The following is a 72,089-nucleotide window of genomic DNA, read 5'->3' as shown; positions in this document are numbered from 1 at the left end:
GAGTAGTAGAGATCAACTTTATTCTAGGTAATACCATTTATTGATTAAAGTTAGTGGTCAAGATGATTTTTGCAGGGTGGTGTGGAATACCATTCTTTTTTACCCAGGTTTCTCTATTAATGTGCAGAGGCATGCTAATTATGTTTTCATCTTCCTTTTCCCTCTCTGTGATCATTTTTTCATTCGCTTTCAAAGGTTCTCTGTACTTTCCTTTTGTCTTAATTATGATGCAGAGTGGGTTGGCAAGAAAACAAGTACCTTGGTTTCTTTAAAAAACCACCTCTTTATTTAGTCTGTATTTTTTCACCTGCAGATTCAGTGATCTCTTTCATTGGCAGGCTTTCATTAGGTTTATTTTGGCGTGTGAATTTGTTTCTCAATGCAAGTGTAAATACATTCATACATAAATTCATATAAATGTGTGTGTAGATCGAAGATATTTACAAAATATTTTTCTAAATTATATTGTTATCCACTGTGTTTTGCCTGTTTATCCCCAATTTTCCAGCTTAAGATACCTCCTTCTCTCCCACTGTCCTCCCCTTGTTTTTTAAAGGTATTTATTTATCTTTTAAAAAAAGATTTGATTTATTTATTCATCACACACACACACACACACACACACACAGAAGGGGCCATAGACACAGGCAGAGCAAGAATCAGGCTCAGTGCAGGTATCCTGAACTCTCCAGGATCACTCCCTGGACTAAATGTAGTGCCAAACCACCTGAGCCACACAGGATTCACTTTATATATTTATTTGAGAGAGAAACAGAGGGAGAGAGAGAGAGAGAGAGAGAGAGAGAGAGAGAAATAGTGAGTGCAGGGAGAGAGGCAAATGAAAAGAAGAGAGAGAGAGAGGGAATCTCAAAGGAGGCCATGCTGAGCTCAAAGTCTGATGCAGAGCTCAGTCCGAAGTCCCAAACCAAGAGTCCAATGTTTGAACAACTGAGCCAGGTAGGTGCACCCCCCCTTCATATTTTTGCTCAGAGAAAACACTGGGATATTCCTGAAAATCATCAGGAACCTCGTGATGATCAGATCCACGCTGGCATTTTGGGGTGTTTATAAGAGTTATAAATCAGTCATATTTCCTGTTGGATTCATCATCAAATCGAACCATTCATGCATCCATCTATTCTCTTTTGACATGTGAATTGAGCACATAGTTTTGGCCAGACACTATCATATCTTCTGGAGAAGGATCGGGGACAGAACAGACCTAAGTCCTTTTCCTTGAGACCCTTACATTCTGCAGGTTAAGACCAACCATAAGCAGTGATGTACACTCTATGATGCTCAGGAACAAATCCATTGAGTGACCTGTAACACCAGTGGGCAGGAAGTGGTACAACGTTTTTTTCAACTCATGAAAGACGTACCAGAAAGAGTGCCAAAAGACATGAAGGGATAGGTACTTACCAAAAGATGTATTCCAGGTGTGCTTAATGCATCTTCAGGAAATCTTTAGGAAGAGCCTTCTATATCTGAATATCCTGGGTTAGCCTCAGGGCAGGACATTCAACAAGCTCACAAATGATCTCTGGGAGCGTCTCATCTTATTTAGTATTCCAGAATTTTCTCCTCTGACCTCCTACTCTTCTCCTTACAGCCTTTCATCTGGGTTGCCCTCCACCAAGCAAACCTAAATCTTGTTTCTTAAAGATTTTATCTATCCATCCATGAGAGAAACACACACAGAGAGGCAGAGATGCAGGCAGAGAGAGAAGCAAGATCTATTGAACCAGTGGGATCAAGGGAGATTGGGAGCCACAAGCAAAATGGTGTTGGACTCCTGATCTATCCAGTCACCAGCAGACCACCCAAAGACACGTCATCAGTGGGAGACAGGACCTATAAAGGAAAGTAAACTGTACCTTTCCCAGGCCCCTTAAAAGAGCATAAGGATACTGATTCCACCAGTAACAGGCACTAATATATATACATCCCCTACAGATAGACAACCCCTTCCCCCTCCCCTCTTAAAAAGCCCATTTGCACTCCCCTGCAAATGATGTCCCTGCTATCTCCCTCTGTTGTGGGCTGTGGAAACTTGCCAAATGGTGCGTTCCATTAAAAGCCTGTTTAGACCAACTTTTGTCTGGCTTCTTTATTTCATTTCACTATCAAACAGATTAAACCTGACATGATCTATGCAGGGACCCTGATGTGGGACTTGATCCCAGGACTCCAGAATCACACCCCAGGCAGAAGGTTGGCATTCAACCGCTGAGGCACCCAGGTATCCCAAGAAATCAAAATCTTAAACAAACCAGAATACTCAATAGTTATGGCCACTATCCAGCAGACATTTTGGCCATTTTCTATTGTTATATCTATACAGCAACCCCGACACCCACATACATCTTCCTTGGAAGCACTTATGAACACAAGGGTTTTCCAGGAAAATCTTAGTGAGGGCTCTGCAACTCAGAAGAAGTAAATCATTGTCTAAATTCAATCCAACCACAAAGTAACAGTCAATAGGAGCTATTGTATTCTGGAACTTAATGCAATAACTCTAAAATTCTCTTGAATAAATAGCCACGGAGTTTGAAATGCTTTGACATTTGGATTTTCTAGTCTTTAGAATATTTTCAAGTTAGAACAAACAAAACATTGTGTTATTGGCACACCAGACAATGAAGAATTGAGTTTGGAATTATGGCTAAGGGAGCATACAGTTTTCTGTAGAATTATGATAGGACTTCAAAGCAGCAGGCAAGGTTAGGATTGAGAAAAGTTTTCTTAATTAAAATGAGTGTCCAGTGGAATCTACTTTAAGACTGTATGTTAACTAAATGGAATTAAAATTTTAAAATTTAAAAATGAAGTGCCCATCCAGTGTGTGCATCAAAGATATAAATGCAAAAAAATGGAATTATTAAAACTAAAGCATCAGTGATGTAAAAAAATTCAAAGAATGACATAAATTTGGAAGGAATCAACAGGAAACACAGACAACAAATATAAATTTATTATTTATTTATTTATTTATTTATTTATTTATTATTTATTTTTAAAGGTTTTTTATTCATTTATTTATTTTTTAATTTTTTAAATTTATTTATGATAGTCATACACACAGAGAGAGAGAGAGAGAGGCAGAGACACAGGCAGAGGGAGAAGCAGGCTCCAAGCACCAGGAGAACGACGTGGGATTCGATCCCGGGTCTCCAGGATAGCGCCCTGGGCCAAAGGCAGACGCCAAACCGCTGTGCCACCCAGGGATCCCATTCGTTTATTTATGATAGACATGGGGAGCGGGCAGAGGTACAGGAGGAGGGAGAAGCAGGCTCCATGCTGGGAGCCTGATGTGGAACTCAATCCCAGAACTCCAGGACTGTGCCCTGGGCCAAAGCAGGCGCCAAACCACAGAGCCACCCAGGGATTCCCAACAAATATCATTTTTAAAAAAGGACTAATATTTATAACTTACACATCACTGGATATCCATTTATAGGGATCTTGGCCAAGAAGACAATGATGGGAGGGAGCCTAGGCTTGGATTCAAGGATAATCACATTAATTACAATTTCATTGTATTGGCAACAGCAAGGAATTGGTTAAACTATTGGGGGTAAGGGCCTAAATTTCTTGAGTTCCAAGGGCACCTCATTTGCTAAAGTCACCTGGCAGGTTAATCTGAGGATTGCTTGATGGGTTAGGTAAGGTGGGACAAGACAGGCAGAGACACACACCCTCATCCCAATGAAACTCAGAGCACCTACGAACCTGCCAGGTGCACATCAAGGTTTGCCTCATTTGGGCCAGGATGGAGGCAGTGACGGAAGAGGCTGGACCAGCAGGGATGAAAATGAAATGAAGGAGGTGCTGGGGGGAGGGCACCAATCTTGCTCATAGTTGGAGCATTCTATACAGTAGCCAGGCTAGTCCTACATCCAGTTGGTGACTAAGGTAGGGTACAGGACTAGTTCTGGGAAAGATTACCTCTTTCAAAGAGAATCTTTAGCCTCTGTGAACCCATGGATGTCAGCACTCCGACACTGTGAGGCTGTAGAAGAGGAACTCTATGCCTCAGGGTGTTGGTGAATCACCCCCAGAGCGCCTCATTCTTGAGGAAGGAAGGAGGGAAGGTGAGGTGTGTTGGTGGAGTCAGGAAGACCTTTTCGGACTGCAGTAGCTCCGGAGTGCATGTGCCTGTGTGTGTGGTGGGGTTAGGGGTGAGTGTCCAGGAGGCACCTGGGCTCCTCACTGTGCGATGTGGATATGTTATGGGCGAGAACTCTGTGCACACCAGACTCCTACAGGTAAGCACCGTAAACCTTGGGGTCTCGCAACATTGTATGGGGGAAAAGGATCCTAGTTAACAGTTTTTCTCAAATTTTAAAGAATATTTTACCAGATTCCTGTCTTTTACTAGAGGACCTTTCTCTGACAAATTTGGAGTTACTAGTCTTGTTGGTGTGGTTGGAGAACCTGCTTAGTTAATACTTGATACTTTCTTTAAAGTCCCTGTTTGTAGAAAGTTACCAGGCAACTACACAGAGATGTCTCATAGACCCATGCTCTTCCAGGGCCTGTCCACTTTAGGTTCCTCACCTTCAGGACTGCAATGTCCGGCCTAAGCCAGAGCCCATGTTTGGTTCCCCTTCCAACCCAAGCAGCCCGGGGCCATAGTACCACCAATGAGCATAGTCCTGTTCAGTTTCCTGTATGCAAAAGATGCTTCAGTTTCTCTGCTGCTTCCCTCTCACTTGTTTTCCTTACAAAAAGGGACATACTTTCAACCTGAGACTATGGAAATGTTTCTGAATATCTTGACCCCAGCCAAAGATTCCTCTTTGAGAATGAATTCTCTCTCTTTTATTTTATTGGAGTTCCATTTGCCAACACATAGCATAACACCCACTTTTCATCCAACAAAGTGCCCCACTCAGTGCCCAACACCCAGTCTCACCAACCCCCACCCACCTCCCTTTCCACCACCCCTTGTTCATTTCCCAGAGTTAGGAGTATCTCATGTTATGTCACCTTCACTGATATTTTCACTCATTTTCTCTCCTTTCCCCCTCTTTCATTTTCACTATTTTTAACATTCCTCAAATTAATGAGACCATATAATGTTTTTCTATTTCTGATTGGCTTATTGCACTTAGCATAATACACTATGGGTCCATCCATGTCAAAGCCAATGGTGGGTATTTGTCGTTTCTAATGGCTGAGTAATATTCCATTGTATACATAGACCACATCTTCTTTATCCATTTGTCTTATGATGGACACTGAGACACCTTCTACAGTTTGGCTATTGTGGCCATTGCTACTATAAACATCAGGATGCAGGTGTCCCAGCATTTCACTGCATCTGTATCTTTGGGGTAAATCCCCAGCAGTGCAATTGCTGGGTCATATGGCAGTTCTAGTTTTAACTCATTGAGCTACCTCCACACAGTTTTCCTGCATGGCTGTACTAGTTCACATAGGCACCAAAAGTGCAAGAGGGTTCCCCTTTCTCCACATCCTCTCCAACATTTGTTCTTTCCTGCCTTGTTAATTTCCCTCATTCTCACTGGTGTGAGGTGGTATCTCATTGTGGTTTTGATTTGTATTTCCCTGATGGCCGGTGATGATGTGAACTTTCTCATGTGCTTGTTGGCCATGTCTATCTCTTCCTCTGTGAAATTTCTGTTCATGACTTTTTCCCATTTCATAATTGGATTGTTTCCATCCTCAACTTCTTAAAAGCCATCTATGAAAAAAACACAGAAAATATCATTTTCAGTGGGGAAACACTGGGAGCCTTTACATAAGATCAGGAAGAAGACAGGGATGTCCACTCTCACCACTGCTATTCAATAGAGTACTAGACATCCTAGCCTCAGCAATCAGAAAACTAAAAGAAATAAAAGCCATTCAAAAGGGCAAAGAAGAAGTCAAACATTCTGCCTTTGCAGATAACATATACTCTACATAGAAAACCCAAAAGACTCCATCCCAAGATTGCTAGAACTCATACAGCAATTTGGCAGTGTGGCAGGATATAAAATCAATGTCCGAAGTGAGTGGCATTTCTATACACTAACAATGAGACTAAAGAAAGAGAAATTAAGGAGTAAATCCCATTGACAATTGAACCCAAAGGTATAAGATACCTAGGAAGAAACCTAACCAAAGTGGGAAAGGATCTATACCCTAAAAACTACTGAACAGTTCTGAAAGAAATTGAGGAAGACATAAAGAGATGGAAATATATTCCATGCTCATGGATTGGCAGAATTAATATTGTGAAAATGTCAATGTCACCCAGGGCAATGTACACGTTTAATGGAATCCTTATCAAAATACCATGGACTTTCTTCAGAGAGTTGGAACAAATTATTTTAAGATTTGTGTGGAATCAGAAAAGACCCCGAACAGCCAAGGGAATTTTGAAAAAGAAAACCATAGCAGGGGCATCACAATGCCAGGTTTCAGGTTGTACTCCAAAGCTGTGGTCATCAAGACAGTGTGGTACTGGTACAAAAGCAGACACATAGATCAATGGAACAGAATAGGGAATCCAGTAGTGGACCCTCAACGTTATGGTCAACTAATATTGGACAAAGGAGGAAAGACTATCCATTGGAAGAAAGACAGTCTCTTCAATAAAGGGTGCTGGGAAAATTGGACATTCACATGCAGAGGGAGGAACTAGACCACTTTCTTGCACCATACACAAAGAAAACTCAAAATAGATGAAAGATCTAAGTGTGAGAGAAGATTCCATCAAAATCCTAGAGGAGAACACAGGCAACACTCTTTTTGAACTTGGCCACAGTAACTTCTTGCAAGATACATCCATGGAGGCAAGAGAAACAAAAGAAAAAATGAACTATTGGGACTTCATCAATATAAGAAGCTTCTGTACAGGGAAATAAACAGTAAACAAATCTAAAAGACAACCTACAGAATGGGAGAAGATATTTACAAATGACATATCAGATAAGGGGCTAGTATCCAAGATCTATAAAGAACTTCTTAAACTAAAGAGCAAAGAAACAAACAATCTAATCATGAAATGAGCAAAAGACCTGAACAGAAATCTCACAGAGGAAGACATAGACATGGCCAACAAGCACATGAGAAAGTTCACATCATCACTGGCCATCAGGGAAATGAGAATCAAAACCACGATGAGGGATCCCTGGGTGGCGCAGCGGTTTGGCGCCTGCCTTTGGCCCAGGGCGCGATCCTGGAGACCCGGGATCGAATCCCACGTCAGGCTCCCGGTGCATGGAGCCTGCTTCTCCCTCTGCCTGTGTCTCTGCCTCTCTCTCTCTCTCTCTCTGTGACTATCATAAATAAATAAAAATTAAAAAAAAAAAACCACGATGAGATACCACCTCACACCAGTGAGAATGGAGAAAATTAAAAAGCAGGAAACCTCAAATGTTGGAAAGGATGTGGAGAAAGGGGAACCATCTTGCATTTTTGGGAATGTGAACTGGTGCAGCCACTCTGGAAAACCGAGTGGAGGTTTCTCAAAGAGTTAAAAATAGATCTGCCCTGTGACCCAGCAATTGCACTGCTGGGGATCTACTCCAAAGTTATAGATGCCGTGAAATGCCAGGACACCTGCCCCCCAATGTTTATAGCAGCAATGTCTACAATAGCCAAAGTGTGGAAGGAGCCTTGGTGTCCATTGAAAATGAATGGATAAAAAAGATGTGGTATATGTATACAATGGAATATTACTCAGTCATTAGAAATGACAAATATCCACCATTTGCTTTGATGTGGATGGAACTGGCGGGTATTGTGCTGAGAGAAATAAGTCAATAGGAGAAGGACAAATATTATTTGGTCTCAATCATTTGGGGAATATAAAAATAGTGAAAAGGATTAAAGGGGAAGGAGAAAAAATGAGTGGGAAATATCAGAAAGAGGCAGAACATGAGAGACTCCTAACTCTGGGAAATGAACTAGGGTTGGTATAAAGGGAGATAGGTGGGGGATGGGGGCGACCTGGTGATGTGCAGTGAGCGGGGCACTGGATGGGATGAGCACTGTGTGTTATTCTAGATGTTGGCTAATTGAACACCAATAAAAAATAAATTTACTTAAAAAAGGAATAAATAGAATAAAACTGAATTACAAGGGAACTTTAAATTAATTTCAGACATGATTAGGCACAGGGGAAAACCGAAGGTTCCTTAGGGAACTTCTAGGCAATGATTGTCCCAGAATACCAGTGTACTGTTCTGGAGAAAAGGAAATGGATTAACCTTCTGATCAGGAGGCACACTGAAGGATCCCTGGGTGGCGCAGCGGTTTGGCGCCTGCCTTTGGCCCAGGGCGCGATCCTGGAGACGCAGGATCGAATCCCACGTCAGGCTCCCGGTGCATGGAGCCTGCTTCTCCCTCTGCCTGTGTCTCTGCCTCTCTCTCTCTCTCTCTGTGACTATCATAAATAAATAAAATCTTTAAAAAAAAAAAGGAGGCACACTGAGAAAGGAGACCAACTAGTCACTATAGCACAGCAAGTACAATTGGAAGAATTGATAACAGTTCAGCATTTGGCGAGGTCCTACCCAGAAAAGGAAAAAATAATTTTGTTGGTGACCCTAAGGTTTTGAACAAATAAATATCTTCCTTCATTTGGTGACTTTTCTGGAAGTACAGGGATACTACTAACACTAGTGGAGGGTATATGAAGTCATTTGAATAAAAGACTTTTATTTATAAGTATGACCCTTTTTTTCAACCTGAAAATGTATTGGCAAAGTTTAGGTAATTGTTTTGTTGGCTCCCTCTTATCATTACTAGGTTGTGCTTTGTGCTTTGATTTTTTTTTACCTATGTCAATGGGATTTGTAGCCTGGGAATGTCAAGTACACAACAAAAATCCTTGTGGAACACGTGTATTCCTTCCAATAGAGGAGGCAAAATGACATTCAGAGTAGATACCTCTCAGTTATAAACAAACCCATAGGACCTCAAGGCATTGTCCTTGTGGTGTACATTCAATATTACAATTAAATTTGCAAGTAAAATTCTCAAGTAAATCTACAAGCTTGGAATCACACAGAAGCAAATATTAGTGTTTTTAGTTAAGGGGTCACAGGCTGAGATTAAGGGTGGGGAGTCAAAGAAAATCTGTGGGCTGTTTAATACCTACAGCACAGGATATGTCTCCTCCAAGGATGAGCAGGAGCAACATGCGTAGCATTTCAGAAACAACTAGGAGCACCAGGGTGTACCAGGAATTGAGAATGACCAGGTGTATTTCATGATAATTCATCTTAAATCCATAAGCCTACAGAGGAATCTGAGTGCTTCCTGTTTCCTTGCAATACCTTCATTCCTTTAAACTGGAGAATTTTTCTAGTTCTTGGCCTTCTTTTGCCAAGAAGGCCTACCTACCTTTTCTGCAGTGTTGATTCTGTTTACACTGTTTGCTGATGTCCTGGGTGCTTCAAATAGGGTGTGGTACACCAAGGTGTGACACCTGCTGGGCCTCCCACTGCACCTCTTGTCTCCTTTTTGTATTAAAGCCCTTTGCAGGGCAACCTGGGTGACTGAGTGGTTTAGCACTGCCTTCGGCCAAGGGCATGTGATTGAGTCCCATGATGGGCTCCCTGCATGGATCCTGCTACTCCCTCTGCCTGTGTCTATTCCCCTCTCTCTGGGTGTCTCATGAATTAATAAACAAATAAATTCTTTTTTGGGGGGGGATCCCTGGGTGGCGCAGCGGTTTGGCGCCTGCCTTTGGCCCAGGGCACTATCCTGGAGACCCAGGATCGAATCCCATGTCAGGCTCCCGGTGCATGGAGCTTGCTTCTCCCTCTGCCTGTGTCTCTGCCTCTCTCTATCTCTCTCTGTGACTATCATAAATAAATAAAAATTTAAAAAAATAAATTCTTTTTTTAAAAAAGCCCTTTGCAAAACATCTACCAGTGTGTTGTGTTCCACGTAAGTGCTTCATTTCCGTTTTCATGTATGTTTATGAGTGATGTCTTCAGTTTTTGGTTTAGCTCAGTTGACAACAGGAGATGAAAGAGCTGTTATTCCAACAGCACCTCTTTCAACACGTGATGAAATGGAAGTCATTTCCTAGTTGGCATGGAACTTTTAATGCCTGATTATTTAGTTAGTTTGCTTTGTAGTTATTTCTTTTTTTCATGACTGTATTGTGGTAGTGCCTTTCTTCATGGTAGTGCATTTTCAGGATATCTACATGGGGAAATAAAAAAGTTGGTTTTATATTCTAATGGTGGAGTTTATAACCAATTCTTACCTCTTCCTCTATGTCGTCTTCTTCCTTTATATAAGATCCTAATTTTGTTTTAGGAAAGCAATGTGTCACCTAAAATACTGACTGACACATGAGTACATTTACTAAGCGCCAGGGTTAATTTAGTCTTTAGATGATAGCAAGAGTGAATTCTTTGCTTGGGTTTTCCCTCTGCTTAAAGATGTCCTAATACGAGTGACACATCTTTTTCTAATTGTGTGTGGGTCCAATTCAGGATTGGATCCCAGAACCTGAGTTGGTGTACTGAGACAAAGTCATATGCTTAATTTCCTGAGACACACAGGTGTCCAGGAAAGGCCCTGCACAAAGGAATGGGACTTAGTATCCTCCCACAGTAGGGTCTACAGAAGGATGAGATGTCTGTAGCGACTGGATCTGGGGAAACAAGGAAGGAGCAGGAAAGTGCCCCCTCAAAGCTACTGCAGCCAATGCTCAGAGCCTGGCAGACCTTATCCCCAACTTCTCACACAATTACTGAGACCCACAGTCAGTGGAACCTTGTGTGGCTTAGATTTCATCCATTAAGCCATCCAATCTATAGTCAAAGTGACCACTTTCCTAGTTAATTCATAGTAAGTGCTCATCAAGAGTTGGTCAAATGAAGAAAAGCCAACTGCAGGCAGAGCTGCCATTTGACAGTTGGTTTGGAATGTCATGGATTTGGAATCTGGCTTGGAGATGGGCAGACCATTCACTGGTCACTGAGGGGGGTCAGCTGGTTCCTGGGAGAACTCTTAGTGACACAGCTGGTAGTGTGTATCCTAGGTTAGAAAGCCACAGTTGGGCTTCTCTGGCCGTTCTAAGAGTCTTTACTTGAGGAAATGCATTGTTGTTGGGGACAGAGTGGGAGGTGGGAGGCTGAGTTAGGATTTGCATTTTTCTCTTTTCTCAGAGACATCCTCTAGAGTATCGAATATCTCCCATATTGAACAGTGCAGGATGTATTGAGGAAGAGACTGACAGAGATCCAGGTTCAGGGGTATTTGTCCTGAACTTGGGTGCCTTAGGGACATCTCAAGTGTTATGGGAACCTTCTTCAAACCGAAACAACTCCATTCTTATTCTGGACCCATCACTTTAATCAGTTTGGTAACTCTTGGTAAGTCACCAACATCATGCTGTCAATGAATGTGTTGTTCCATCATTCTCTGTTGTGTCACCTAAAGAAGGACTTTCCCACACAGTATCTGCTAGAGCTCATCTTCTTCTTGACTTTAGGCCCTGTCTTTGGAAATATCCCAGTGACTTTTAGAAATATAATACAACTTGTTTAATCAAGGGCTCTATGTTGTCAAAAGGCCATCCAGAATATATTTAATATCCTATCACCAACATTTCCTCATTTTTCCTTTCACCAAGCCACTGTTTGACTTTTTTCCTCATTGTCTTTGGCTATTTGAGTTTCACATGTATGTTTCATTATGCAGTATTTGTCTTACAGCTCCTGGCTCATTTCGCTTAACAAAAAGGCTTCCATGGCCATCTATGTTGTCAACAATGTTAATATTACCTTCCTTTGAAGGTGGAATAATATACCATTTCCTGGATAGAGTCAATTTTCTTTATCCATCTGATCAGAGTAGACATGAATTTTTTTTCTATACTCCTCCTTGTTGTGATTAGTGCAGAACATGCATACATATCTCTCTAAAGTTCAGATTTCAATCTTTGAGATATGTTTCCAAAAAGTCATTATGTTGCTGTATATTGTATTTTTTAAAAATATTTCGAGGGACTTGCTTATCATTTGTTACAGTGACTGCATCGTTTTACATTCTCTCTTGAGCCATTGAAGTATATAGCAATTCCATGTCCTATTTAAAGTCCCAGTGAGTCAGAACCCCTGAATCAGTTTGCTCTTATAGACAATTAGGAATGGGATCAAAATATTGAACTCTGAAAAAGTTGTCACTCTGTATGGTCTTCTAATAATAGGATATTGACATGTCAGTGTATTTCTTTGCATTTCTCAGAGTCTATGTTTAAGAGCCTCCAAAACTAATACACAGCAAGGATTGTAAATCTCTGTGCGTCAAGTGAGCCAGAACTTTAAATCTAGTGAAAGAACAAATGACATAATATAAGTGACTCAATTGAAGTTACCATGGAAATTAATTCATGTATTTAAATATAACTATTCTAGGGACACCTGGTTGAACCGGTCATGTAAGTGTCCAAATCTTGATTTTCCCATAGATCATATTCTCATGTTCATGAGAGGTAGCCTTGGGAGTAGCTCAGAGCTGCATATGGAATACTTTTAAATTATCTTCAACTTTTCATCTCCCTCTTCCAGGATTTACACTCTATCTCTCTGTCGCACACACACACACACACAAAATCAGTATTCTAGTTTGCTCAGTGTCCCATTCTTAGAACATAAGTACTAAGCCATATTATTTTTATTTTCATTTGAATAATTCAAATTAGCTAGTGAGACATTATTCTATAAGCAGAATTGTCAATTTACATTTTCTTTTTTAATAATACATTTATTTTTTATTGGCGTTCAATTTACCAACATACAGAATAAAACCCAGTGCTCATCCCGTCAAGTGCCCCACTCAGTGCCTGTCACACATTTACCCCCACCCACCGCCTTCCTCAACTTCCATCACCCTTAGTTCATTTCCCATATTTAGGAGTCTTTATGTTCTCTCTCCCTTTCTGATAATTCCCACACATTTCTTCTCCCTTCCCTTATATTCCTTTTCATTATTATTTATATTCCCCAAATGAATGAGAACATACAATGTTTGTCCTTCTCTGATTGACTTACTTCACTCAGCATAATACTCTCCAGTTCCATGCACGTTGAAGCAAATGGTGGGTATTTGTCGTTTCTAATGGCAGAGTAATATTCCATTGTATACATAAACCATATCTTCTTTATCCATTCATCTTTTGATGGACACCAAGGCTCCTTCCACAGTTTGGCTATTGTGGACATTGCTGCTAGAAACATCAGGGTGGAGTTATCCTGACGTTTCATTGCATCTGAATCTTTGGGGTAAATCCCCAACAGTGCAATTGCTGGGTCATAGGGCAGGCCTATATTTAACTCTTTGAGGAACCTCCACGCAGTTTTCCAGAGTGGGTGCACCAGCTCAAATTCCCACCAACAGTGTAAGAGGGTTCCCTTTCTCCGATTCCTCTCCAACATTTGTGGTTTCCTGCCTTGTTAATGTTCCCCACTGTCACTGGTGTGAGGTGGTATCTCATTGTGGTTTTGATTTGCATTTCCCTGATGGCAAGTGATGCTGAGCATTTTCTCATGTGCATGTTGGCCATGTCTATGTCTTCCTTTGTGAGATTTCTCTTCATGTCTTTTGCCCATTTCATTTTTTTTAATTTATTTTTTATTGGTGTTCAATTTACTAACATACATAATAACACCCAGTGCCCGTCACCCATTCACTCCCACCCCCCGCCCTCCTCCCCTTCTACCACCCCTAGTTTGTTTCCCAGAGTTAGCAGTCTTTACGTTCTGTCTCCCTTTCTGATATTTCCCACACATTTCTTCTCCCTTCCCTTATTTTCCCTTTCACTATTATTTATATTCCCCAAATGAATGAGAACATATAATGTTTGTCCTTCTCCGACTGACTTACTTCACTCAGCATAATACCCTCCAGTTCCATCCACGTTGAAGCAAATGGTGGGTATTTGTCATTTCTAATAGCTGAGTAATATTCCATTGTATACATAAACCACATCTTCTTTATCCATTCATCTTTCGTTGGACACCGAGGCTCCTTCCACAGTTTGGCTATCGTGGCCATTGCTGCTAGAAACATCGGGGTGCAGGTGTCCCGGCGTTTCATTGCATTTGTATCTTTGGGGTAAATCCCCAACAGTGCAATTGCTGGGTCGTAGGGCAGGTATATTTTTAACTGTTTGAGGAACCTCCACACAGTTTTCCAGAGTGGCTGCACCAGTTCACATTCCCACCAACAGTGTAAGAGGGTTCCCTTTTCTCCGCATCCTCTCCAACATTTGTTGTTTCCTGCCTTGTTAATTTTCCCCATTCTCACTGGTGTGAGGTGGTATCTCATTGTAGTTTTGATTTGTATTTCCCTGATGGCAAGTGATGCAGAGCATTTTCTCATATGCATGTTGGCCATGTCTATGTCTTCCTCTGTGAGGTTTCTGTTCATGTCTTTTGCCCATTTCATGATTGGATTGTTTGTTTCTTTGGTGTTGAGTTTAATAAGTTCTTTATAGATCTTGGAAACTAGCCCTTTATCTGATATGTCATTTGCAAATATCTTCTCCCATTCTGTAGGTTGTCTTTGAGTTTTGTTGACTGTATCCTTTGCTGTGCAAAAGCTTCTTATCTTGATGAAGTCCCAATAGTTCATTTTTGCTTTTGTTTCTTTTGCCTTCGTGGATGTATCTTGCAAGAAGTTACTATGGCCGAGTTCAAAAAGGGTGTTGCCTGTGTTCTTCTCTAGGATTTTGATGGAATCTTGTCTCACATTTAGATCTTTCATCCATTTTGAGTTTATCTTTGTGTATGGTGAAAGAGAGTGGTCTAGTTTCATTCTTCTGCATGTGGATGTCCAATTTTCCCAGCACCATTTATTGAAGAGACTGTCTTTCTTCCAATGGATAGTCTTTCCTCCTTTATCGAATATTAGTTGCCCATAAAGTTCAGGGTCCACTTCTGGATTCTCTATTCTGTTCCACTGATCTATGTGTCTGTTTTTGTGCCAGTACCACACTGTCTTGATGACCACAGCTTTGTAGTACAACCTGAAATCTGGCATTGTGATGCCCCCAGATATGGTTTTGTTTTTTAAAATTCCCCTGGTGATTCGGGGTCTTTTCTGATTCCACACAAATCTTAAAATAATTTGTTCTAACTCTCTGAAGAAAGTCCATGGTATTTTGATAGGGATTGCATTAAACGTGTATATTGCCCTGGGTAACATTGACATTTTCACAATATTAATTCTGCCAATCCATGAGCATGGAATATTTTTCCATCTCTTTGTGTCTTCCTCAATTTCTTTCAGAAGTGTTCTATAGTTTTGAGGGTATAGATCCTTTACATCTTTTGTGAGGTTTATTCCTAGGTATCTTATGCTTTTGGGTGCAATTGTAAATGGGATTGACTCCTTAATTTCTCTTTCTTCAGTCTCATTGTTAGTGTATAGAAATGCCACTGACTTCTGGGCATTGATTTTGTATCCTGCCACGCTACCGAATTGCTGTATGAGTTCTAGCAATCTTGGGGTGGAGACTTTTGGGTTTTCTATGTAGAGTATCATGTCATCGGCAAAGAGGGAGAGTTTGACTTCTTCTTTGCCAATTTGAATGCCTTTAATGTCTTTTTGTTGTCTGATTGCTGAGGCTAGGACTTCCAGAACTATGTTGAACAGCAGTGGTGAGAGTGGACATCCCTGTCTTGTTCCTGATCTTAGGGGAAAGGCTCCCAGTGCTTCCCCATTGAGAATGATATTTGCTGTGGGCTTTTCATAGATGGCTTTTAAGATGTCGAGGAATGTTCCCTCTATCCCTACACTCTGAAGAGTTTTGATCAGGAATGGATGCTGTATTTTGTCAAATGCTTTCTCTGCATCCAATGAGAGGATCATATGGTTCTTGGTTTTTCTCTTGCTGATATGATGAATCACATTGATTGTTTTACGGGTGTTGAACCAGCCTTGTGTCCCAGGGATAAATCCTACTTGGTCATGGTGAATAATTTTCTTAATGTACTATTGGATCCTATTGGCCAGTATCTTGTTGAGAATTTTTGCATCCATGTTCATCAGGGATATTGGTCTGTAATTCTCCTTTTTGGCGGGGTCTTTGTCTGGCTTTGGAATTAAGGTGATGCTGGCCTCATAGAACGAATTTGGAAGTACTCCATCTCTTTCTATCTTTCCAAACAGCTTTAGGAGAATAGGTATGATTTCTTCTTTAAACGTTTGATAAAATTCTCCTGGGAAGCCATCTGGCCCTGGACTCTTGTGTCTTGGGAGGTTTTTGATGACTGCTTCAATTTCCTCCCTGGTTATTGGCCTGTTCAGGTTTTCTATTTCTTCCTGTTCCAGTTTTGGTAGTTTGTGGCTTTCCAGGAATGCGTCCATTTCTTCTAGATTGCCTAATTTATTGGCGTATAGCTGTTCATAATATGTTTTTAAAATCGTTTGTATTTCCTTGGTGTTGGTAGTGATCTCTCCTTTCTCATTCATGATTTTATTAATTTGAGTCTTCTCTCTCTTCTTTTTAATAAGGCTGGCTAATGGTTTATCTATCTTATTAATTCTTTCAAAGAACCAACTCCTGGTTTTGTTGATCTGTTCCACAGTTCTTCTGGTCTCGATTTCGTTGAGTTCTGCTCGAATCTTTATTAGCTCCCTTCTTCTCTTGGGTGTAGGATCTATTTGCTGTTTTTTCTCTAGCTCCTTTATGTGTAAGGTTAGCTTTTGTATTTGAGTTCTTTCCAGTTTTTGAATGGATGCTTGTATTGCGATGTATTTCCCCCTTAGGACTGCTTTTGCTGCATCCCAAAGATTTTGAACGGTTGTATCTTCATTCTCATTAGTTTCCATGAATCTTTTTAATTCTTCCTTAATTTCCTGGTTGACCCTTTTATCTTTTAGCAGGATGGTCCTTAACCTCCATGTGTTTGAAGTCCTTCCAAACTTCTTGTTGTGATTTAGTTCTAATTTCAAGGCATTATGGTCCGAGAATATGCAGGGGACAATCCCAATCTTTTGGTATCGGTTCAGACCCGATTTGTGACCCAATATATGGTCTATTCTGGAGAAAGTTCCATGTGCGCTTGAGAAGAATGTGTATTCAGTTGAGTTTGGATGTAAAGTTCTGTAGATATCTGTGAAATCCATCTGGTCCAGTGTATCATTTAAAGCTCTCGTTTCTTTGGAGATGTTGTGCTTAGAAGACCTATCGAGTATAGAAAGAGCTAGATTGAAGTCACCAAGTATAAGTGTATTATTATCTAAGTATTTCTTCACTTTGGTTAATAATTGATTTATATATTTGGCAGCTCCCACATTCGGAGCATATATATTGAGGATTGTTAAGTCCTCTTGTTGAATAGATCCTTTAAGTATGATATAGTGTCCCTCTTCATCTCTCACTACAGTCTTTGGGGTAAATTTTAGTTTATCTGATATAAGGATGGCTACCCCTGCTTTCTTTTGAGGACCATTCGAATGGTAAATGGTTCTCCAACCTTTTATTTTCAGGCTGTAGGTGTCCTTCTGTCTAAAATGAGTCTCTTGTAGACAGCAAATAGATGGGTCCTGCTTTTTTATCCAGTCTGAAACCCTGCGCCTTTTGATGGGGTCATTAAGCCCGTTCACATTCAGAGTTACTATTGAGAGATATGAGTTTAGTGTCATCATGATATCTATGATATCTATTCAGTCTTTGTTTTTGTGGACTGTTCCACTGAACTTCTTCTTAAAGGGGAATTTTAAGAGGCCCCCTTAAAATTTCTTGCAGAGCTGGTTTGGAGGTCACATATTCTTTTAGTTGCTGCCTGTCTTGGAAGCTCTTTATCTCTCCTTCCATTTTGAATGAGAGCCTTTCTGGATAAAGTATTCTTGGTTGCATGTTCTTCTCATTTAGGACCCTGAATATATCCTGCCAGCCCTTTCTGGCCTGCCAGGTCTCTGTGGAGAGGTCTGCTGCTACCCTAATACTCCTCCCCATAAAAGTCAGGGATTTCTTGTCTCTTGCTGCTTTAAGGATCTTCTCTTTATCTTTGGAATTTGCAAGCTTCACAATTAAATGTCGAGGTGTTGAACGGTTTTTATTGATTTTAGGGGGAGATCTCTCTATTTCCTGGATCTGAATGCCTGTTTCCCTTCCCAGATTAGGAAAGTTTTCAGCTAGAATTTGTTCAAATACATATTCTGGCCCTCTGTCCCTTTTGGCGCCCTCGGGAACCCCAATTAAACGTAGGTTTTTCTTCCTCAGGCTGTCGTTTATTTCCCTTAATCTATCTTCATGGTCTTTTAATTGTTTGTCTCTTTTTTCCTCAGTTTCCCTCTTTGCTATCAACTTGTCTTCTAGGTCACTCACTCGTTCTTCCACCTCGTTAACCCTCGTCGTTAGGACTTCTAGTTTGGATTGCATCTCATTCAATTGATTTTTAATTTCTGCCTGATTAGCTCTAAATTCTGCAGTCATGAAGTCTCTTGAGTCCTTTATACTTTTTTCTAGAGCCACCAGTAGCTGTATAATAGTGCTTCTGAATTGGCTTTCTGACATTGAATTGTAATCCAGATTTTGTAACTCTGTGGGAGAGAGGACTGTTTCTGATTCTTTCTTTTGAGGTGAGGTTTTCCTTCTAGTCATTTTGCTCAGTGCAGAGTGGCCAAAAGCAAGTTGTATTGGGAAAAAGAGAAAAAGAGAGGAGAGAAAGAAGGAAAGAAAAGAGAAAGAGAAAAAAAAAGGGAAGAAAAAGAAAAAAAAAAGAAAAAAAAAGAAGAAAAAGAGAAAGAAAAAGAAAGGAGAAAAAAAGGGGGTGGGGGAAGGAAACAAATCAAAAAGCAAAACAAAACAAAAACAAAAACAAAAACAAACAAACAAAAAAAGAACCACCGGGGAGTATCTTCTGATTCTGTGTACTTTAAGTCCCCTGGCTTCTCCTGGAAGTTGTCCGTCTAGCTGGTGTTCTGGGGGAGGGGCCTGTTGTGCTGATTTTCAGGTGTTAGCAGTTGGGGGAGCTGCTGTGCCCCTGCCTAGTGCAGGGCTCAGTGGGGGTTGTTTACCCCGTGAGGCCGCAGGAGGAACAGCCCCAGTGGCGGGGCAGCTCTGGAAACCTGGATTCAGCTCCGGCAGGAACTCAGTCTGCAGGACCTGGATGCTCGGGGATGGGGCCGCTGATCTGCTCAGCTCGGGGCAGGAGCGTCCTCGCTGTCCTGGGCCCTCCCGGCCTCTGCCTGTCCCGGGGGAGGCGCGATCCTGGGCTGTGTCCCGGCGCCTGCGCTGCTGGATTTGCGCTCCCGGGCCGCGCAGCCCCCTCCGCGGAGCTGCCGCCCGAGCCCCTCCGAGCTTCTCCTGGAACCGCGCAGCCCCCTCCACACGGAGCCTCTTCCTCTGCCCGAGCCCCTCCGAGCTGCTCCGGGGCCGCGCAGCCCCCTCCGCGGAGCCGCCGCCCGAGCCCCTTCAGCTGCTCCGGGTCCCGCCGGGTCCCGCCGTGCGCGCTACAGCCCTTAGGGAGCTCGGCGCACTCTCCTGGGTGCGCAGTTGCTGTTACTGTCCCTGGGAGCCCGAGGGCATCCCCGCCCTCCTGGGTCCTGCTCCAACTCCCTGCGAGCCCCTTTCCCCCGGGAAGGTCGGTGCAGCTCCTGCGTCTCCGGGACGGGGCTCTCCTGTCCTGGGGACACTCGCCCCGGCCTCAGCCCGGCTCCTCGCGGGGCCCCTCCCCCTTGGAGGCCTTTTGTTCCTTTATTTCTTTTTCCCCCGTCTTCCTACCTTGATAGATGCGCGAACTCTTCTCACTGTAGCATTCCAGCTGGTCTCTCTTTAAATCTCAGGCCGAATTCATAGTTTTTCAGGATAATTTGAAGGTTTTCTAGGTAGTTTGGTGGAGACAGGTGATTTGGAGACCCTACTCTTCCGCCATCTTGCTCCTCCCCTCCTTTTGCCCATTTCATGATTGGATTCTTTGTTTCTTTGGTTTTGAGTTTAATAAGTTCTTTATACATCTTGGAAACTACCCTTTATCTGATACATCATTTGCAAATATCTTCTCCCATTCTGTAGGTTGTTTTTTAGTTTTGTTGACTGTATCCTTTGCTGTGCAAAAGCTTCTTATCTTGATGAAGTCTCAATAGTTCATTTTTTGTTTTGTTTCTTTTGCCTTTATGGATGTATCTTCCAAGAAGTTACTGTGGCAGAGTTCAAAAAGGGTGTTGCCTGGGTTCTCCTCTAGGATTTTGATGGAATCTTGTCTCACATTAAGATCTTTCATCCATTTTGAGTACCATTTATTGAAGACTCTGTCTTTCTTCCAGTGGATAGTCTTTCTTCCTTTATTGAATATTAGTTGACCATAAAGTTCAGGGTCTACTTCTGTGTTCTCTATTCTGTTCCACTGATCTATGTGTCTGTTTTTGTTGAGTTCTGCTCTAATCTTACTTAACTCTCTTCTTCTGCTGGGTGTAGGATCTATCTGTTGTTTTTTCTCTAGCTCCTTTATGTGTAAGGTTAGCTTTTGTATTGGAGTTGTTTCAAGTTTTTGAATGGATGCTTGTATTGCGATGTATGTCCCCCTTAGGACTGCTTTTGCTGCATCCCAAAGATTTTGAACGGTTGCATTTTCATTCTCATTAGTTTCCATGAATCTTTTTAATTCTTCCTTAATTTCCTGGTTTACCCTTTCATCTTTTAGCAGGATGATCCTTAACCTCTACGTGTTTGAGGTCCTTCCAAACTTCTTCTTGTGATTTAGTTCTAATTTCAAGGTATTATGGTCTGAGAATATGCAGGAGATGATCCCAATCTTTTGCTATTTGTTCAGACCCGATTCGTGACCCAGTATGTGGTCTATTCTGGAGAATGTTCCATGTGCACTTCAGAAGAATGTGTATTCAGTTGAGTTTGATGTAAAGCTCTGTAAATATCTGTGAAATCCATCTGGTCCAGTGTTTCATTTAAAGCTCTCGTTTCTTTGGAGATGTTGTGTTTAGAAGACCTATCGAGTATAGAAAGAGCTAGATTGAAGTCACCAAGTATACGTGTATTATTATCTAACTATTTCTTCACTTTAGTTATTAATTGGTTTAAATATTTGGCAGCTCCCACATTCAGGGCATATATATTGAGGATTGTTAAGTCCTCTTGTTGGATAAATCCTTTAAGTATGAGATAATGTCCCTCTTCATCTCTCACTACAGTATTTGGGGTAAATTTTAGTTTATCTGATATAAGGATGGCTACCCCTGCTTTATTTGAGGACCATTCGAATGGTAAATGGTTCTCCAACCTTTTATTTTCAGGTTGTAGGTGTCCTTCTGTATAAAATGAGTCTCTTGTAGACAGCAAATAGATGGGTCCTGCTTTTTATCCAGTCTGAAACCCTGCGCGTTTTGATGGGGTCATTAAGCCTATTCATGTTCAGAGTTACTATTGACAGATATGAGTTTAGTGTTATCATATCTATTCAGTCCTTGTTTTTGTGGATTGTTCCTCTGAACTTCTTAAAAGGGAATTTTAAGATTCCCCCTTAAAATTTCTTGCAGAGTTGGTTTGGAGTCACATATTCTTTTAGTTCCTGCCTGTCTTGAAAGCTCTTTATCTTTCCTTCCATTTTGAGTGAGAGCCTTGCTGGATAAAGTATTCTTGGTTGCATGTTCTTCTCATTTAGGACCCTGAATATATCCTGCCTGCCCTTTCTGGCCTGCCAGGTCTCTGTGGAGAGGTCTGCTGTTACCCTAATACTTCTCCCCTTAAAAGTCAGGGGTTTCTTGTCTCTTGCTGTTTTAAGGATCTTCTCTTTATCTCAGGAATTTGCAAGCTTCACTATGAAATGTCAAGGAGTTGAACAGTTTTTATTGATTTTAGGGAGGGATCTCTCTATTTCCTGGATCTGAATGCCTGTTTCCCTTCCCAGATTAGGAAAGTTTTCAGCTATGGTTGTTCAAATACATATTCTGGCCCTCTGTCCATTTTGACGCCGTCAGAAACTCCAGATAAACGTAGGTTTTTCTTCCTCAGGCTGTCGTTTATTTCCCTTAATCTATCCTGATGGTCTTTTAATTGTTTGTCCCTTTTTTCCTCAGTTTCCCTCTTAGCCATCAACTTGTCTTCTATGTCACTCACTCATTCTTCCACCTCGTTAACCCTTGTCTTTAAGACTTCTAGTTTGGATTGCATCTCATTCAATTGATTTTTAATTTCTGCCTGATTGGATCTGAATTCTGGAGTCATGAAATCTCTTGAGTTCTTTATTCTACTTTCTAGAGCCACCAGTAGCTGTATAATAGTGCTTCTGAATTGGCTTTCTGACATAGAATTGTAATCCAGATTTTGTAACTCTGTGGGAGAGGACTGTTTCTGATTCTTTCTTTTGAGGTGAGGTTTTCCTTCTAGTCATTTTCCTCAGTGCAAGTGGCCAAAAACAAGTTATATTGGGAAAAGCAGAAAGAGAGAGAGAAAGAAGGAAAGGAAAGAGATAAAGGAAAAAGAAAAAAGGAAGAAAAAAGTAAAAAGAAGAAAAAGAGAAAGAAAAAGAAAGAAAGGGAAAAAATGGGGGAAGCAAACAGAAATCAAAAAGGAAAAAAAACACGGGGGAGTATCTTCTGATCTGTATATTTTAAGTCCCTTGACTTCTCCTGGAACTTCTCCGTCTAGCTGGTCTTCTGGAGGAGGGACTTTTGTGCTGATTTTCAGGTGTTAGCACTTGGGGGAGCTGCTCTGCCCCCTGCCTGGTGTAGGGCTCAGTGGGTGTTGTTTAACCCGTGAAGCCCCAGGAGGAACAACCCCAATGGAGGCAGCAGCTCTGGAGCCCTGGATTCAGCTCCCACTGTAACTATGGAGCTCTTTGTCTGCAGGACCTGGAGGCTCCGGGGCAGGGCCGCTGATCTGCTCAGCTCAGGTCAGGTGCTTCCTTGCTGTCCTGGGCCCTCCCAGCTTCTGCCTGTCCCGGGGGGAGGCTGGATCCTGGGCTGTGTCCCAGCACCTTGTGCTCCAGGGCCTGCACTGTTGGATTTGCGCTCCAGGCCATACAGCCGCCTCAGCGGAGCCACCACCTGAGCCCCTCTGAGCTGCTCCTGGAGCTGCGCAGCTCCCTCTGCACAGAGCCTCTTCCTCTGCCAGAGCTGCCTCTGAGCTGTGCAGCCCCCTCCATGCAGAGCCGCCGCCCGTGCCCCTCCGAGCTGCTCCAGGTCCAGCCATGTGCGCTGCAGTCTTTTAGGGAGCTCGGCCATGGGGTATGGTGCACTCTCCTGGGGGTGCAGGTATCTGTTAGTGTCCCAGGGAGCCCGAGGGCATCCCCGCCCTCCTGGGTCCTGCTTTAACTCCCTGCAAGTGCCTTTCCACCAGAGAAGATTGGTGAAGCTTCTGCTTCTCTGGGACGGAGCTTTCCTGTCCTGGGGGCACTCGCCCTGGCCTTAGCCTGGCTCCTCGTGGGGCCCCTCCCCCTTGGATGCCTTTTGTTTCTTTATTTCTTTTTCCCCATCTTCCTACCTTGATAGAAGTGTGAACTCCTCTCACTATAGCATTCCAGCTGTTCTCTCTTTAAATCTCAGGCCAAATCCGTAGATTTTTAGGATGATTTGAAGGTTACCTAGGTAATTTGGTGGGGACAGGTGATTTGGGGACTCTACTCTTCAGCCATTTTACCCCTCCTCCAATTTACATTTTTAAATCAAGTTTAGTCATTTTGACTTAGGATAGTTATGTATTTATTTACTTATTCCTTTATTATTTATGGGAGTAAAAGACAAAGGGATGGAAATAGAGAGACAATATGAGCAGGGAGAGGGTTAGAAGGAGAAGGAGGATACCTATTAGGAGGGAGCACAACATGGAGCTGAATCCTGAACAGGGGATTGTGCCCTGTCCCCAAGAGTACAATTACCTGACTGTTTCCACTAGCACCCTACAACTGAAATGTGATCATTATTAATTGTACTTATTTTGAATCTAATATTTGGACATTAATCTATTGTAAAACATTAGCAAATGTAAGTCTCTTATTGTTTTTAATCAATACATGGTATTACCTAGAATAAAACTGATATTTACTACTCTAAATGACTTTTGGAAGCCAGAAGGAACATAGTGTTTGAGATAATGGTGTCAAAGTAAGTGAAAGGACACCTGGAGGAAGTTTTTTTCTGGAAGGATGTGTCTCTCCAGTCCACTCAGGATGGTGATTACAAGATACCTCAACCAAGCAGGAGAAAGTGTTGTTGAGGGAAAGTACCCCATCACACATTTTATAACCAGCTTCAGGGTCACTTACAGCAAACATCCTCTCAAATAAGGTAACGGTTGTCAAGAGGCAACCACTCAGCACTCTTCCCAGGAGGATGATGGTATATTTTATCTCATATAGAAAATATCTGATTTTTATCAGAATTTGTGTGGAAAGAAACTAAAAATGCAACATTCAATCCTTGGTCAAAGATACTCAAGCTCATTTTGACAATATTTATTTGGTCCTCTTCTGTGATGTTCTTGAGGAACTATCTCATTAAGAAAGGATCATTGGGTACCTCTAGAAGGGCACAGAGTTCCCCTCAGCATGTTGGTCATACCGCTCAAGAATAACTCAGGTAGGGGTGCCTGAGTTGGTCAGTAAGTTAAGTGTCTGCCTTTGGTTGAGGTTAGGCTTTCTGGAACCTGAAACAAGCCTAGCATGGTTCTCCTTTATCAGTGAGGGGTTTGTTATTCTCTGTTAAACTACCTCTCAACGCCCCTGCTCACTTCAACACCACATGGGCAATGGTATTAAAGTGGAAGGCTTCAGGTTGCACCCCTGAAAAAGCATGAACTATTCTTGGGGGATAGATCTTTCCAGTTCAGTGAAGGAACAACATGAAATTCTTAACTCAAGAAGGAAACCTCACGTGAGAAAAAGTTCCCCAGCAACAATGTTTATAATCTCCAATTCTAATACCCCATGAGAATGGTCCTTATACCTAAAAAATACACTGTTCCTTGTCATATTTGAATTAACCCCAATGAGGAAAAAAGTCCTGTTTGTACTTCTGAACACGCAAGCATTCCATAGAAGAAATTGGAGATTCCTTCTTTGACTTCTTGTGGAAAAACTCCTCCATCACACCCTTATTTGACTTCTTGTGGAAAAACTCCTGCATCACACATAAGATTTAGGAGGACACAGAGTAACTGTCAATTCATTGGGTGTGGTGATCAGGAATTACTGAGAGATCACTTTTTATTTGGATACAGGGCAAGACTGTATTGTAGTCAGTGATTAATAAGCATCATATGAGGATCTGGTGGCCATCCCTCTTGGTGGATGAAGAAAAGCCCTTAGTTCAGGCCAACGTCCTAGCATTCTGGAATGCATCCCCTATTTGGGGCCTTATTCAGCTCAAAATATGCTGCTCCTTTTCCCTCTGCCCTTCTCTTTTCTTATGCTCTCTCAAATAAATAAAATCTTCAAAAAAGTCAAAGACAATTTCAAATAGCCTGACATACTCAATGCATGAATAGAACTGATTTGCACATCAATTCCAATGAGGAGTTCTCAACACTTATGCAGCTAGTTGTGAAACCCAGCTAAAGGCTCCTACCTTCTGGACATCTGGCAAAATCAATTCTGTCACTGTAGATCCACATATACTCTCCTGTCTTTTAAAAGTTTTTTTCACTTGATTTTACCCATAATCTTCATAGGTGTATTTCAGTGCTGGCAATTATTCTCTTTTTTTTCTATTTAGTATTGTGGTCTATTGTATTTATTCACTAATCAGGTTTTTAAAAAATATTTTATTTATTTATTCATGAGAGACACACAGAGAGAGGTTGAGTCATAGCCAAAAGGTGAATCAGCTCCCTGTGGGGAGCCTGATGTGGAACTCGAACACAGGCCCACAAGACCATGACCTGAGCCAAAGGCAGACGCTCAACCACTGAGCCACCCAGATGACACCACTGTTAAGTTTTGATGAAAATATTCAATCCGGGAGAGATTTAAATATGGGAAGTATACCATTTTCCAATAGCAATATCTGTGAAACAGAGTGGGAGGGACCGGCTTCCCCTTTTTCCATAAAAGAAGTCACAGAGTTCAAAGAACTGCATAGGGAAAGTAATCAATGAAATTGTAATATTGCTCTATGCGGACACATGGTATCTACACTAGTGGTGAGCACAGTATTAACCTATATAAGTATCGAAACCCTATATTGTACACCTGAAACTAATGTAACCTTGTGTGCCATCTCAATTTTAATTAAAAAAAAGTAATAATTTGGGCACCAGTCTTGTTCCTTTGGTTGGGCATCTACTTTGGGCTCACATCATGATCCCAGGGTCCTTCAATACATAATATTACGCATTTGGCAAAACACGCATGAATGTATAACACAGAGTAGTCCTTAATATATGTGATCGACTTCAATGATAGTAATGTCTCTACACTGGCTTTTTTCTTTTTGATAAAATTTCCACCCTAAAATAGGCATGTCTGATCATGGGAATTGTGTGCCAAGGGATAGGGTGATATACAAAATTTTAAATTATATGCTTCATTATGACATGAATTTAACCCTAATCTCATAATAAGGTCTCTTTTTCAAAAACATAATCAGAAATTTTTATGTTCTTAATATTTTACACAGACTAGTGTCCAGATATTAGCTTCACAACACCTACCTTTTAATCTGACCAAATTTGAGTGGTAAAAGCAGTTTTACTCTTTTGGCTATAAACTAATGGCTCACCATTTAAATTAGGAATTTATCATATGAAACCTAAATAATGTAGCTTAGTATTTTTGTCTTCATTATGGTATTTTCAGCATTGTAGAAGAATGATTTCTTCTTCTTTTCTTCTTCTTCTTCTTCTTCTTCTTCTTCTTCTTCTTCTTCTCATTTTCTTGCAAAGAGAAAAAAGAGAAAGTGTAAAGAGGAGAGGGGTAAAGGAAAAGGAAGAGAGAATATTAAGGAGGTTCCACCATCAGCATGTAACCCAACCTAGGATAATCTAATATTCTGAGGTCATGACATGAGATGAATCCAGGAGACAGACACATACCTGAAGGAACCAACTGGTTGCCCCTGTAATACATTTTCTTGAATCAACTTGAGGAATGAATTTCCTAGTTAATTTCAATTGACCCCTTAGTGGTTGTATTCTTTTTTCCAAGCATGAAGTAGTTTGTTCCAGGTTTGTATCCCCAGAGATCCACTCAGGTTCATAAATATTTGTTACCTAAGCATTTTGATTGTAGACCATGGGAAACTCATTACCATAGAAAGAGCTGTGGACATCTTCCTGTCAGAAGACCAAGTGGAAATTTTAAAACTTGACATGCACTATCTAGGTTGAAAATTAACTGGATAGGCTCAGAAACATGATTAAGAAACAAAGTAGACAGTGGAAATGAAAACAGATCAGGAGATATTGTATTATCACAAGAGGAATGGGAAAACAAAAGATGAACAAAAATTGATGGCAACTTGAACACGCATGCCTAGGATACCTTAAAAGTTCTAAGTTCCACAGCATAAAGTTCCAATAGGAACCAGCAGTTGGTATAAAAGAAGGTATGTGGGCAAAATGGATGAAAATCTTGCAACTATGTGTCAGCAGATGGGGAGGTAGTGTCTCGGCCCAGGTCATTTACACACAATGCAATGAACCTTGTCCCCATCCCTACTTTCTGAAGGGGAGACTCAAACTTATACATAATGTTTGGTATCAGTAATACTTTAACATTTTTCCTGATTCTCCACATGTGGAACTCTGCACTCTGGTGACTATACTCCCAGGATCCTTGCTTCATCAGTTCCTTCAGGATGAAAGTGTTATTTCCCCACAGATACCTCCCTCCTGCCCCTCTTGTTCCCAAACCCTTTTGATTAAAGGATACTGAGAAAGAATCATATCCCTTAGACAGAGGCCTGTGGTAGGTTCATCTCTAGGTGCAGCTACATTCCAAGCCCATCTCTGGAGGGATCCAAAGAGGAGGAAGGCTATCTAGACAGAGTTGGAGTAATCTCCATCCACATTTCACCCACTACTGTCTAATATTTTGCTTCAGAAAATGCTGCCAAATTTGGAAATGGCTTCCCTTGAGTAAAGGCTGCCTTCTATCTGCAAGCCAGTAGTGGTTTCTGGGTGATGGGACAAGAAACACTCGGTCAAATGAAGAGAAGCATAAGATACTGTCCATGGTCTGAATGTCTGGATAGGCAGTTGGGTTTCCACCTTGGTGGGCAGATGAAAGGCGGTATGTTTCAAGGCCCAGAGACACTCAGTATGTGATAGGATAGCCGTTCACGTCCTGGAAGACCTACAATTTGAATCAGATTCTTGGCTTATCGTGGAGACCTTTTAAGAAGAAACAAGTCAGGGTAGTTGTTTTAGTAGAATTAATTATAATAATATCAAATAATTGTCTTAATCATGAATTGAGGATCCTTTTGCAGTATGACTTCTGGATGAAACACATACTCTTGAAATTGAACTGGATTTGCTACGGATGTTGATATTTCCACCATGGAGTGAGAGATGAGCCACTTCATTGAAAACAGTAACTATTTTCCTCAGAATCATACTTCTTGTCACCAGAGATCCTTAATATCTACATCCTAGTTTCTCAGTGGTGCTTTTTGGGGACCTAGACTACATGTGATTTGGGGACCTAGACTGCATGTGATTATTAAAATGACTGATACCGGGATCCCTGGGTGGCGCAGCGGTTTGGCGCCTGCCTTTGGCCCAGGGCGCGATCCTGGAGACCCAGGATCGAATCCCACGTCGGGCTCCCGGTGCATGGAGCCTGCTTCTCCCTCTGCCTGTGTCTCTGCCTCTCTCTCTCTCACTGTGTGCCTATCATAAATAAATTTAAAAAAATTTTAAATAAAAAAAATAAAATAAAATGACTGATACCAAGAGCTAGGGTTCTAGGGTCCAGAGACAGGTGCCCTGTGGATCCCATGGATGGCCAAGGAGTTTAGAGCTGTGGGTTAAAACTTAAGAGGAAAAAGAAACAGAGAGGCAAAAGGACACCAAAGAGAACAAGCAGGCCACATGAGGGTAGAAGGTGAACAATTCCAAGGTTTTAAGGTCAGGCCAATAGTATAACATCTTCAATCAAGACCTCCCATTGTGGTCTGTATTATAATACAGGCACATGTCTCAGAGTGGGTAGGTTCTGTTGAGACTAACATAAATATCAAATGTCCCCATACAGTGGTCAAATGAGTTTTTAGTTTTTTTCCAGTGCTTAAAATATTTATATTTGCACTACACTGTATCCTGTTAAGTATGTAGTAGTTTTATATACTGCTTTCTAGACAGACCTGAGTGTAGTCTCTCAATATCCTTCCTCGGCTGAGAATTTTAGAAGCCTGTGTGACACTGCTCATTTATCCACAAGCTCTCCCTCTCTTATTCCCACAAAGCCGTTTTCCTAAATCCCACATTGAGGACAGAGGCTCAGGTCCAAAGGGCCAGGTACTCTACTCCTGTGTGATTTTGTTATACTAACTATTGAGTGATAGGTTTGTTCTCAACATCAGGTTCATGGCCCCATGCTGGGGTCTTCCCTCTGCCTGCTGGGGATATCTCCAATTCTTTCGATGCTGGGATCAAAGGCTGGTAGCCCTCTCAACGGTAGGAGAAAGCCTGTGAATTTCTCTCACTTCATCTATAGACTGGGGACTTTAAACAAGATAGATTACTTCTAATGTATTCATCTCTCTACAAGGCAAGGTTTGTCATAAGGACTAAGGGGTGGGTAAAGATCCTTGTCTCCCAAGACGCTAAGGTCATAGAATGGACAGGCTGGTTAGAGGTTGTGCAGAGTTGTTTTCATTCTCCAAGGAGTCTTTCAAACCATGAAGGTGCCCCTGGATTTGGGAGGATTCCTTCATTAATAGATTGATTGTTAAGGGGGTATGGCAACATACCCAGGACCACTCCTCTCTTCTTTTTTGATATTGGAGAGAAACACTAATGTATAGGCCAAGTGAGAGAAGAGAAATGGACAGGGATAAGGTGACAGGAATGTGTTAGTGGATGGGTGGGTTGAGCCGGGAGGGAGTCAGTATGCCCAACATAAGGTCATGGGGACAGTGACTGCTTCTTGGAGGGACAGGGAGGTTCTGAGACCACTGGCTGGCCTCTCTTATGAAATCTGAGAGAGAAAATTATCCTGAGATATGGATCCTCTCTTCCCCTCCTAGGAAACAGACCCTGGTGGCTGGGGAATGTAGTGCTGAGGACAGAGTGGTGCTCCAGGTTCAGGGACACAATCCCTGGAACAATTCCCCAAGTTGTCTCACCACCTGTGAATCCATTTCCTCTTTCTCAAGGCCACCATGTCTCTGTCACTGCCACAATGTGTATAGATACCTAATTTCCAAATCCTGAGGATTAGGACACAGGCCCCAGCCGTCTGTATGACACATTTGACCTCCAGCACCTCCTTTTCCTATTTCTTGCTTAGTTATAAGTTCCCTCTGTGCCTCTATCCCATCCTAGAGTTGGATGATTGTAATTCTGGGGACACCTGAGTGGCTCAGCAGCAGAGCATCTGCTTTCTTTTCAGGGTATCATCCTATGACACCTGATCAAGGCTACATTGGGCTTTTTGCATGGGACATGCATTTCCATCTGCCTGTGTCGCTGCTTCTCTGTGTCTCTCATGGATGAATATCATTCTGGGGAACACGGTCCCAGCATGATGCTTTGCACCTGGCATCTCCAGTTTCTATAGTATATCTGATGCTGATTAACTCACCTAATCTACTGGTGTAATCCTAACTCCTGATCTAAGTGAGGAACACTGAATGTCGCTGATCAGCCATGAGTGGTGTGCAGGGAGTAGAGTTCAGAGTCCTATTGCAGGGCATCCCTTGCATTTATGACAACAGTTATTGGTTAGCTCCCTGGGCTTCTTACCCAAGATACTCTTCTGACTTATTGTCAATAGGAAAGCCTAGAGAATTGGTTGGTTTCCTTAGCTAGTTGCTGACAAGTTCACGGCAGTGTTCAAATTTATTTGTGGTCACACCACTGCCCATTTCTGTCTTCTATTCGCAGTCTCCCATTTTGGTCCTTATCTCACTTGGGAGAGGTTGACCCACTCAGAGAAAACAGAGATCCCAAATGTGATGCTGCATATAGTCTAGTCATCTTCATATTAAACTGAATTGGAAGATCTTCTTGACTATTCGTGAGGCTCCAGATAGAATGCAATGGACCAGAACTATGACCACTATGAAAGCAAACAAATGAACAAATAACAAGTTAAGAGTCCATAAAAAGTGCCTCAAAACAAAGAACCTAATTTGCCCAACACAGACCAAGAGAAAAAATCCTAGAACCCAAGAGAATCAACCTGAAAGCCAGGCAGATTCTTCACTAAGGACCTCACATCTTGATCGGCCTATGCAATTTTATTGGTCCAAGTACAGAAGTTGTTAACAATGACACCAATACCCCCACAGCTGCCAACAAGAAATCTATTTACGGCAATGTGACGATCCATCACTATTTATCCCAATAGGATTCCCCTGATCCATATTCTATCTGGGTAATAACTTTTTTGGTTCATATATTTTATGATCAGAACATTTGCCAAAATTAGATATCAGCGTTTTTCTGGCTTACTGATTTGTGCAATATCCACTCATGGCAACATTTTTCTAATCTTTGGCCTGAATAGAAATTTCCTCAAGTAACTTGCCTGAACAAACAATAGTGATCTTAAGTGGGAACTCATTATAAGTTGGAAATTTTAGCCTTGGTGATTCATTTCATTGGATGAAATCCATATTTCCTAGTGAGATTTGCCATGAACTTCAGTTATGGATGGCATAGCCAGCAGTCAGAAAGGGAGAATTATGGAATTTTTTAAAAGTTAGTTAAAGTTTGAATGGCCTAGAGTTTTATTGCTCATTTTTTACATTGACATGATAAAGTCACTTTCAGTGATGTGTCAGGGCAATTTTTTCACATTTGTCTCTTACTTCAGAAATATCTCCAGTTGAAGAGCAGGAAAAGGCTGCTAGGAAAATTTGAGGAACATTTGCATTAACTTAGTGGTGAAAAACTTGGGTAATATCCTAAGAGTTCTTTAAGATGTTACCATCTCTGCATGTAGTAGGGTAGTGCCCTCTAGTCTGGGTACTGAAATTACAAGACTTTCAGATCTTCCACATCCTAATTTACAATGGAAGAACCAGTATGTAATGAAGGGAATGGACTGGATAACCATCCCTGCTAGTGTCTACTTACATCCAGGGAACCCACAGGATTCTGAAAGTTTTTCCCATTTAAATGGAGAGGTGAAAAATTTTCCCCTCTTAAATAGGTTACATCTTAATGAACTGTGTTCTAGCAAAATTTTAATTTCTTTTGAACTCTATATTACTTCTTGTGAAATTGGGAGCAAATACATGGATCCATTTCACACTCTACAGCTTTCTTTTTTGAATGTGTTATATATTTGGAATCATGAACCATATTGCTTTTTCAGACTCAATCCTTTCATTTTGATAAATACAGATACCATTAATAGTTTTCAATGGTTTGAGTTTTGAAAGCTCCATTATTTTTTTATTTAATTGTTGTTTTATTATTATCTTCTTGAGAGAGGGAAAGAATATAAGTCTGGATGGGGTGTGGATAGATGATGAGGAAGGGAATCTTAAGCAGAACCCTTCCTCTTCATGGAACCTGAGGAGAGGCATTAGCTCAAGAGCCTGTGTTCATAACCTAAGCCAAAAAAAGCACCTGGCCACTCCCCCCAACTTCTGTTTGTTTCTTCACCATTCATTTACTGCAGAAAAGGGGATCTTGTATGTGTGTTTCCAGATCAGTCCAATCAGCTTTGCCATTCAAAATGGATCATCTGAAGGACCAAACCATGTGTGTGTATAAGCTGACATTGGTCAGATAATACCAGGTCAAATATACACTCAAATAATTCTAAATAGCATAGGAATTTGTTCTGGCTCTCTTTGGGTTAGAAAAATCTGTAAGTATATCTCTTCTTTCACCTTAGGTTCAAGGTTTCAATTGTATGCTCTTTCTTGCACCGTTGGTTATGGGAGGGGTCTATTTTATGCAAATAGCAGTTTGGTACTTCAGGTGAATTGTCAGAGAAAATGAGGTATCTGGAGAAGGGGAGAGTGGAAAAGAGGGGCAGGTGGGAGAGACACCAGGGTAGTAAGAATAGAAGTGGAGACAAACAGCTGGAGGAAGGGGAGATGGGAGAACTTACTAAAGAGGTGCCTCCAGTTTATTCTTGCCTAGTGTTGTCAAATTGTTCTTCAGCATTGGCCAAACAAATGGTCAATGAAACAACTTTTTTTTTTCTTTTTTCTTTTTATTTTTATTTTTTTTATTGGTGTTCAATTTACTAACATACAGAATAACACCCAGTGCCCGTCACCCATTCACTTCCACCTCCCGCCCTCCTCCCCTTCTACCACCCCTAGTTCGTTTCCCAGAGTTAGCAGTCTTTACGTTCTGTCTCCCTTTCTGATATTTCCCACACATTTCTTCTCCCTTCCCTTATTTTCCCTTTCACTATTATTTATATTCCCCAAATGAATGAGAACATATAATGTTTGTCCTTCTCCGACTGACTTACTTCACTCAGCATAATACCCTCCAGTTCCATCCACGTTGAAGCAAATGGTGGGTATTTGTCATTTCTAATAGCTGAGTAATATTCCAGTGTATACATAAACCACATCTTCTTTATCCATTCATCTTTCGTTGGACACCGAGGCTCCTTCCACAGTTTGGCTATCGTGGCCATTGCTGCTAGAAACATCGGGGTGCAGGTGTCCCGGCGTTTCATTGCATTTGTATCTTTGGGGTAAATCCCCAACAGTGCAATTGCTGGGTCGTAGGGCAGGTATATTTTTAACTGTTTGAGGACCCCAGGTTAATGAAACAACTTTTGATCCTTTGTGAGGCCTCGTTGTATCAACCAACAGTGCTGCCCATTCATCTTCCTTTTTTCTAAGAAATTTCTCTAGGGAATAATTTGTTCAGTTCTGGTGATCTAGAGATGGCCTTGAAGACCCAAAACAGCATTGGTGAAGTGATGAGTATCAAGAATTATGATTGAGGGATCCCTGGGTGGCGCAGCAGTTTGGCGCCTGCCTTTGGCCCAGGGCGCGATCCTGGAGACCTGGGATCAAGTCCCATATCAGGCTCCCGGTGCATGGAGCCTGCTTCTCCCTCTGCCTGTGTCTCTGCCTCTCTCTCTCTCTCTGTGTGACTATCATAAATAAATAAAAATTAAAAAAAAAGAATTATGATTGAGAAAAGCAGACATAGGAGCAACACACACTTTTTCCAATAGAGGGAAGGGTTCAGGTTTAATTGATCTGAGATCCGAATACAGCTGGTGACAGTTGATGGAAATATCACATTTGTGTACCTAATGCCATGAGTTCCCAAAATGACAACTGGACACCATAGAACAAACACCCAACGATCTGTCCACCTCATCAGGCACAATCTCATAGTGAATACTCTCAGGACACAAAACTGAGGCAGTCAGAGAAGCTCCACTGATGGGATTGGTGAACCTCAGAAAAGTCCTTCTTCAGGGTGGATGCCAGTCCTGTGAGATCCTGAAGCTCACTGCTCTGTGAGGCTGGCTCAGAGAAGCTCATTGGGCACTATTCCTGCTTCTATGCTCAGATATTTCTTCTTGTGACACACACCAGTTTTACACAGCACAGCACAAAATGGTAACAAAACCACACAGCATAAGGGGACCTAAAAGAATAGTCTGATTCCACCAAAGAGTCCAAAGAAATTGGAACAAAAACAAGAGCCAGCTACCTGACTCAGTGCAAACCACCTAGGAACTGCCTCAGAGAACACATTTCAAATCCAGGGCTTCCTCTCTATGTCATCATGGACTTGATAGGTGCCAGGAGCCAGACACAGGAGGACTCTGTTTGCACGACCCTTGCTCAAAGCAACAGGAGGCTCTGAAGGTGTCTTGTGGACCCCTTGTGATTGCCTGTACAATGAACGACGGCTAACCAAATGACAATCAGCAAAGAAAGTCGACTCAGCTCTTGCTAAAGCAAGGGAATAAGCCACTATTATTAGTGTTGAGCAGAGACCCAGCATCAGACAGAAGGGTAAAAACTGACTCGAGCGGGATAAACAGAAGACTTCAGTTATGCCACGATGGGAAGGTATTGTATGGAGAGGCTGTAGTGAGTGGTCCAGAAGCGAGACATCTGATGTGATTGTCAAGGGTGATTCTTTCTGATTGGCGGGTCCTAGGTAGGACATTGGGACAAGTGTTAAGAAAGCTGTCAGATATACATAGGTCTAGGTGGGAGAGTATGGTGTAGAATGGTCTAGATAGGGTGTAGAATCCTAAGCCTGTGGCTTGAGTGGTATAAGGAATATTTGGTAGCAGCTTGAACCAGTTTTACCAGGTTCTTTTTTTTAAAATATTTTATTTATTTATTCATGGGAGAGAGAGAGAGAGAGAGAGGCAGAGACTCAGGCAGAGGGAGAAGCAGGCTCCATGCACCGGGAGCCCGACGTGGGATTCGATCCTGGGTCTCCAGGATCGCGCCCTGGGCCAAAGGGAGGCGCTAAACCGCTGAGCCACTCAGGGATCCCAGTTTTACCAGGTTCTGGTGTAAACCATGCAACAAGTGCTGGGTACAACTGCCAAATATCTTACTCTCCATCTTATGTAGACGAGGCCTTCTCCTTTGGCTGAGAGCAAGATGGTTGGTTCTTGGATTGGATGTGGGAGATAAATCTCTCTGAATGAACTATATGGCTATGATCTATGCCTTCAATTTTCCAAGTAGACTGGGAATCACCCACCAGGGAAATGTTAAGGAAGTTGTTGCACTGGGCTCAAGAGAGAGATGATACATTTAAACATCCAAAATGACAAGTGACTAGATAAAAGCAAATGTTGCAGGATGATGATCCCACAAAGGAGCATGGCATTAAGAGAAATAATAGTGGTGCCTGGTGACCCAGTAGGTTCAGTATTATATTCAAGATTTTGGCTCAGGTCCTTATCTCAGGGTGCTGGTTTGAGCTCAATAGTAGGATTTGCAAGCAATATACATGGGATTCTCTCACCTTCTGACGCTTCACCCACAAAGTCTCTCTCTCTCAAAATATAGTAACTATTAAACAACATAGCATAAAAATCATGAGAGGAAATAAATTACATACAATGTTGATTTAAGGATCTGAGTCTTCACTGTTACCAAAATAATCTTCCTTGTGCAACAGCATAGGAATGGGAAAGTGTTGGCCTGGGGGAAAGAATAGAGGACAGTGTAGGGGACAGGAGGATATGAGTCACAGCTCTATGTCCTCAACCCGGGAGCTCAATTTTGCCTTCTGCTCTAGCCAGCTCACCTCCACACCCCCTTGAACCACTATCTCTTCAACTCTATGTGGGGAATGGCCTCCAGAGTCTCTGTGACTTCCCCGGTCTCAAATTACATATCTGGAACCCGGAAACAAGGTGTCTCATCCCATTCTTCCAAGAGGCCACTCAATTACCTATGATTTTCTGCTCCCATATTTTGGTCCCTCTTTCTGTTCATGCCTGCTTCTCTCCCTCTTCTTCCTCTTTTTTTTTCTTTTTCCTCTTCTTCCTCTTAATCATTAATTGCTCATTTCCCTACTCCTTCACCTCCAACAACCATTTTATTTTACAATGTGGGAATAGTGGAGGAATGATCAGTTCTTTATGTGACCCCCCTTAACAAGTTGATCAAAAGTAAATCCAGGTAATGCTGGAGTATTTACAATGGGCCTGGGGGCTTAGGAGCTGGGGACGCATGTGACCCTGAGAGTGAGATCCCACTGGGATTATAATGTGACTCCTTTGTGCTTGGGGTCATCTAGGTACTTGAAGCAAACAACTTTTATTTGTTTTTTAAATCTTTATTATTTATTTATTTATTTATTTATTTATTTATTTATTATTATGTATTATGTATTTATTTATTTTAATAATAAATTTATTTTTTATTGGTGTTCAATTTGCCAACATACAAATAACACCCAGTGATCATCCTGTCAAGTGCCACCCTCAGTGCCTGTCACACATTCACCCCCACCTCCCGCCCTCCTCCCCTTCCACCACCCCTAGTTCATTTCCCAGAGTTAGAAGTCTTCATGTTCTGTCTCCCTTTCTGATATTTCCTACCCATTTATTTTGTTGTATATAAATTCAATTTGCCAACATATAGTTTAACACCCAGGGCTCATCCCATCAAATACTCTCCTCCTGGAATACAAGAAATAGTGAAAGGGATTATGAGGGAAAGGAATAGAATTGAGTGGGAAAAATTAGAGTGAGACGAACCATGAGAGACTCCTAGATCTGGGACACACTGAATCTTTGGAAGAGCCCATACATACCGTAGCACATAAAGGAGATGATTGTGATGCTGGAGGTAAAGTACCTTGCTCAATTTACTTCAGTGTAAAAGTGGGATGATGGGTTTTCTAAAGCAGGTGAGGCCTCATCAATACCAGGTCGAGCCAGCATTTGCCCTGATTCCTGTAAGGGCTGGGCCATGGACTCTAGGCAGGCATGAGGGACACTCTTAGGCCAGGCCAAGACCCTGGGCTTGGGAGCAGACCTAGTACTGTGTGGTTATAGTAGTGAGGTTAGATAGGAGCAGAAACGCTGGCTAACCTGCTTAGACCCTATGTCCTTGGCCTGGGAAGACCAGAAGACTAGCTGTGCAGGACATTTGAGTACAATTATGTACTGCCAGCCCAGCAGCTTTCACACATTCCTCTAAATTCCCTGCATCCAGCGACAGTCTTGGGTAGCTGCACTTGAGCCTCTCTCATAGGGAGGCAACTGTAGATTTATTCTTGTCCCAGGACTGAAGATTGTGAAAGGAAGGGTGGGGGAAACTGTGCTCCTGGCGTTCCCTTCCCCCTCACTTCTGCTGGAACCAGAGGAAAGTGCTTCAAGGGACAATTTCTGTGATGCTCATCCCTATAGTGCTCTTACATGCCTAGACAGAACTGAGGGTAGCCCAGCACTGCTACAATGTGACATATAGAGGCAAAGGAAGTGTGTCCCCAGCTGTGCCAGCACCTGACTCCAACAGATGCCTTCTTTGTGCAAGTTTAGATGTGCATGGCAGACCTGTATCTCAAGCGATTGGCTCCATCCAAGACCAAAGGCAATAACATGAGAGAAAACCTCTCTTGCTCTATTCCAAAGATATTCCAACCAAATATAAAGAAGGGCTTGGATCACTGCTTCTAGGATTGTGTCCCTGAACCTGGAGTACTCCTCTGTCCTCCCTACTGTATTCCTCCAGGGACCAGGATCTGTTTCCCAGGAAGGGAGGAGAGGATCCATATCTCAGGATGATTTTCTCTCCAGATTTCATAAGTGAGATCAGCAAGCAGCCTGTGAACTACCCTGTCCTTCCAAGAAGCAGTCACTGGCCCCCTTATAGTATGTTGGGAATATTGACTGCTTCCCTGCTGAACACCCCTCAAAGAAAACATTCCTGTCACCTGATTCCTGCCCATTTCTCTTCTCTGAATTGGCCTACACCTTGGTCTTTCTCTCCAAAATAAAAAAAGCAGAGAGGCTTTGTCAAGGGTATGTTGGCACACTCCCTTAACAACAAAAAAATCAATCAATGAATGAACCCTGTCAAATCCAGGGGGCACCTTTATAGTTTTAATTGCTCCTTGGAGCATGAAACCACTCTGTACAACCTATTACTCGTCTTTGCTTTTTCTGTCCTCAGCGTCTTGGGAGACAAGGAGATTCACTCACACCTTATTGCTCCTGGCATCTTTGACCATGTAGAAATGTGAAGATGACATTAGAAGCTTCAACCTTGTTATAAATCCCCCAGGCTGTAGGTGAAGTGAAGGAAAGGTAAAGCCTTTTTTTTCCTACCCCTGGGGGAACTACTAGCCTTTGATCCAAGCACTGAAAGTATTGGAGAGACCACTATCAGGCCAGAGAAAAGACCCCAGTGTGGGGCCATGACCCTGATGTTGGGAACAGACCTATTACTCAGTAGCTAGTATAGCAGAATCACATGGGAGCACAGAACCTGGCACTGCAGCCCAGAGCCTCAGTCCTCAATGTGGTCGATCCTAGAAAACCGGCTCTTTGGGAACATGACAGAAAGAGAGAGAGAGAGAGTGCTTGTGAGCACTACATGAGCAGGGCCACACAGGCCTCTAGAATTCCCAGCCCAGGGAGGATCTTGAGAGGCTACACTCCAGTCTGTCTAGAAAGCAAGATGTAAAGCTACCCCATACCTAACAGGCTACAGTGTAGTGCAAATGTAACTCTTGTATGCACTGGAAACAAAACAAAAACAAATTTGACCCACTGTATGGGGATATTAGATTTATTATGTTAGTCTCAACAGAACCCACCTCCTTTCAGACCTGTGCCTCTATCATTGTATTGACCACCATGGCTGGCCCTGAGTAAGGATGCTGCCCTCTTTAACTTAAAACTTTGTAATTGTTCACCCTCTACCCTCAAGAGGCCTGCATGCTCTCTTTGCTATCCTTTACCATTCTCTTTCTGTTTCCTCTTAAGGCTTAGCCCACAGCCCTGAACTCCTTGGTCACCCATAGAATCCATGGGGCATCTGTCTCTGGATCCCTAGAAGCCTCGCTCTTGGTATCAATCATTTTAAAAACACATACAGCCTACAGCCATTTTAAAAACACATACAGTGGTCCCTGAAGGCACCACTCAGAAACTAGGATGTAGATACTAAGGATCTCTGGTAACAATAAGTATGATTAGGAGGAAAATAATTGCTATTTTCAATGAAACAACCCATCTCTCTCTCTCTCCATGGGGGAAATATCAACATCTGTGGAAAAACCCAGTTCAATTTAGAGTATGTGTTTCATGCAGGAGTCATATTGCAAAATGATCTTCAAATCATGATTGAGACAATTTATTGATATTATTATTAATTAAACTAAAAGAACTACCTGAATTGTTTCCTTGTAATGGTCTCCACGATAAGCCAAGAATCCGATTCAAATTGTAGGCCTTCTAGGACATGAACAGCTATCCTGCTATCATGTACTGAGTGTTTCTGGGACTTGCAACATACTGCCTTCCATATGCCCCCGTAGTTGGAAACCCAACTGCCTACCCTGACACTGAGACCATAGACAAGATCTTGTGGTTCTCTTCATCTGACAGAGTGTTTCTTGTCCCATCACCAATAGACCACGACTGGCTTGGTGATAGCAGGCAGCCAGCCCTGGTCTTTCTGGCCTCAATGGAAGCCATTTCCAACTTTTGGCAGCATTTTCTGAAGCAAAATATAAGACCATAGTGGGTGAAATCTGGGAGAAGATTGCTCCATCTCTGTCTAGATAGAGTTCCTCCTCTTTGGATCCCTCTAGATATGGGCATAGAAAGTAGCTGCATCTGGGGCTGCATGCAACAGCCCTCTGGCTAAGGGAGAGAATTCTTTCTCAGGATCTTTTCATCAAAAGAGTTTGGGAACAACAGGAGGGGCAGGAGGGAAGTATCAGTGGGGAAATATCACTTTAATCCTGAAGAAACTGATGAAACAATGATCCTGGGATGTGTCGTTTCCAACGTTCAGAGACTCCCACATGTGGAGGAGCAGGAACAAGGCTTGAAAGTATTACTGACACCAAACATAATGTATAAGTTTAGAGTCTCCCCCACAGAACATAGAGATGTGGACAAGGTGCATTGGATTGTGTTTAAATGGCCTCCTCCAGAAACTGACTCACCGTCTGCTGACACATAGTTGTGAAATTTTCAGCATCCTTGTGGGTGTAGCCCAGCAAAACCTGTATTTTGGAGATAATGATGTATATACTATACAAATGATTCAATTGATGATACCATGGAGATTCATTCACTGAGTTGATTCAAGATTAATTATTCTAGTGACATCTGGACAGCTTTGTCAGTTCAGTGTTTATTTCTTGATTTTTACTCAGGTCATGATCTTCATGTCCTGAAATTTATCCACATAATGGGCTCCATGTTGGCTATGGAGCCTGATCAAGATCTTCCCTTTTTCCCTCTGCCCCTCCTCTCCTTGTACTCTCATTTTCTGCATTAAAAAATAATAAAAGGAATTATTATTCTAGTTTACTCAGTTTGGCAAACATATTAAGGCATGTTATTTTTGTTTCATGTGTACCTTTTAATTTTCTGGTGAGTTTTTTGTTTTTTACCAGAGTAGAAAGAAAATAATTTACAACTCAAGTTTGATCTCATTCCATGAAAGATATGAAGCTAGACTTTGAATGTTAGTTTGTTGTAAAACATTATCAAAAATTGATCTCATTATTTTTTTAATAATAAATTTATTTTTTGTTGGTGTTCAATTTGTCAACATACGGAATAACACCCAGTTCTCATCCCATCAAGTCCCCCCTCAGTACCTGTCACCCATTCACCCCCACCCCCCGCCCTCCTCCCCTTCCTCGTTCTTTTTAATGAATATACTTTATTACTTAGATTAGTTCAGTTCAGATAACTGAACAAGTAATATAAACAGTTTCCATATATCCTTATTCCCTGGCACAGAATTTCAACAATTATTTAAACTTGCATCATTGTGGAACACTTGTCATGAAGATACCAGTGGAGTGATACTTTTATTCTTTGAAGTCTACCATTTCAATGAAGGTAAGCTATGAATTGTGCCACTGTATGGGTTTTGAAAAATGAATAATATCATCTAAGCACCATGTACAGTGTAGGTTCAACGCCTTTTTAAAATATTATTTTATTTATTTATTCATGAGAGACACACATGGACTGAGAGAGTCAGAGACACAGGCAGAGGGAGAAGCTGGCTCCCTGCAGGGAGCCCAATGTGGGACTCGATCCCGGGTCTCCAGGACTATGCCCTGCATTGAAGGCAGCCCTAAACCACTGAGCCACCAAGGCTTCCCTAGGTTCACTTTTAATTCTCATTGTTAAACTATTAATGGTTTTGCACCTTCTATAGAAATATTAGCAACAATTGAGATTTGTAATCTGTATAGGTTAGTTTTTTTCAAAATTAGAGCATAAAGCATATCGCTGTTGGAGACATCCCTACATTTTCATGTATAACTTTTTGATTAACATTCATCCATGTCTTTTTGGGGGCTTGATAAATCAATTATTTTATTGCTAATATTTATTTAGAGGGAAAGAGTGCAAGTGTACGGGGAAAGGGACAGAGGAAGAGGGGGAGAGAATCTTTTTTTTTTCAGGAAAATAGTTTATTTTGGTCCTTTAACATCTAACTTGAGTATATCATAAAGTATCATTTATTTTTTTTTGTTTGATTCAATTTGACAGCATATAGCATAACTCCTAGTCCTCATCCCAAGTGCCCCCCTCAGTGTCCATTACCCTGTCACCTCAACCACCCACTCACCTCCCTTTCCACTACCCCTTGCTCATTTCCCAGACAAGGTGTCTCTCATCTTTTGTAAAGAGGGAGAGAGAATCTTAAGCAGGCTCCAGGCACAGCAGGTGGCTGTCGCATGGCTTAATCTAAAGAACCTGAGGTCATGATCTTGTGACAAAAGTCAGGAGTCACAAGCTTATCCAACTGAGACATAGAAGCTCCCCAAGAGCTCAATCGCTTTTAATTACAGAATAACAATTTCTTGTAGGGATTACATTGAAAATTCTTTTTCATTCATTCAGAGGGACAGCTTCATTGTCTCTAGTTTGGATGATACTAAATAAAGGTGAACTTATTTGAAAACAAACTTGAATTTCTTATGGAAAGATAGGTTTCATGGCCTAAATATCTGAATCAGTTTGGATTAAGCCCTTAAAATTTTTTTTTCAGACGGATGGAAGATTGTGGAGTAGAGGTCCTCATATCAGCTTGTCCCCTAATTTTAGCTACATAACTATCAAGCCATCCTGAACACCAGTGAATTCAAGCTGAAATCTAAGCAAGAATGGCTAGCTATACAAATAGAAAAGTGAAAAGTTTTTGCCTGGTAGATATGGAGAAGCAAAATGGAAGGCATTTATCAGAGGATAATGGGAAGGGTGGGGGTAGCATGAGTAAGTCAGTTGCTTGAAAGTGAAAGAGCCCTGAAGTTCAAAATATGGACCTTTGAAATGTGCTCCTCCAGAGACTTCCCTGCCTGAAGTGTGCTCATAGGTGAAAGGGTGCAGATCCACAGGTAAGTGAGTGGGGTCTCAATATTTTTGGAGGCCAGAAAGTACACAAGCACCTGAGCCAGCAGAGTTCCCAGGTATTGGTTCAGGGAAATGGGTTTATATCAGCAAGGCTAGGATAATATTTAGCTTATGATGCCATCAACCATGGTCCCAGGCTGGGACAGGAGATAATTGTCCATGTTGGGTCCATACAAGGGACTGAACACATCCTTCCCCTTCCTCTGGGAGGCAGATTATGTGACCATTGGACAGGTTGAACATTCCCCTTGTGGCGGACCAGCCCCCACAGAAAGGGATAAACATCTCTTTCCTTCAGGAAGAGGAGGGTGAGAGTAAGAGCGGCAGACTCTTCCGAGGAAACCTAAACATTACACATTTCAGTGTTCCCCCATGTCTGCTAGGAGAGAATTGGAGGCAGGCACCATTGGAGTCTGCAGATTTGTCAATCACCACATCACTCATATTCAGGACTGGAAATCAAGGTGTGGTCTCTATTCCTCTTACCCAGAAAAGGGGTATGAAAGGTTTCAGGGAACAAAACGCTCACAGAGTAAACAGCTTACAGTGAGCCTGGCCCCCTGACAAGGTCAGTGCAACACCACCCAGGCATAGATGCCTGAGAATCTGTGCAGGAGGCCCTTCCTCATAGAATCACCTGGAGGACACTTGACCAGCACGTTTCCTGACAAAACAGAACTGGAACCTCCAGCACTGGAGGAACTTAGAAAACAACTCAAGGTTTTCCTTTTATAATTTGATTTTCTGCCAAGATAAAATTGTCCTCTGTTTTTTGTTTGTTTTTCTCATCTAACCTAGTTTCTTGTTTTATGAACTCTTATGTTTGAAATCTTTCCTTTTTTAATTTTTATATTTTAAAGCCATATATTAATAGCTCTTGAAAATGGGCACATCATTGGAGAAGATGTTTTTCTAAAGAGGACCTACACGTAGCCAAAAGGCACATGAAAGAATGCTCCACATCACTTTTCAACAGAAAAATACAAATCAAAACCACAATGAAATACCAAATTACACTGGTGAGAATGCCTACATTTAACAGCTATCATTGGTGAGGATGTGGAGAAAGGAGAACCCTCTGACACTGATGGTGGGAATGAAACTTGGAACAACCATTATGGAAAACGGTATGTCGGGTCCTCAAAAAGCTCAAAATAGAGTTTAATGATACAAAGCATTTCCTCTCAAGTACCACCTTTGTATTCCCAGATACATCCCCATCTAGACAGAAGAAGTTGATTGCTGTGCACCTGCATTCACTTTGAAAGCACTATGATGTGAAACGTTGCTATGGTGACAAGAAGTTTACCTCTGCCTCTCTTCCCAAGTTTTATTCTTTGAGCTGAGTAATTCAAAGTTGATATGGCATGAGTTCTCAGCTCTCTACCTAGCATCTTTGAAGATGGGCAATCTCAACTGAGGCTGCTGTGAAGGTATGTTCATAAAGATCTACTGAACACTCTTTGCTACCAACAGGATAGCTAACTCTTTCTCAAACTATTTTTCTCATTGTTTAAAATTCCCTCTCCCAAAATTGTCCTGTGGAGTTTTACCTATGTGTTTTCGTTTGTTCTGGTCCTCCATTTCTACTTTTGGATATTCTACCAAACTGAATATTGTGTCTACATTTCAAAATATGTCTTACATCCTATTATATCCTTCACCCCTCATTTATCAACACAAAGGTCCTCACAGGGAGGATCCCTGGGTGGCTTAGTGGTTTAGCACCTGCCTTTGGCCCAGGGCATGATCCTGGAGTCCCAGGATCGAGTCCAGCACCAGGGTCACATCATGGAGCCTGCTTCTTTCTCTGCCTGTGTCTCTGCCTCTCTCTATCTCTCTCTATGTCTATCATGAATAAATAAATAAATCTTTAAAAAAAGAAAAGAAAAAAGGTCCTCACAGGGGGAAATATGGCCATGTATATTTTCCAGTTTTGTTAGGGTCCAAAACTATATATTCAAATTATCCATTTCAGAAATTCAGAGTGAATCCAGAAAGGTTGATATAGAGGATATTTGTCATTGTTTTATGAATGGTTTAAAATGTCTTCCTCACTGTTTTCCCCAAAATGGGTATGGAGTTCTGTATTTGTGGGGGACATGTTTCTACCTTTATTTGAATGGCTGCCCAAAGTCACCTGTGAATATGAGTATCTATGTTTCAACTTATGTCCCAAACACACATTTCCTTTGACACCTCAGTCATTTTCCAAAATTACACTTTATAGAGATATCAATTTTATGCTATCCCTCATCCCAATCCTACCCACATAAGGTGTAAGCAAGGTGAAAATATGATGATATTTGGTCTCAGTCACTGTTTTGAGGCAAGTATATTTGTGTGAGGAATAAATGATGCACAATGATATTGTTTCACTCATTTTAAAACACAAGAATTGATACTAGTGACTCTATTTTCCTGCACACTGCTATTCATATCATTTGATATGCTGATCCTAATTTGGAGAATGGTAAGTTGTAGAGGACATTCATGTATAATTTTGTTCAAGGGTACCAAGATTATATTCAGGGAAGAAGCAAATAGCTTCTTTTTCTCTGATGCCCTTAATTCTGTCAATACTAAATTGTGCAAATATAAAATACTTGTACTTAGGCAAACCTGCTTTGTGTTACTGAGTAATAGTACTGAATAATCTCAGACTTCTGGGATTTAACCCAGCTCTGGAACTTGTGAAATGTGAGATCTCAGACATGATATTTATCTTCTACTTAAACTTCCTGATCAATATCCATACATTTATTCATTCAATGCTCATCAAACCCATATGTGAGGTTTTGTTGACTTTCCCTCCTCCTCAGGTGGAGAAACAGGAACAGTGATGAGGTTCATGAACTCTGAATTAAGGAGCTAGGATATGAATTGAAACTTGTAGTCCCAAATCTCAGACTCTAATTACTAACTAAACTGCAGTGATTACTCAAGCATGGCATCATTGGTGACTGTGCAAATGTGCTTTAGCATCGATTCTATGTCAAGAACCACCTGTGCCAAGTGAAATCTCAACAGTGTCTACCATTATGAGGTCATCTCAGTGATTACATACCCAAGGAAGCACTTGGGCCATAGTAGTATAGATCTTGCTGCATTTACTAACAGGAAAGAGACATAGAAGCCTGGTCAGTCCCTAATCATGGATCTGATCAGTTCAAAGCATGATTATGTTCAACTTAAAGCTTTATAGTGGTCAATTTAAAGCCTTGATTGTGGTCATTTTGAAAATTCTGAGGGTTTGGAGGCACCATTAGTGCCTTCAACCATCGGTGGTTGAAGTCTGTCAGTGCTGAGCTGTTCCACAGCACGTGACCTTGGTCTGCTCAGAATTGTGAAGGTTCATTCTTGGTAATTGAGGCCATTGTCTGAGGTGTGGTGATGGCTAGTAATGCTTAAATTATGTGACCTACCCCTGGGACAGTGAAAGATCAGACTCAAGGGCCAGTTTATTGTTAGCTTGGTATCCACCCTCCCCTTATTGCTATTCGCTTGTACAGCTGAGATACAGAGCTGATAAGTTCCTGGTCAATCAGTGTCATGGCATAGTCTGACTTCAGGACATGGTACAAATATACTAAGAATTTAAAGCAGAGTGGAAAGTGCCTGGCTGGCTCATTGGTGGAGAATGCGACTTGATCTAGAGTTATGTGTCTAGTCTATGTTGGGCATGGAGCCTCCTTTTTGAAAAAAACATGAGACACATGTGGTAATATGTCTGATAACACATTACCCTGAGGACTAAAATATGCTTGATCATCATTAATTCACAAGAACTATTTATTATGTTTGATCAGTTGAAGGGAAGCTCCTTTACAGAGCCCTCATGGAATACTAAGCTTGGAAGGACCTGGTTTCTGAGTCAGCTTGGGAGCAGTGCACTTGTAATTGAGGGTGGTGTCCAGGATGGCTACTTGTGAGACAGCTGGCAGTATGAATACTGGGGGTGGATGACCACAGTCAGGCTTCCCGTTTCCATTCTGGAGTTTGACTTGGGAACTGCTTTGTGTTTTGGGTCATGGATTGAAACCAGGAAGTGAATGACTGAGTTAGGATGTGAAGTTTTCATGGCTCAGGCAATCCTCCAGGTTATGAAATGTCTTGCACAGAGAACAAAGAACAGGAGGATTTGGGAGAGAGACGGAGGCAGCCCTTGGTTCAGGGGTGCAGAGCATGATCTCTGGGACCCTTGGAATATCTCAGCTATTCAAGGACATCTCTCCGTAGGGTACCAACTCCAGTTCTGTCCTGGACCCCTTCCTCATCATATTGTAACTCTTGGAAAATCATCAACACCATGGTTTCAGCTCTCAAAGACACTATGATCTGTATTTCTATATTGTCTCGCCTAAAGAAAGGTATGTCTCTACACAGTGTATGCTAGCGATTTCCTTCTTGTTCTTTGACAGCAAGTGCATTTGATATCATCTAACATCATTCTGATTTTCAAGCATATAATACAGTGTTGCTTATTACAGGCCCTTGGTGCAGATAGAATTCCAGAACATATCGTATTTGTATCATTGAAGTTTGTACCATACCTGCAACATTTCCCTCTTTCTCCCACTTTCTAGGTCCTATTCTATTTTCTGATGCTGTGTGTTGCCTATTCTAAGTTCCACATAAAAGTGCCATCATGCAGTATTTGTCTTACTCTGTCTGTTTATTTCTCTTAACATAGTAGCCGCCAGAGTGATGCATGTCATCACAATTGTTGAGATGTCCTCCTCTTAACGTGGGATAATATTTCATTGAAGAGATAGACTACTTTTATCCTTTTCAATGACGTTTGGTCGATTCTTGTTCCTTGGGTGTTGTTAATGGGGCTGTAGGTCATGTGCAGATATCTCTGTGAAATTCAGATTTCAACACTTTGCAACCTATTTCCCAAAACTCAGATTTGCTAGACTATATGAAAGATGTTTTTAAATATTGGATGGGGGACTCCAAGTTGTTTCTCATTGTGACTTTTTCTGTTTATATTATCTGCTGCCTACTTTAAGAATACGCACAGCTACTTTAAGATTATGGCCTTTCTTGAGTGTACTCTGCCTCACAGCGATGTGTAATGGGACCAAAAGTTTGAACTCTGATAATGTTATCACTCATTTTTGATGGTCTTGTAACAGCAACGTGTCAACAACTCTTTTTATGGTCATCCATTTCCCAGGATCTACAGTCAAAAACCCAAAATAAAAACTATTTATGAAACCAACTGGGTACACCTGGACTGAAAAGTGGGTGAAAATATTTCACATTTGCAGAAAGTGAGAATTCACCCATCAAAGGAGTCTAAGGAAGGTAATATGAAAGTTCATTCATTAAATTGAGTCAAGAAATATTGATCTAGGTGTAACTGAATGTTTCTGTCAGGTAAGTTTCTGCCTCCTTGTTTCAACTCTGATCATGACTTCAAGGTCCTCAGATTCATCCCTATTTGCCATGGTGTCTGTTTTGTATTGTTTCTTCCTTTCCTTCTGCCTGTCTCCATCTTACACTTATTCTTTTGTTCTCTCTCAAAAAAATTAAATTTTGCTCAGTGTGCCATACTAAAAACAAATATGCTAAGCCATATTCTTTTTGTTTCTTGTGTGAAAAATCTTAATTTAAATGGTCAATCATTAGTTCATAACCAAAATAGCATTGAGAACTTTCATTTGGTCTGATTAAATGGTAGCTATTGAGAAACTAAGATTTGGATATATTAATCCATGTTAACTATTAGCAAATAAAATTCTTATTATGTTTTAATAAATTTATTATGTTTAAATAAATTTAAAAATAAAATGTTTCAATAAATAAATAAATATTCATGGCAGCATATAATATAAAAATTTCCCCATCACTTTATCTTTTGGCATACAATTTCCACAATTATTCACACCTACATCAGTGTGGAACATTTATCACAAAGTACGAAGCAATGTAGACATATTATTATCATTGACATTGAGCACTTATATTAAAGACTGCTCTGTGTTATATATTAGTGTGTGTTTTCACATATTCAAAATATTATGTATCCCAGGACCTTGAGACCCGAGCCAAAGGAAGATTCTCAAACAAAGGAACCACTCTGGTGTCCACGTTGTTTCTGCATTTAAATCCGGTCAAGGAGACCCAAAGAGTTACATTAGTTTCAAGTGTACTACATATGATTGGCACTTATGTTTATTGAAACTGTGCTCACTCCAAGCATAAATACCATGTGACACCATAAAGAACTGTTACCAAAAAAAAAAAAAAAGAACTGTTATCATTCCATTGCTCATATTCCCTATGCTGTATCTTTCACCCTGTGTATTTTTAAATGAATTTGTGGAAGGCTGTCCCCTCTGCTCTCTTTCAGAATTATGGTTATTTGTAAATGGTATATAGTCAGTGTTTAAATTTCTCCCACAGTGGACGATTTTTTTTATAACAATAGATTTGTGAATAAATACAATAGAGTAATTTACTAAATAAAACAGAAAATAGTGATTGCCTAACATTGAAAAAGCCCTCAAAAACGGTTGAAATCAATTGCAAAACTGTACAAAAGAGATGACAGCATATGTGGATCTACAAATGCAGAAATGGTTTTGGAAGACATCAAGAATGTCAGAACATTTAGCTGGGCTTCACAACTCTATGAGTGAAAGGAAACCATCTTTGGATTTGATGTGCACATCAGTTCTATTTTATTATTATTATTATCTTTTTTAAAACTTGTTATTTATTTATGATAGTCACAGAGAAAGATAGAGAGAGAGAGAGAGAGAGGCAGAGACACAGGCAGAGGGAGAAGCAAGCTCCATGCACCAGAAACCTGGCATGGGATTCGATCCCGGGTCTCCAGGATCGCGCCCTGGGCCAAAGGCAGGCACTAAACCGCTGCGCCACCCAGGGATCCAATCAGTTCTATTTTAAATTGACTATTTCCTGTTACATAAAGTTGCCAATGCCTTTTTAAAAGGTTTTTATTTATTTGAGAGAGAGAGACAGAGGGACAGTAGGAGAAAGCATGTGCAAGGGAAGGGCAGGGGGAAGTGGAGAAACACAACCCCACTGAGCAAGATACCCAAAGAAGAGATGGATCTGAGGCCCTTGGACCTTGGCCTAAGCTGAAGGTTTTCCCTCACCCACCAAGGAGGATGGCCTAGCAGTAGATCCCTTTATGCTTATTATCCAGTCATTAGCATCCAGTCTTCCCCTGTATCTATATAAACACTGATCTCACAAATACCTATGCACCACCAAGTATGCACTGATATTCTGTGTCCTTCTAGATGTTCCCAAGGCTATGGTGCCAGATTTTGTCCACCAAATCTCAATGAATGTGTCTCCACCCACTTCTTGTTAAGCCTGTCTTGTTTTGCCTCATATAGAAATGCTGCTCATTGGTTTTCCACTTTTAGAAGTGAAGACACACATGATAAAGAACAGTGTATTTTTTGGGAGTAAGGACTACTTTAGTGGGGTTTTGGAAGGGGAGGATGTTAACTGTGCAATAGATGACATTTGCTCAGAAACACTTTCTCCGCCTTGAATTCTGAATTTCGACTTGCTGCTTCAGTCAATTTGAGAGATCTATATGACAACAATTTTATAGAATCTGTTAATCTCCAGATAGAAGACAAATAACCAGGACTATGACCACTATTAAAGCAAACAAAGCAAACAAAGAACAAGTTGAGTCCAGGAAAGTGCCTCATACTGAGGAAACCCATTTGCCCAACCCAGATCAAGAAATCAAATCCTGGCAGCCATGAGAATCAACCTGAAAGCCAGACAAGTTTTTCATACAGCACCTCACATCCTGTTCTGCACTGGTGATTTTATTGATCCCACGACAGAAACTGCTAACAATGACACACACGAGACTACACTGACTCATTAAGATATCTAGGGCAATGTGACTGTCCATCGCTACTCATGCCAATAGGTTTTGATAGAATCCATATTCCATGTAGGACATACATTGTATCATCAGTAACATGCGAACAATTACCAAAAGTGAAATGTTATGCAGGTCTTCTGATATGTGCAATTTACACTCATTGGAGCATCTTCCTAATCTTTGGAGTAAGTATTAAATCCTCTGAGTACTGTGCCTGAAAGAAAAAAGTGGTCCTATTTGGGAACTCACACATAAGTTGGCAATTCCAGCCTTGGTGATTAATTTCATAGGATGAAATCCACCTTTCCCAAAGGGATTACCACAAGCTTCAGTGATGGATGGCATATCCAGCAGTCAGAACAACAGGGACTCTTGACACCTATTTGGCTATGTTCTGACCTAATAATGATTTTAATTTGTATAAAAAGTATAGAAGAAGAAAATGGGGTAAAAGGGGTCATTCTGGGTGAAGAGCTTCAAGAGGTCTGTGGAAAGTAAGAATAATTCTAACTGAGTAGATAGAAAATGGAGAATGATTTAGATGAGAATCTTGGCCCGTTACCTTGGAAGGAAGTTGCCCACTATCTATCATCATTTGCCCAGTCTGAGAGTATTGGATCAAGTGCCTTGCTTAAGACTGACTGCTTCCAGATCTCTGAGGAGGTTGTTTGAGAATCTTCTTATTTTGTCCAATTCTGAATTTAAAAAAAAAAAATGTAACTAAAGGTTGAACATCCTAGAGATTCATTGATATGTTTTTAAATAGTACTGATACATTCCATTTCAGTGATGTGTCAGGGCAGTTTTTCATATTTGGCTCTTCCTACAGAAACATCTCCTGTTGAATGGAGGAAGAGGCTACTAGGACTATTTGAGGAACATTTGCTTATCTTGATGATGAAAAATTTGGGTAATATCCTAAGGGTTCTTTAAGATGTTACCATATCTGCATATAGTAAGGTAGTGCCTTCTAGTCTGGGTGATGAAATTCCTAGATTTGTGGATCTTCCAGCTCCTAATTTACAGTGGAAGAACAAGTATGTACTGAAGGGAATGGACTGGATAGCCCTCCTTGTTCGTGTCTATTTGGACCAAGGGTACTCACAGGTTTCTGAAAGTTTGTCTATTTTAATGGGGGATGAAAAAAATTTCCCCACTTTAAATAAGTTATATCATGAAAAATGAAATTATTTAGCAAAACTATAATTTCCTTTGAATTTCTATAATTCATTCTGCAAAGTTTTGGAGCAAATATGTGAATCCTTTTATTTTTTTTCTCTGAACAAAGTGGAAAATCATCCACCTATTGTGTAAGAAAGGAATTACAAGAACACCTGGGTGGCTCAGTGGTTGAGCATCTGCCTTTGGCTCAGTTCATGATCAGAGGTTCCCTCATCAGGCTCCCTATTGGTACCCAGCCCCTCCTTTTGCCTATGTTTCTGCATCTTTCTCTCTCTCTCTCTCATGGATAAATAAAAAAATCTTCAAAAAATTAAAAGAACTGGGATCCCTGGGTGGCGCAGTGGTTTGGCGCCTGCCTTTGGCCCAGGGCGCGATCCTGGAGACCCGGGATCGAATCCCACGTCGGGCTCCCGGTGCATGGAGCCTGCTTCTCCCTCTGCCTGTGTCTCTGCCTCTCTCTCTCTCTCTCTCTCTCTCTCTCTGTGACTATCATAAATAAATAAAAATTAAAAAAAATTAAAAGAACTGAATGACAAGGGAACTTTAGAATATTTAGGTCTTGATTAGGACAAGGGAAAACCAAAGGGGCCTTTGATGAACTCATAGGCCATGATTGTCCAGGAAAACCATTGTACTCTCTGGTTAGAGGGGAATGGATTAACCTTCTGATCAAGAGGTACACTGAGAAAGGAGATCAAATATTCAGTAGAGCACAGCAAATAGATTTGGAAGATTGATATCAGTTCAGCATCCATGCGACGTCCTACCAGGAAGAAGAAAAATCAATTTTGTTGATGACCCTAAGTTCTTGAACAAATCAGTATCTTTCTTCATTTGGTGCCTTTCCTGGCAGTACAAGGATGGTACTAGCACAAGTGGAGGGTATATGAAGACTTATTTAAAAGGAATCTTTAGAAGTTTGATCCTTCCTTTCCACCTCATAAGTTTTTGGGAAGTTTGGGTAATGGTTTCATTGGCTCCTTCTCCTCATTTCTAGGTTGTTCTCTGATTCTTTTACCCATGTCAATGGTATTTATAGCCTGGGAATTTCAAGTACAGAATCAAAATCCTTGTGGAAGGTATGTGTTCCCTCCAATGGAGGAGGCAAAAATCATATCCAGAGCAGATATATCTGTTATGAATAGGCCCATGGAACCTCAAGTCATTGTCCTCGTGGTGTACTTTCTTTCCTTTTTTTTAAATTTATTTTTTATTGGTGTTCAATTTACTAACATACAGAATAACCCCCAGTGCCCGTCACCCATTCACTCCCACCCCCCGCCCTTCTCCCCTTCCACCACCCCTAGTTCGTTTCCCAGAGTTAGCAGTCTTTACGTTCTGTCTCCCTTTCTGATATTTCCCACACATTTCTTCTCCCTTCCCTTATATTCCCTTTCACTATTATTTATATTCTCCAAATGAATGAGAACATATAATGTTTGTCCTTCACCGACTGACTTACTTCACTCAGCATAATACCCTCCAGTTCCATCCACGTTGAAGTAAATGGTACTTTCAATAATACAATTAAATTTGCAAAGTCTCTACCAAGTAAATCTGCAGGGCTGGAATCACACAAAAGCAAGGACTAGCGTTTTCAGTTAATGGGTCACAAGTTGTGGTGACCCTTAAGTGGAGAGTCAAGGAGAATCTGTATGTTACTTGATACTTACAGCATACAGGTTATACCTCCTCCAAGGATGAGGAGAAACAACACAGGTAGCACTTAAGAAACAAATAGTAGCACCAGGGTGTACCAGAAATTGATGAGGATGACAGTGTATATTCCTAGATAATTCATATTGAATCCAAAATCCTACAGAGGAATCTGAGTGCTTCCTATTTCCTTGCAATACCTTTTGTCTTTGAACTGGAGAATTTTTCTAAGTCTTGGTCTTTTACAAGGAAGACTTATTTTTCCACCGTGTTGATTTGTTTTCACTGTTTACAGATGTCCTCGGTGCTTCAATTAGGGTTTGTTACACTAAGGTGTGTCACCTACAGGCCCTCCCACTGCTCCTTTTATCTCCTTTTTGAGTTAAAGCCCTTTGCAAAAGCCCGACAAGTGTGTTGTGGTACACATACGGGCTTCATGTCGCTTTTCATGTTATGTTTGTGAATGAGGTCTCCAGTTTTGAGTTTAGCTCAGTTGATATGAAAGTTGCTATGGTTGAGATGAAAGTTGCTATTTCAACAGCACCTCATTCAACTAATGAATGAAATGCAAAGTCATTTCCTACTTTGTCTGGAACTTTTAATTGCCTGATTATTTAATTAGTTTGCTTTGTTTTTATTTCATAAATGGTAGTGCATTTTCATGATATCCCCATGTGTGGAACAAATGGTCTTTTTATAATATAGTGGTGGAGTTCATAATGAATTCTGACGCCTTCCTCTATGTCTTCTTCTTCCTTTATATAAGATTTTAATTTTGTTTTAGGAAAGCGATGTGGTCACCTAAAATAACAACAGACACATGAGTACATTTTCTAAGTGCCATGGTTAATTTAGTCTTTGGATGATGCCAAAAGTGAACACTTTGCTTGGGTTTGCCCTCTGCTCAAACATGTTCCAATATGAAGGGACACATCTATTCCTTATTGGGTGTGGGCCCAATACAGGACTGGATCCCAGAACCTCAGTTTATGTACCGAGACAGAGTCAGATGCTTAATTTCCTGAGACATCCAAGCCTCCAGGAAGGGTCTTGTGCAAAGGAATGGGACTTAGTATCCTTTTAGAGTAGAAGCTACAGTAGTCTGTAGACAGTAGATCTAAGGGAGCAAAGAAGGAGAAGGAAAGGAGCCCACTAAGGCATAGTGAAGCCAAAGCCCACTGGCTGTCAGACCTTATCCTCAGCTACTCACACTGTTACTGAGACCCACAGTCAGTGGAACCTTGTGGCATAGATGTCATCCATTAAGCCACTCATCTATAACCTAAGTAAACACTTTCCATGTGAATTCATAATAGGTGCTCATCAAAGTTAGTCAATTGACAGAAATCCAACTTCAGTCAGAGCTGCTATTTGATAGTGGTTTGGAATGTCATGGATTCTGAGTCAGTTTGGGAGATGGGCAGACTACTCACTGGTCACTGAGGGTGGTCAGCTGGTCCCTGGGAGACCTCTAAGGGACACTGCTGGTAGTGTCAATGCTGGGGAAGATGGCCACATTTGGGCTTCTCTGGCCATTCTAAGGGGCTTTACTGTGGAAGTGCATTGTGGTTGGGGTCAGGGTTGGAGATGGGAGGCTGATATAGTATTTGCAATTTTCCCTTTGCTCAGGGACCTCCCCCAGGTATGTAGTATCCCCCGCAGTAACCATAGTGCAGGAGAATTTGAGGAGGAGACTGACAGAAATCCAGGTTCAGGGGTATTTTCTGTGAACTCAAGTACCTCAGGGACATTTCAGGTGTTAAGAGAAAATTCCCCAAGCCGAAACAACTCCATTCTTCTTCTGGACCCACCACTTATCAGTTTGGTAACTCTTGCTAAGTAACCAACATCAAGCTGTCAATGAATGTGTTGTTTCACCATTCTCTATTGTGTCACAGAATAGAAGGATTTTCTCATACAGTATATGCTAGAGCTCATCTTTTTCGTTATTTTAGGTCCCACCTTTGGGAATATCATCCCAGTGACTTTCACAAATATAATACAATTTGCTTAATCTAGGGCTCTATGTTGTAAGGAGCCCTTCCTGAATATATTTATTTCTTATCACTTCCTTTTCCTCATTTGTCCTTTCCCCAGCCACTATTTTACTTTCTCTTTTTTTGTCTGAGACTATTTGAGATTCTAAATATACAGGACATCATGCAGTATTTGTCTTACAAACCCTGACTCATTTCACTTAACATAATGGCTTCCAGGGCCATCCATGTTGTCAAAAATGTTAAGATTTCCTTCAATGAAGTAGAATAATATCCCATTTCATTGATGGACTTCATTTTCTTTATCCATTTGCTTAGCAGTAGATTGTTTCTATAATCTTATCTGTTGTGTTTAGTTCAGAACATGCACAGATATCTCTCTGAAGTTCAGCTTTCAATCTTTGAGATGTGTTTCTGAAAGTCATTATGTTGCTGTATATGACAGTCTTAAAAATTTTTTTGAGGGATTTCCGTAATGTTTGTCATAGTGACTGCATCATTTTACATTCTCTATTGGGTCTTTTAAGTATGGAGCAATTCAATGTCCTATTTAAAGCCCCAATAAATCAGAACCTCTGAATCAGATGGCTCTTCTAGGCAAATAATAGAGAATGGGATCAAAATTTTGAACTCTGGAAAGGTTATCAGTTACTCCTTATGGTATTCTGAAAGATATTAACATTTCATTCTATTTCATTACATTTCGAAGGGTCTAAGTTCAAAAGCCTCCAAAAGTAATATATAGCAAGGCTTGTAAGTCTGTGTGCCTCCTCAAATGAGTCACAACATTCCATCCATTGAAAAAACAAAGGACATCATATAAATGGCTCAATTGAAGTTACCATGGAAATTCAATCATGGATTTAAATATAACTATGCTAGGGACACCTGGTTGACTCATGTAAGTGACCAACCTTGATTTTGTCCCAGATCATAATCTCATGTTCATGAGAGGTAGCTTTGGGAGAAGTTCTGTGCTGCATATGGAATCTGTTAAGAATCCCTTCATCTTTTCCTCTCCCCCTCCAGTGTTCACACTGTCTCTATCACTCTGTTGCCCCCCCAAAAAAGGAATCATTATTCTAGTTTGATTACTGTCCCATTCTTAGGAGAAAAGTGCTAAGCCATATTCTTTTTGTTTTACATGTGAATAATTCAGATACACTGGTGAGACATTTTTCTTTTTTAAAATTTTTTTTAATTTTTATTTATTTATGATAGTTACAGAGAGAGAGAGAGGCAGAGACACAGGCAGAGGGAGAAGCAGGCTCCACGCACCGGGAGCCCGACGTGGGATTCGATCCCGGGTCTCCAGGATCGCGCCCTGGGCCAAAGGCAGGCGCCAAACCGCTGCGCCACCCAGGGATCCCGAGACATTTTTCTATAACCAGATTAGTCAATATGCATTTTCAAATTAGGTTCAGTCATTTTTACTTAGGATTATTTAATTAATTTATTTATTGGAGAGAAAGACAAAGGGATGGAAATAGAGGATATGAGTCAGGACAGGATTAGAAGGATTATTTGGCTACCCATAAGGGGGGAGCACAACATTGAACTGAATCCTGATCATGGGATCATGTACTGTCCCCAGGGCAGACAATGAAGTGACTGTTTCCACTAGCATGCTACAACTCAAATGTGGTCATTATTAATTGTACTTATTTTGAATCTAATATTTAAACATTAATCTAGTGAAAACATTAGCAACTGTAATCTCATTGTTTTAAATCAATAGATGGTATTATGTAGAATAAAACTGATTTTTACTTCTCCGAATGACTTTAGGAAGCCATATGGAACATAGTGTTTGAAGTAATGCTGCTAAAGTAAGTGAAAGGACACCTGGAGGAAGTTGTTTGTCCCGAAGGATGTGTCTCTCCAGTCCACTCAGGATGGAGACTACAACCTTTCTCAACCAAACAGGAGAAACTGTTCTTGAGGGAAAATACTCCATCACACTCTTTATAACCAGGTTCAGTGTTGCCAATGGTAAATATACTCTCAAAGAATGTAATGCTTGGCAAGAGACAACGACTCAGCACTCTTCCCACCAGGAAGATTATGTATTTCATTTTATATTGAAACTGTCTGATTTTCATCAGGGTTTCTGTGTAAAGCAACCAAAAATGTGACATTCAACCCTTGGCCAAAGATACTCAAGCTCACTGTGACAATATTTATTTGATCTTCTATGAAGTTCTAGGGATCTTAGGTTTCTTCTAGAAGAACACATAATATCCATTAGCACATTGGTCATTGTGCTCAGGAATAACTCAGGTAAGGGTGCCTGAGTCAGTCAGTTAAGAGTCTTTGTTTGATTCAGGTCAGGCTGTCTGGGACAAGAAATCAGCCTAGCGTGGGTCTCCATTATCAGTAACGTGTTTCTCTTTCTCTGTCCCACTACCCCACTCAGTTCTCCTGATCACTCTTTCTCTGAGATACATAAAGAAGTATTTTAGTAAAATAAAAGAATAATTCTAGGAGAGTGGATCACTATGAATAGAGGATTACAGAACATGATGGCTTTGTTTATGCAGCCTAGGATGAACTGGAACTGTTGGACCACAAATGGTGTTAGGATTGTGAAATATCCTTTGCTATGGGATTTATTTATTTATTATTATATTTATTTATTTATTTATTTATTTATTATTTATTTATTTATAAGGGATTTTAATTATTTATTCATGACAGAGACAGACTGACAGAGAGAGAGAGGAGAGGAGCAGAAGGTGAAGCAGGCTCCATGAAGAGAAACTGATGTGGACTCGATACCAGGTCTCCAGGATCACACCCCAGGCTGAAGGAGTGCTAAAATGCTGGGCCACCAGGGCTGCCTGGATGTTTTATTTATTTATCTATCTATCTATCTATCTATCTATCTATCTATCTATCTATCTATCTATCTATATCTATCTATCCATCTATCTATCCATTCATTCATTCATTTATTATTTATTTATTTATTATTATTTATGTATTGTTTACTTAATTATCTGTTTGTTTATTTTATACATTTATTTTTTATGTGTTCATTTTTCAACATATAGAATAATAATTAGTGCCCATCCCGTCAAGTGACAACCTCAGTGCCTGTAACCCAGACACCTCCACCTCCCAGCCCCCCTCCCCCTCCACCATCCCTAGTTCGTTTCCCAGAGTTAGGAGTCTTTCATGTTCTGTCTCCCTTTCTAATATTTCCCACTTATTTTTCTCCTTTCCCTTTTATTCCCTTTCACTATTTTTTATATTCCCCAAATGAATGAGGCCAATAATGTTGGACCTTCTCTGATTGACTTATTTCACTCAGCATAAAACCTTCCAGTTCCATCCACGTCGAAGCAAAGGCCCGGATTTTTTATTTTTGAGAATAATGAGAGAGGCCACAGTGCAGTGTCAGTGGGACATTTGTCCTGGAGAATTCTCTTATTCTTCATCTCTCCTCCCTTTCTTGGATTTCTGTGTCTATATCTGTGTTGTATCCTCTCAATTCACTGTCTCTGTGTCACACACACATAGACAGACAACTCTGTTTTACCGCAAAGTGTTTTTTTTCTAATACATCTTTTTCTAGACATTTTTATTAATTTTTTAAATTTCTTTTTTTACTGGAGTTCTTTTTACCAAAATATGGCATAACACTCAGTGTGCTCATACTGCCAAGTGCCCACCTCAGTCCTCATAACCCAGTCACCCAACCCCCACCCACTTCCCTTTCACTACCCCTTGTTTATTTCCCAGAGTTAGGTTTTTCTCATGCTTTGTACCCTCACTGATACTTTCATTCATTTTCTCTCCTTTCCCTTTATTCCCTTTCACTAATTTTTATATTCCTCAAATGAAAGAGACCATATAATGTTTGTCCTTTTCCTATTGACTAATTGCACTCAGCATAATACTATGCAGGTAATCCTCATCAAAGCAAATAGTGGGTATTTCTCATTTCTAATGGCTGCATAATATTCCATTGTATACATAAACCACATTGTCTTAACCATTCATCTTTCGATGGACACTGAGGATCCTTCTACAGTTTGGCTACTGCGGACATTGCTGCTATAAACGTTGGGATGCAAGTGTCCTGGTGTTTCACTGCATCTGTATCTTTGGGGTAAATACCCAGCAGTGCAATTGCTAGGTCGGGGTAGATCTATTTTTCATAGGAGTTGAAATTGTCAACATATAACATAACACCCAGTGCTATGTTTCTAGAGCCATCAAGTGTCCCCCTCAGTGTCTCTCACTCAGTCACACTCACCCCCTCCGAAGTCCCTTTATACCACCTCATGTTCATTTCCCAGTGTTAGGGTTGTCACATGTTCTGTCTCCCTTCATGATATTTCCCACTTATTTTCTCTCCTTTCCCCTTTATTCCATTTCACTTTTTAAAATATACCCCAAATGAATGAGACCAGGTAATGCTTGTCCTTCTCCAATTGACTTATTTCACTCAGCATAATACCTTCCAGGTCCATCCACATTGAAACAATGGTGAGTATTTGTCATTCCTAAAGACTGATTAATATTCCATTGTATGCATATACCACATCTTCTTTATCCATTTATCTCACGATGGACACCGAGGATCCTTTCACACTTTGGCTATTGTGGATATTGCTGCTAGAAAAATCGGGGTGCAGGTGTCCTGGAGTTTCACTGCATCTGTATCTTTGGGGTAAATCCTCATCAGTGTAATTGCTGGGTCATAGGGCAGATCTATTTTTAACTCTTTGAGGAAACTCCACACAATTTTCCACAGTGGCTGCACGAGTTCACATTCCCACTAACAGTGCAAGAGGGTTCCCATTTCTCCACATCCTCTCCAACATTTGTTTTTTTTCTGCCTTGTTAATTTTCCCCATTCTCACTGGTGTGAGGTGGTATGTCACTGTAGTTTTGATCTGTATTTCCCTGATTGCCAGTTATGCAGAACATTTTCTCATGTGCTTGTTGGCCATGTCTAAGTCTTCTGTGAGATTCCTGGTCATGTCTTTTGCCTGTATTATATTTGGATTGTTTGTTTCTTTGGTGTTGAGTTTAAGAAGTTGTCTTATGGATCGTGGAAACTATCCCTTTATCTGATACGTAATTTGCAAATATCTTCTTGCATTCTGTAGGTTGGCTTTGAGTTTTGTTGATAGTATCTTTTGCTGTGCAAAAGCTTCTTATCTTGATGAAGTCCCAATAGTTCATTTTTGCTTTTGTTTCTTTTGCCTTCATGGCTGTATCTTGTAAGAAGTTACTGTGGCCAAGTTCAAAAAGGGTGTTGCCTGTGTTCTCCTCTAGGATTTTGATGGAATCTTGTCTCACATTTAGATCTTTCATTCATTTTGAGTTTATCTTTGTGTATGGTGTAAGTGAATGTACAATTTCATTCTTCCACATGTGGATGTCCAGATTTCCCAGCACAATTTATTGAAAAGACTTTTTTTCCCCACTGGATAGTCTTTCCTGCTTTGTGGAATATTAGTTGACCATAAAGTTGAGGGTCCACTTCTGGATTCTCTATTCTGTTCCATTGAGCTATGTGTCTGTTTTTCTGCCAGTACCACACTGTCTTGATGACCATAGCTTTGTAGTACAACCTGAAATCTGGCATTGTGATGCAACCAGCAATGGTTTTCTTCATTAATATTCATCTGGATATTCGGGGTCTTTTGAATCCACACAAATCTTAAGATGATATCTTCCAACTCTCTGAAGAAAGTCCATGGTATGCTTTTTTCTTTTTAAGATTTCACTTACTTTTTTAAAGATTATATTTATTTATTCAGAGAGAGAGAGAGAGAAGCAGAGACACAGACAGAGGAGAAGAAGCAGGCTCCATGCTGGAACACTGACGCAGGACTCGATCCCGAATCCCCAGGATCATACACTGGACTGCCGGCGGCACCACTAGGGCTGTCCAGATTTCATTTATTTTTTAAAGATTTATTTATTTATTTATTTATTTATTTATTTATTTATATTTATTTATTTTTATTCATGGCAGAAAGAGAGAGAGAGAGAGAGGCAGAGACACAGGCAAAATGGGAAGCAGGCTCCACGCTGAGAACTTGATGCGTCGCTCGATACTGGGACTCCAGGATCATGCCCAGGACCAAAAACAGACGATAAAATGCTGGGCTACCCAGGGATCCCCTAGTCCATGACATTTTGATAGGTATTGCATTAAATGTGTATGTTGCCATTGGTAGCATTGACATTTTCACATTAATAATTCTTCCAATCCATGAGCATGCAATATTTTTCCATCTCTTTGTGTCTTCCTCAATGTCTCTCAGTAGTGTTCTGTGATTTATAGGGTATAGATCTTTTCCCACTTTGGTTAGGTTTCTTCCTAGGTATCTTATGCTTCTGGGAGCAATTGTCAGTGGGATTGTCTCCTTAATTTCTTTCTTCAGTCTGGTTAATGTATAGAAATGCCAGTGACATCTGAGCATTGATTTTATATCTTGCCACACTGCCAAATTGCTGTATGAGTTCTAGAAATCTTGGGATGGAGTCTTTTGGGTTTTCTTTTCTTTTTTTTTTTAAAGATTTTATTTATCTATTCATGATAGTCACAGAGAGAGAGAGAGAGAGAGAGGCAGCGACACAGGCAGAGGGAGAAGCAGGCTCCATGCACCGGGAGCCCGATGTGGGATTCGATCCCGGGTCTCCAGGATTGCGCCCTGGGCCAAAGGCAGGTGCCAAACCGCTGCGCCACCCAGGGATCCCTCTTTTGGGTTTTCTATGTAGAGTATCATGTCATCTGCAAAGAGGGAGAGGTTGACTTCTTCTTTGCCAATTTGAATGCCTTTTATTTCTTTTTGTTGTCTGATTGCTGAGGCTAGGACATCTATTACTCTGTTGAATAGCAGTGGTGAGAGTGGACATCCCTGTATTGTTCCTGATCTTAGGGGGAAGGCTCCCAGTGTTTCCCCATTGAAATGATATTTGCTGTGGGCTTTTAGTAGATGGATTTTAAAATGCTGAGGAATTTTCCCTCTAGCTCTATATGCTGAAATGCTTTTATCAGGATTGGAGGTTGTATTTTGGCAAATGCTATATCTGCATTCATTGAGAGGACCATATTTTTCTTGTTTTTCTCTTGCTGATGTGATCAATCATATTGATTGCTTTATGAGTGTTGAATCAGCCTTGCACACCAGGGATAAGTCCTCCTGATCATGGTGAATAATCTTAATGTATTGTTGGATCCAATTGGCTAGTATCTTGTGAATTTTTGCATCCATGTTCATCCAGGGATACTGGTCTCTAATTCTTCTTTTTGGTGGGGTCTTTGGTTTTGGAATTAAGGTGATGCTGGCCTCATAGAATGAATTTGGAAGTATTCCATCTCTTTCTATCTTTCAGAACAGCTTTAGTAGAATAGGTATGGTTTCTTCTTTAAACGTTTGATAGAATTCCCCAGGGAAGTCATCTGGCCCTGGACTTTTGTGTCTTGGGAGGTTTTTGATTACTGCTTCAATTTCCTCCCTGGTTATTGGCCTGTTCAGGTGTTCTATTTCTTCCTGTTCCAGTTTTGGTAGTTTGTGGTTTTCCAGAAATGTGTCCATTTCTTCTAGATTGCCTAATTTATTGGTGTATAGCTGTTCATAATATGTTTTTAAAATCGTTTGTATTTTCTTGGTGTTGGTAGTGATCTCTCCTTTCTCATTCATGATTTTAATAATTTGAGTCTTCTCTCTCTTCTTTTTAATAAGGCTGGTTAATGGTTTATGTATTCATTCTTTCAAGTAAACAACTGGTTTTGTTGATTTGTTCCATAGTTCTTCTGGTTTCAATTTCATTGAGTTCTGCTCGAATCTTTATTAACTCTCTTCTGATGGGCATAGGATCTGTTTGCTGTTTTTTCTTCACTTCCTTTAGGTGCAAGGTTAGCTTTTGTATTTGAGTTCTTCCCAGTTTTTGGATGGATGCTTGTATTGTGATTTATTTCCCCCTCAGGACTGCTTTTGCTACAGTTCTAATTTCAAAGTATTATGGTCTGAGAATACATAGGGGATTATCCCAATCTTTTTGTATTGATTAAAACCTGATTTATGACTCAGTATGTGGTGTATTCTGGAGAAAGTTAAATGTGCATTTGAGAAGACTGTGTATTTGATTGTGTTTGGAGGTAAAGTTCTGTAAATATCTGTGAAATCCATCTGGTCCAGTGTATCATTTAATGCTCCTGTTTCTTTGGAGATGTTGTGCTTAGAATACCTGTGCATTGTAGAAAGTGCTATATTCAATTCACCAAGTACAAGTATTACTATCTAAGTATCTTATCTTTGTTTATTGATTGATACACTTGGCAGCTCCAACATTTAGGGCATAATTATTGATGACTGTTAGGTCCTCTTCTTATATAGATACTTTAAATATGAGTTTTCTTCTTCATCCCTTACTAGAGTCTTCAGGATAAACTTTAGATTATCTGATATAAGTTTGGCTACCCGTGTTTTCTTTGAGGACCATTTGAATGGCAAGTGATTCTCCAACCTTTATTCTCAGGCTGTAGATATCCTTATGTCTAAAATGAGTATCTTTTAGACAGCAGATAGGTGGGTCCTGCTTTTTTACCCAAATCTGACATCCTGCCCATATGATGGGGTCATTAAGCCCAATCACGCTCAGAGTTACTGTTGAAAGATTTGAATTTAGTATCATCATGATACCTATTTAGTCCCTGTTTTTGTGGATTATTCCCTTGGATTTCCTCTATTATAGAATCCTTCTTTTTATTTCTTCCAGAGGTGGCTTCGTGGTCACATATTCTTTCTGTTTCTACCTATCTTGGAAGCTCTTTTTCTCTCATTCTGTTTTGAATGAGAGCCTTGCTGGATAAAGTATTCTTGGCTGTATGTTTTTCTCATATATTCATATATATTCATATATATATATTCATATTCTCATTTTTTCAGGACCCTGAATATATCCTGCCAGCCCTTTTTGGCCTGCCAAGACTCTGTGGAGCAGAGTGCTGTGAATCTAATATTTCTCCCCCTAAAATTTAGATTTCTTGTCTTTTGCTGCTTTAATTATCTTCTTTTATCTTTGGGATTTGCAAGCTTCACTATTAAATGTTGAGGTGTTGAGTGTTTTTTATTGATTTAGGCTGGCATCCCTCTATTTCCTGGATCTGAATGCCTGTTTCCCTTCCCAGGGGAAAGGAAAGTTTTCAGCTATAATTTGTTCAAATACATATTCTGGAACTCCGTCCCTTTTGGCACCCTCAGGAACCCCAATTCAATGTACGTTTGGGGCTGAGGCTGTCATTTATCTCCCTTAACCTATCGTCATGATCTTTTAATTGTTTCTCTCTTTTTTCCTGTTTCCCTCTTTGCCATCAACTTGTATTCTATGTCACTCACTCATTCTTCCACCTCATTAACCCTCATTGTTAGGTCCTCTAATTTGGATTGCATCTCATTTAATTGATTTTTAAACATTTTTTAAAAATTTTTTTATTTATTTGTGATAGTCACAGAGAGAGGCAGAGACACAGGCAGAGAGAGAAGCAGGCTCCAAGCACTGGGAGCCCAACGTGGGATTTGATCCCGGGTCTCCAGGATCACGCCCTGGGCCAAAGGCAGGTGCCAAACCTCTGCGCCACCCAGGGATCCTGATTTTTAATTCTGCCTTATTAGATCTAAATTCTGTAGTCATGAAGTCTCTTGAGTCCTTTATGCTTTTTTTCTAGAGCCACCAGTAGCTTTTTAATTGTGCTTCTGAATTTGATTTCTGACATTGAGTTGTAATCTAAATTTTGTAACTCTGTGGGAGTGAGGACTGTTTCTGATTCTTTCTTTTGAGGTGAGTTTTTCCTTCTAGTCATGTTACTCAGTGTAGAGTGGCCAAAATAATTACTGGGAAAAGGAGAAAAAGAGAGAATAGAAAAGATAAAGGTATAAAAAACAAAGAAATTAAAAGAAGAGAAAACAAGGGGAGTGGAGCAAACAGAAAACAAAAAGCAAAGGGGAATATGCTCTGATTATATATAATGTAAATCCCTGGATTTCCCCTGGGACTTTCCACTGTTGATCAATAAATTGCTTTCCCTCTGTCCATCTAGCTGCTCTTCTGGGGGAGGGGTCTGCTGTGTTGATTCTCAGGTGTAAGTATTTTGAGGAGTTGCTCAGCCCCCTGCCCAGTGCTCGGCTCAGTGGGAGTTGTTTATCCTGTTTATCCTGTGAGGCCACTGTGAGGCTCAGTGGGGGTTGTTTATCCTGTGAGGTTCCAGGAGGAACAACAACATTGGTGGCGGCCAAATTTCCAGCCCTGAAGTTAGCTCCCGCACTAACTACCACATCTCCCAGTATGCAGGGGCCTGGATGCTCCAGGGGCAGGGGCACAGATCTGCGCAGCTCAGGGCCACCCAGTGACAGGAGCATCTTTGCTGTCCTGTGCCCTCCAGACCTCCCCCTGTCCCGGGGGGAGCACCGGATCCTGGGCTGTGTCTCCCAGCGCATTGGGCTCCAAGGCTTGTGCCTTGGAAATCATGCTCCCAGGTTGCCCAGCACCCTCCACGCAGAGCCACTTACCCAGCTGCTGCCTGAGCTGCTTCCAGGGCCCCACTGGGCGCATGCTGCAGCCCTTTAGGGAGCTCTGCCACGGTGTAGGGCGCCTCTCCCTTGGCGCCCAGGTCATCTGTTAGAGCCCTTGGGAGCCTGAGGACATTGCTGCCCCTCCTGGGATCCTGTCCAAGCTCCTTGCAATTTCCTTCCTGTTCAGGAAGATTGGTGAAACCCCTGCTTCTCTGGGATGGGAGTTTCCTGTCCTGGGGGCGCTAGCCATCAGGCCACAGCCTGCTCCTCATGGGGCCCCTCTCCCTTGGATGCTTTTCATTTCTTTATTTTTTTTCCATCTTCCTACCTTGATTGAAGCGTGAACTCTTCTCACTGTAGCATTCCAGCTGTTCTATCTTTAAATCTCAGGCTGAATTTGTAGGTTTTCAGGATAATCTGAAAGTTATGTGGTTAATTTGGTAGGGACAGGTGACTTGGGGACCCTACTCTTCTGCCATCTTGCCCTTCCCCAGCATCTTGTCCTTCCCACTGCACTTGATTTTAAACACCTTTTGGTGGCCTTGGACAACATTGCTATTGTGTTTATTCCCTACTCTGTTGTTACAAAAATCATCCATTATGGGAGAGATTTAATACTAAATGTATACTATTTACCAATAACCATATTTTTGAAGAAGACCAGAAGGGACAGGCTTCCACATATCCATTAAAAATGTCATAAGATGAATGGTACAACATAGAGAATCTGATCAATGGAATGGTAATACTACTCTATGGGGACACATCATATCTATGCTTGGGGTGAGCACAGTTTCAATGACAATAAGTGTCAATCATATGTGTTACACCTAAACTAATGTAACCTTTTGGATCATCTTGACCCAAATTTAAAGCAGTAATGATGTGGTCACCAGGGTGTTTCCTTTGGTTAAGCATCTCCCATTGGCTTGGGTCATATTCTCAGGGTTCTAGGTTACAGAATATTATGCATGTCAAAATACACCCTAATGCAGAGCAGTCCTTAATATAAGTGGTCAACGTCAATGATGATAATGTCTCTACACTGGTTTGTTCTTTGTGATAGATGTTCCACATTGATGTAGGTGTGAATATTTGTGGAGGTTGTGTACCAAAGTATAGTGTAAGAGGGTAATTTTTATGTTATATGTTGCATTACAACATCAACCTAACCCCATGTCAGTAACATGGCCTATTTATTAAAACATAATGAGAAGTTTATTTGCTAATATTTAACATGGACTAATGTATCCAGATGTTAGCTTGACAACACCTACCATTAAGTCTGATGAAATTAGAGTTCTGAATACCATTTTACTATTTCAATTATAAACTAATGTTTGGCCAATTAAATTAAGATTTTCACACATGAAACATAAAGAATATGGCTTATTATATTTTTCTTTAGTATGGCACCCTGAGCAAAATTGAATAATCGTTCTTTTCTCTTTTTTCATAGAGAGAGCAAAAGAGAAAGTGTAAGGAGGAAAAGGGCAGAGGGAAAGGAAGAGATAATACTAAGCAGGCTCCATGCTGAATATAGCTGAATCTTATGACCTTGAGATCATGACCAGAGCTGAAAACCAGGATGTAGAAACTTCCTGTTAGAAGCTGACAGAAACACCCAGGTGCCCCTACACCAATATTTCTTGAGTCAATTTGAAGACTGAATTTTCATGTTACCTTCCTTTGACTCCTTTGATGGGTGACTTTCTGTTTCTGAAAACGTAAAAATATGTTTGTTCACTTTTTAGTCCAGGTGTACCCAGCTGGTTTCATAAGTAGTTTTTGTTTTGTTTTTTTGACTGTAGATCCTGGGAAATGGATGACCATAGAATCAGTTGTTGACATCCTGCTGTTAGAGGACAATCCAAAATGAGTGATAACATTATCAGAGTTCAAAATTTGATCCCATTAGTGGTCACTTGCCTTTTAGAGAAACCTGAGTCAGAGTGGGTACAGAAAGTCATTGGAGAAGCCATATTCTTTTTTTTTTTTTAAAGATTTATTTATTTATTCATTCAGAGAGAGCGAGAGAGAGGCAGAGACACAGACAGAGGGAGAAGCAGGCTCCATGCAGGCCCGATGTGGGACTCGATCCTGGGTCTCCAGGATCACACCCCGGGCTGGAGGCGGCGCTAAACCGCTGCGCCACCGGGGCTGCCCGAGAAGCCATATTCTTAAAGTACCCAACTGAGAATCTAAACTGATAAAGTCACGATGAAACACAATCTGGAATCCCTCCACCCAAATATTTAAAAAGATCTGTCATACAATCTAGCAATCAGTTTTGGAAAATAGGTTGCAAAGAGTTGAAATATGAATTTCACAGAGATATCTGCACATGATCTGCAGAACCACTCACAACACCCAAGAAAAAAGGAAAGGACTGTACATCTGTTGATGAACAAAAGGATAAAAAAATTAGTCTATCTCTACAATGAAATTTTATCCCACTTTAAGAGGAAGGAAATCTCAACAATTGTGATGACATGCATGGTCCAGGAAGCCATTATGTAAAGAGAAATAAGCAGACAGCGTAAGACAAATACTGCTTGATACTTATGTGTGGAACCTAGAATAACCAACACACAGAATCAGAGAATAGAGTAGGAGCTAGAAGGGGGGACAAAGTGAGAGATGTTGTAGGTAGGGTAAAAATCTTCAATGATACAAATTCAGTGTGTCCTGGAATTCTATCTGCAACCAAGGGCCTCTGATAAATAACACTGTATTATATGCTTGAAAATCATGAAGAGATGAGATGATATCAAATGCACCTCCTGTCAAAGAACAAGAAAATAAGAAAATCACTACCAGACTCTATTAAGCTTTTAATTAGAAGTTTGATCCTTGCTTTCCTCAGTTACTGGAGACATTTAGGTAATGGTTTTGTTGGCCTTGTCTCCTCATTTCTAGATTGTGCTCTGATCCTTTTACCTCTGTCAATGGGATCTGTAGCCTTGGAATGTCAAGTATACTGCCGAATCCTTGTGGAATGTATGTATTCTATCCAGTGGAGAAGGCAAAATCATATCCAGAGCAGATACATCTGAGTTATGAATAGACCCATGGGACCTCAAGTAAATGTCCTTGTGGTGTACATTTAATGTTACAATTAAACTTGCTAAGTGTCTCCTAAGTAAATATGCAAGGCTGGAATCACACTGAAGAAATGATTAGTGGTTTCAGTTAAGGCGTCACAGGTTGTGGTGACCCTTAAGTGGGGAGTCAAGGAAAAACTGTGTGCTATTTGATATCTACCGTATACAGGACATATCTCCTCCAAGGATGAGCAGGAGTAACACGGGTAGCATTTTAAGAAACAACTAGGAGAACCAGGGTGTACCAGGAATTGATGAGAATGACTGTGTATATTTCTAGATTATTCATCTTAAATCCATAAAACTAGAGAGGAATGTGATTTCTTCCTCTTTCCTTGCAACACCTTCATTCCTTTGAACTGGAGGAATTTTCTATGTCTTGGTGTTCTTTTGCCAAGAAGATGTATATTTTCTTCAGTGTTGATTTTGTTTACAATGTTTACAGATGTCCTGGGTTCTTCATATTCAAGAATATGAATTCTTGAATTCATATTTAATTCACCCAATTCTTGGGTGTGGTACACCAAGGTGTGTCACCTGCAGGCCCTCTCACTGCTCCTCTTCTCTCCTTTTTGTATAAATGCCCTTTGCAAATTATCTACCACTGTGTTGTGATACATGTAAGGGCTTCATTTCCCTTTACATTTATATTTATGAGTGAGGTTTCCAATTTTGGGTTTAGCTCGGTTGACTGCAGGAGATGGAAGAGTTACTATTCTAACAGCACATTTTTCAACTCATGAATGAAATAGAAAGTCATTTCCTAGTATGCCTAGAACTTTTATGCCTGATTATTTAATTAGTTTGCATTGTATTTATTTCATTTTGCATGACTATAGTATGATACTGCCTTTCAGTAAGTAGTGCATTTTCAGGATATTTCCATGTATAAATTAAAAAAGGTGATTTTATAATCTAATGGTGGAGTTTATAACCAATTCTGACCCCTTCTATATGTCAACTTCTTCCTTTATATAAGATCTTACCTTTGTTTTCGGAAAGCAATGTGGTCATCTAAAATACCTACCGACACATGAAACCATTTACTACATGCCAGGGTTAATTTAGTCTTTAGATGATGGCAAGATGGAATACTTTGCTTGGGTTTGTTCTCTGATTAAAGATGTCCCAATATGAGGGGGCACATTTATTCCTAATTGTGTCTGGGCCCAATTCAGGACTGGATCCCAGAACCTTAGTTGATGAACTGAGACAGAGTCAGATGCTTAAATTCTTGAGACAGACAGACCTCCAGGAAGAGTCCAGTGCAAAGGATTGGGACTTAGTACCCTGCCACAGAAGGGTCTACAGAAGGATGAGAAATCTGTAGTGACTGGATCTGGGAAACAAGGAAGGGGCAGGAAAGCAGCCCACTCGGATCTAGGGCAGTCAATACCCACTGCCTGGCACCTTATCCCCAGCTGCTCACACAGTTCCTGAGACCCACTGTTAGTGGAACCGCTTGTGTCTTAAATTTCATACATTAAGCCACTTGTCTATAGCCCAAGTGACCAATTTTCTAGTTAATTAACAGTAAGTGTTCATCAAGGGTTGGTCAGTTGGAGACAAGCCAACTGCAAGCAGAGCTGCCATTTGACAGTTGGTTTGGAATGTCATGGATTCTGAGTCTGGTTGTGAGATAAGCAGACCACTCACTGGTCACTGAGGGTGGTGAGCTGGTCCCTGGGAGAACTCTGTCTCAGCTAGTAGTGTGAATCCTGGGTAGGTAGGCCACATTTGGGCTTCTCTGGCCATTCTAGGGGCTTGATTTGGCAAAGTCCATTGTGGTTGGGGTCAGCATGGGAGGTGGGAGCCTGAATTAGATTTGTCCTTTTTTTTTTTCTCAATGACCTCTCCTATGGTATTAAATATCTCCCACAGTGAACCTAGTACAGGAGAATTTGAGGAAGAGACTGACAGAGATCCAGGTTCAGGGGCATTTGGCATGAACTTAGGTGCCTTCAGGACATCTCAGGTGTTATGAGAACTTTCTTCAAACCTAAACAACTCCATTCCTGTTCTGGACCTGCCATTCATCAGTTGGATAACTCCTGGTAAGTCACCAACATCATACCCTTAATGAATGTGTTGTTCCATCATTCTCTAATCTATCACCTAATAGAAGGATTTGCCCACACAGTATTTGCTAGAGCTCCTCTTCTTTAATTTAGATACCACACCTTTGGAAACAATATCCCTGACTTTCAAAAATATAATATAACTAGCTTAATCAAGATTTATGTTATAAAGAGGACTTCCAAAACATATTTAATTTCCTATCACCAACTTTTCCTCATTTGTCCTTCCCCCAGTGACTGTTTGACTTTCTCCTTCTTTGTCTTTGGCTATTTGAAATTCCAAATATATGTGACGTCATGCAGTATTTGTCTTACAACTCCTGGTTCATTTCACTTAACATAATGGCTTCCAGGGCCATCCATGTTGTCAACAACGTTAAGATTTCCTTCCTTTGAAGGTGGGATAATATCCCATTTCATGGATAGACTCTATTTTTATCCATTTGATCATCAGTAGGCATGAGTTTGTTTCTATAATCTTGCCTT

Source organism: Canis aureus, chromosome Y (assembly GCF_053574225.1).
Source record: "Canis aureus isolate CA01 chromosome Y, VMU_Caureus_v.1.0, whole genome shotgun sequence".
Taxonomy (NCBI): domain Eukaryota; kingdom Metazoa; phylum Chordata; class Mammalia; order Carnivora; family Canidae; genus Canis; species Canis aureus.
This window is presented reverse-complemented; position numbering follows the sequence as displayed.